Raw genomic sequence first — 72089 nt, 5'->3', positions numbered from 1 at the left:
TCTTAATGGTGAAAGACTGACAACTTTTCCTCTAAGATCAGGAACAAAACAAAAAAAAGGGTGTCCACTCTCATCACTTCTATTGAACACAGTAGTGGAAGTTCTTGCCAGAGCAATTAGGCAAGAAAAATAAATTTAAAAAGCCATTCAAATAGGGGCAGAAGAAGGAAACAAACTCTATTCAGAGATAATAATATCTTCTATGGAGAAAACTACAGATTTCACAAAAATTTTTTAAACTAATGAGTAAATTCTGCAAAGTAGCAGGATACAAGATCAACACATAAAAATCAAATGCATTTATATACACTAATAATGAACAATCTTAAATGAAAATTACAAAAATAATTTCATTAACAATACCATCAAAAAGAATAAAAAACTTAGGAATTAATGAAAGAGGTGAAAGATATGCACAATGAAAACTACAAAACATTGCTGAGATAAGTTATAGAAGACATGAATAAATGGAAACACATTCCATGTCTATAGAATAGAAGACTCAATATGATTAAGATGTCAATTGTATGCAAAGTGATGTACAACAGATTTAATGAAAATTTCTATCAAAATCTTCTTTTTTCTTTTTTGCACAGATATAGAAAATCCCATCTTAAAATTCATGTGGATTCTCAAGGGACACCAAATAACCAAAACACACTTGAAAAAGAAGAGTAAAGCTGGATGACATACTTCCTGATTTCAAAATTAACTACAGACTACTGTATTCAAAACAGTGCAATACTGGCATAAAGACAGACATACAGACAAACAGAATAGAATAGAGATCCCAGAAATAATCCCTTGCATATATGGCCAAATGACAAGAGTGCCAAGACCCTTCAATGGGGAAAGGACAGTTTTTTCAAGAAATGGTGCTGGGAAACTCCATAACCACATGCAAATGAATTAAATTGGACTCTTAGCTAACACTGTATACAAAAAGGAACTCAAAATGAATCCAAACCTAAATGTAATATCTAAAACAATAAAACTTGGGGAAGAGAACATAGCACAAGACCTTTATGACATCGGATTTAGCAATGATTTCTTTGGTATGACACCAAGACATAGCCCACATATGAAAAATAGACAATTTGAGTTCATGAAAATTTTAAAAATAATGTTGATCAAAGGATACTATCAATAGGGTAAAAAGATAACCCAGAGGATGGGAGAAAATATTTGAAAATCATATGTCTGATAATAAAACATTAATATACCTTATGAAAATGTTTTCATAACGTGTGTGATGCACACCACCAGGGGATTGGACATTTCGGAGGGAAGGAGGGGACAGGAGCAATATTTGTAACCCTAACAATATTTGTACCTCCATAATATGATGAAATAAAAGGAAAAAAAAAGCATTAATATACCTAGAATATATACAGAACTCCTAAAATTTGACAAAAAAAAAAAAATCCTGATTCAAAAATAAGCAAAGGACTTGAATGGACATTTCCCCAAAGAAGAGATACAAACAGCCAATAAGCATTTAAAAAGATGCCCTACATCACTAATCATTAGGAACATGCAAATCAAATCTACAATGAGACACCACTAAAGAAAGAGGAAATAGGTATTTGTGAGAATGAAGAAATTGGAACCCTTATGCATTGTGAGTGGGATTGTAAAATTGCATAGCTGTTGTAGAAAATAGTATGTCAGATTTGCAAAAAAATTAAAAATAGAATTACCATATGATCCAGCAATTTCACTTCTAGGGATATATCCCAAAGAATTCAAAGCTAGGTATCAGAGAGATGCAGTTATATACCTTATAAGAACATTTTGGTCAATAATGGACTGCATATATGACTTATAAAGTCTATAGTAATGCACAGTAATGTTCTACATTTTCACATTCACTCACCTCTCACTCATGGACTCACCTAAAGCAATTTCCCATCCATCAGTCTCCATTCATAGTGCATACCCTGTATAAGTGTACCATTTTTATCTTTTAAACTGGAGTTTTACCATACTTTTTCTATGTTTAAATACAGAAATACGTAGCCATTGTATTATGATTGCCTGCAAGTATTTAGTAACATGTCATACAGATGTGTAGCCTAGGAGCAATAGGAGATACAATATATAGTAGGCTATACCATCTGGGTTTGTGAAGGCATATTCTATGATATTCACACAACAACAAAATCACCTAATGATGCAATTCTCAGAATGTATCCCTGTCATTAGAGATGCACAACTATATCTGTACATTCATATTCCTGGTAGCATTATTCACTATAGCTAAAATGTGGAAGCACCCCCAGTGTCCATGGATGGATGAATGGATGAATAAAATGTGGCATGTTTTGCTACATACATGAAATATCATATCATTCAGCCTTAAAAAGAAGGAATTGTAACATATTCTACCACATGGATAAACCTTGAGGACACTATGCTAAATAATATAAGACACTCACAAAAAGACTATATAGTTCCATTTATATCAGGTAATTAGAGTAGCCAAAATCATAAAGACAGAAAGTAAAAGGGTGGCTGCAAGGAGCTGGAGGAAAAGGGAATGGGAAGTTATTGTTTCCTGAATAGAGTTTCAGTTTTATAAGATGAAAAGAGTTGTGCAGCTGGATGGTGGTGATAGTTGCCTGACTCTATGAAAGTATTAACATCACTAAAGGTACACTTTAAAATGGTTAAGGAGGTAAATTTTATGTTATGTGTAATTAGCTACAACAGAAAAATCGCAAAAAAAATGTAAGAAGTGATCACAGTGCAAGAAGGAGCACAAATCACATTGAAATAAGTGGGGGTGACTTCTTTACAGGGGACATAAAGGCCTTAGCAGTATACTTTTTTAGAAGGTAGACCAATTGTTACACTAAGTAAAGGAGTATGATCAGACCTTTTATATTTTGAGTTAATAAAAAAATAATCTGTACAGCCAGTTGGGAGAGAAAATAGATCGTAGTTCTGGATGGATGCAAAAGATGAAAAGGCTTGAACTGGTCCTAAACCAAACCTCTTAGTGTCGCTGGACCCTGGGGTGGAAATTCTGCTTGCTCACCTACATAATTGAAGTCAGATATTTGTTGAAAGCCAAAAATATGAGCTATGAGCTTTAAAATGAGAGTAAATGATTCCTCTCATGGAAAGCCAGAGCAGATTGGTCAAAGCTGTGGACCAGCAAAGAAACATGACCACAATGAATTGGATTCTTGTCAAACCATAGAGTCCAGGGAAACCATAAATACTGGGAAACGGACAGTGTTCCTGGAATTGACAACAACACCTGAGATGAAGCACACGTACTGTGTCGATTATTTTTAAATTAGGCAATTTGAAGAGGAACAATGTGAGAATAGTTGATATTATTAGCTTGAGAGGCTACACTTGTTTTCAGATGACTCTTACTTTGTTCCAAGTATTTCTAGAACTTCCCTCTGAGATGATTTTCATTACTTTTTACTTCAAATTTGTAGGACCCAGCTTGATCATTTGTCAGTTCTACAGACATGGCACCCCATGGCGATTCTTTATTTCCAAAAGTCATGTCTTCCTCGGGGAACTGAAACTATTTCTCCCAAAATACTCAAAATAATATACTGCAGTCTTTAAAGTGAATTGGCCTTCATTTTATTCTTCACACATAGAGCAATAGATGTTGAAATGCAATCTACAGTAGAAGATAAATGTTAACTTTTATTAATTAGAATGAGGTTTTTAAATCTTTGATATTTAAAAAAAACTTTTGAAAATAGGGGAGAATAACATATTTTGAATGCCCTTTCTGTGTCACTAACTCTGCTACAGCATTCACCTAGATCATCTTTTTATTTTTCTCCTATCCCTTCCTAGCACAATTATATGAAACAAGTATTATCTCAGGGCTAAATAGGCCAAATAATTTAAACAAGGTCACATAGGACTGAGGGTAATGCAAGATTAAGTCCTTATTCCATTTTACTTTAAGTCTCATTTTCTCTTCACTACATTGCATTGTTTTATAATTATCATTTACAGCAGGCAAATATTTTTTTTTGTTTTATACATACTTTTACCTTAGCACCATGCTAATAGAATGGGGCAGAGATATATGTGAAATATCCAGATTTAATCTTAGCTATACTGAGACAGCCTTTTAGACTACAGTTGTGTTAAATTTATTTCAAAAGCTACCAACAAAAAAAGATTTATAAGTCCTCAAAATGAATAAGTTACTTATTAGGTTCACATGATACTTAAAAATATGAAAAATCTAGTTTAGAAGATAAATGGCAACCTGAAATTTTTCTTCTAATTCCAAGAGTGAGTATTAAAAATGTTTCGATTAGGATTCATCCAGTACAAGCTATTTTGCGTGGATGGTTTCATGGTTTATCAGTAAGCAGGCAAATCATGTGTGAATTTCATAAGAGTCTATGAATCCCTTGACATAGATCACTATGCTTTGTGCATGTGTGTGTGCATGTGCACTCATGCACACAAACACGTGCACACATGCTTCTAAAATGAAATAAAACAAATGCTAAGGAAAGCTATTTTTCCTCTTCACAAAATTCCCAGGGGATAGGATTTTTAACTTTCTCTCCCTGTTTTCAGGCTTTACTTGAGCAGTCTGGGACATAGGGTGAAAAAGAAGATTGGTAGAATTGGGAACCGAATTTCTCTTCCCGAGTATGAAATAGAAAAAGAATGAAGAGAATACTAAGAAAATAAATGAAGGAAGGCAAAGAGGGGAGGGAGGAATTTAGAACCTGGAGGATCATGAGAGTCTGTCTTTCTGTGTTCAGCTGTTCAGCACATCCTCATATGCTGTCATTTAAGAGAATTTACCATAAAAATGGCAAAGATATAAAATGTAACCAATATAGTTATACTCTCATATTTTCCTGAAATTAAAAAAAATTGAAACTATAAAAGAAATCTACATTGATTTCCAAATGTGGTCAAATTCATATTTAATTTTTTTGTTACCTTGAGCTGCTAGAAGATTTCAGGAAAGAGTAAAAGATGCATTTTAATTCAGGATACAGTTTACCCATGGAAAAATTCTCATAAGAGCCTGTGGACCACATCATCAAACACAATTAACTTAGCCCATCCTTCATATTTATCATACAAGGATACTGAAAGCCAGTGATTTGTCTATGGGCACTTAACATTTCCATGTTCTATAACCCAGATCCATGTTTGGCACTAACTCCTGGTTCAGTTTCACTAATAACACAGTTTCTTTTTGATGCTTTATTGCAGATAATCAATATAACAGTCTTGGTTTGCCAATGACATAGATGAGATTCAGTAGAGTCATAAAAGAATAATAGAGTGTTTTAGTGGGATTGGTGATAGGGCTTTTTTTTTTCCAATGGAGCTAGTCAATTGTCACTCTTTCACTGATTAAACTAGCCCTTTATTCTAATAGTGTCCTAGATGAAACAAACTAGATTGCCCTCCATATAAATATATCAGTGTTCTGTATTAATGTATCCTTGAGATGTCAAAAAGTAAACAGGTGGATATATAAAAAGAGTACTCAAATCTGAACATCAGATTCACGAATTATAATTCAGTCTCTGTTTCTATGTTTGTTCTTATCCTTGTTCATATTCAGAGAAGGATTTCCAGAGACCAGAAAATTTCAAAGATGTAGAACAATGCTTACAGAGCATTCCATGAAACCGAGCATGACTCTCTGAAGAAAAATCTTCTAGAAAAATAGTTTTCAGAAGTGCATATTAACAAAAGGTCAAACTTATAGGAGTTACTCTCCATTCTTATTGATACTTTTAAGTTTCATTTAAAATATGTTAAATAAATTCTGGAAAATTCAAACTTGGGTAAAAAAAACACATCTTTCCCATGTATTTTGTAATAGAAAGAAAAATTGGAGCCTGACCTATTATATAAAAAATTATATCATCTTAAATAACTGCATTTGTCAACTATGCACTTTGTTTGCTATTTGCAAGGTATTATAAATACAAGGCATTGCTTGAGTTCTTAAGATCCCAGAGAGGATAAACACATTAATAAGCATTACAATGATTTTCGAAAGCTGCAAACTGCATATATCTGTCACCATAATGTCAATATATGTGTGGAGCATGCAGAGGAGATTCACTCACTTTGGGTGGTCCCTGGAGGCTTCATGAATAGACATGACATTTGAGCTGAGTCTTGAAAAACATGGGAGGTTTTTCTGTTAGATCCTTCAGGAAAGGTCTTTCTGGGAAAAGGGAACAACATTTGCAAACAGCATAATATGTTCAGGGTTATATGTTTAGAGAAATATAGTATAATATTCCTAGAGTAGGACATAAATTTAGGAGAAGGCAGCAGAGATTGAATATTTAGAAAATATAAGTAGGATGTAGTTGAGAACTTATTGCTATTTTGGGAGCTTGGTGTTGGTTATTTTGGTGATTATTTGATTATTTTGTTTATTATTCTGCTGAACAGTTTTAAGTAGAGGAGTTCAGGCTGAGAATTGTCTTGTATACATTCCTGGAAACTTCCACCATATCCCAGCTACATCTGATTTCTTCATCACAAATAAAAATGTCACTCTATTAACAAATTAATTGCTCACAAATTGTGCTATATTTGGTGTCTTAGAAGAGCATATAATATTCATGCTAGAAGCCGTGTAGCATCTTCTCACTCTGCCAACTTCAGGTCATTTGCTGTGAACAGCTCCATGACTTCAATCCACCCCCTCCCAGAAGGTGTCTCTGCTTCTACAAGGTGTTTCTCCTTCATTCTTCATTTTCCTTGAAGCCATGGAAGCCTGCTGCTGAAAGTTGTGCTCATCTAATGAAGAGAGGAGGCTAGTGATATGTACTGCATCATCCTATCCTTGGGAAGGAAAATTTCAATGTGCATTCTATATATCTACTTTAGAGAGGCCATGGTGGGATTGATTGGGTTCCAAAAGTCTACTCAGTAGCCAGTCCAATAACTCATCCTTTGTTACCTTTCCTTCAGTCCCTGTACCACTATCCCATCTCCCTAACCGGGCATTGTAAGATTTTCTCTAAATAAGCTGTCTACATCCCAAGTCTGTGTCTCAGGCTCTGCTATCAGGGAAAGCCAAACTAAAAATCTATCTATCTATCTATCTATCTATCTATCTATCTATCTATCTATCTATCTATCTATCTATCTATCTACACACCAGCCCTTTAAGGATAGAAATAATATTGCTTCCAAGTATGCTGAGTAATAGCTTTGTAATGTAAAATAGTAGGAATTACATGCATGTTTGCTTATTAAGTAGACACTGATGATAGGCTACAGGATCAGAATTAGAGATAAGTCATATTTGTTTACAAATAAAAACGAAAATATTTTCACATCCCCAAAGGAATTTGAGCATAAATGTGCTTAAGGTTGCTATGAGAATATAGTTTGTATTTCTACTCTTAATTCAGCATGCTGGGCAAGGGTAATTATTGAATATCTATGGAATGTTCAAATACAACTAGTTCTGTGGGTAAAATGTTTTAAAGTGTTCTTTGAAGGTACTAATGATGAGGCCTCTATTAATTATGAAATTGCCCTATTTTAGTTGGCTACATGAATAGGTACTCCCTACACTTGATTGGTATGATGATTTTTTCAGTAATTGCTTAGCATATAATTAAGTGGCCAAGACTATGGTAGCCTGGTATACATTGTGAATGATGTATTAGAGGAAAAGATATGTTATAATAGTATCAAAACCTAATGCAATCTTTACATACATTTAAAATTGATTGAAAAAGATGATGGCAGTATTAACATTGGAAACACTGTTTCCCTGACTAGAGATCTTTCAACTCTAGTCATCTTTAATTAAAACCAACATAATCATAGCTACAAAGAAGAAAAAATAAATTTTTCTATTTCCTTTTAATGATGCAGTAATATCCATGGGATTTGCATTAACAAATAAAAAGTAAAGCACCATCATTTCCTTTCATCTAATTACAAGAATATAGCATTTTCCTTACTTTATTCTGTCATCTCCAAATGGGTTATTCCCTTTTACATAATGAGAAAGAAGATGATACTAAAAAAGAAGGACTTCTTAAAATCAAAGTATGTATTAGTTGGGTACTAACTAATACCCAACTTGGGTATTAGTTGGATAAAGAAGGCTGTACAGATATTTCAGCACATGATAGGAATTATTTTCTCAAAGTAAAACATACAGGTAAAGGATGGCTGAAACCTCTAAGTCCTGAGAAGTTAAGATTTCTAATAGAAAGGCCTATAATTAAACTGTGTTGTCATAGCAACCCAGTGTGTAGCTATAGGTAGTGAAAATAAATGTAGCATCTGCATGTGTTCCCAATGGCATGTGATAATTCTAAATATCCATATTATCTATCTATTTAGCTACATATGTATTTGTATATATCCATGCACATGGATTTATTTGAATACTAAATACATCTTTGTGTGTATAATTATAATGTTTGTTTTTTCTGAAACTTTTTATAACCTCTAGATAGAACTAATCAGGATTGCTTTGGTATTCCCAGTAATCCTTTTTTTTTTATTTCTTTTTAAATTTAATTAAATTTAATTTTTTTTAGCAGTTGAACACCATGTATCATGCTCTATTGAGGTAGGTTGTTTACATATTGATGTTTCATCTCAATATTGTGAGCTCTTTAAGAACAGATACCATGCCTTCATATTTTGGTGAAGTGGCAGCAGACCTCTAGAACTTAATCATCTTGCATAACTGAAACTTTATACACATTGAACAGCAACTTCTCATTATATTCTCATAAGCAAAATGAGGTGCTCTTACTATGAGAAAGACATGGGGATTAGATCTGACTGTGGAAACTGTGATTGAAATATCCTGTCTCTTTATTCCAGGGCCCAAGTGCTCTAAGAACAAACAATAAGCTATATTAGCCAGGCGCGGTGGCTCACGCCTGTAATCCTAGCTCTTGGGAGGCCGAGGCGGGCGGATTGCTCAAGGTCAGGAGTTCAAAACCAGCCTGAGCAAGAGCGAGACCCCGTCTCTACTATAAATAGAAAGAAATTAATTGGCCAACTGATATATACATAAAAAAAAAAATTAGCCGGGCATGGTGGCTCATGCCTGTAGTCCCAGCTACTCGGGAGGCTGAGGCAGAAGGATCGCTCGAGCCCAGGAGTTTGAGGTTGCTGTGAGCTAGGCTGACGCCACGGCACTCACTCTAGCCTGGACAACAAAGCGAGACTCTGTCTCAAAAAAAAAAAAAAAAAAATAAGCTGTATTATTTTATTACCTTTATTTCTTTTGTCTTTAGTTTTGGGAGAATCTAATGGCCTTTAAACACATATACTTCATTTATGTTTAGTAACTATGTAAATAGGAAACTATCATATTATCAATAACAGAAATAATAAATGCCATCAATGTAACGTGTGAAGCATGGTTACTTACTGATTTTTTTTCTGATGTAGGATATCTGATTTCAAGTTTTATGATAACTGCTTCATTGCTAAAGAGCCAGAATGATGTCAACAATTTGTGTTCTTAATTCTAAGGAAAAATTATAGGGTTTTATTTCATTCATTCATTTAAACATTTATTGAGGAACTTATGAGTCCCAGTCACCATTCTAGGAGCAAAACAATGAATAAAATAGGGCAGATTCCAAGATTTGGAAACTATAGTCTGGTGTGAGAGAATGGCAATCATAGATGTATGATTATATACTGAGATAAATGTAATGAAGGAAAAAGAAATGGTACTATATTACTTTATTTTTATAAATTTCAGCCGTCACGAGCAGTTCCCAGGGGGGGTGAACAGGTAATTTAAAAGAAAAGGGGCAGGAAAATGTTCAGAAAGGCAATGAGGAAAGCAGAATGATAAACAGTCATTGAACTATAGCCTCAGTGTCAGGAAAACAATGGTGCAGCTTTGACAAATGGAATGTGGAAGTTGTTACTCAGCTAAGGTCAATTTTTGCCTTAACAGAACACCAACCATGTGCTACTAGATCTCATGGTTTTTCCAAAAGAAATGTGAAAGGGTGAGATTTTCTGCCTTGTAATGATTGGAAGCTCATCGTTATTTTACGTCACAGTATGAGGCAACATTTTGTGACTCTATGAAAACAACTCTTCACACTATGAAGAGTTGAACTATGAACTATGAACATAGTAACACTATGAACCATGTCTGTTCCACAGGTCTTTCAGGCTGTGGCCTCAACAATGGATCCAAGGAAAGATTAAAGTGGAGCAGAGAGGAAGGGTGGAGGCTGCATTCTTTAGGCATCAAAGAGATGAGCTCTCTGAGAATGAGGTTTTGCATCTCCACAGTTATGGGACTTTCGGATGGGTGTGGAAGAGCATTGGTGATGCATAAATACCTGCAAAAATTGACACTGAGCACATTGACTAAACTTCAGAGTGCTGTGGTCCTTCTGGCCAGCCTGGCTCAGAGAGAATACAGTCAGCAGAAAGGGTACACATATTGCAGCAGAGTACTTGGGAGAGAGTCAAGAGCGATGACTGACTCAGTTTCCATATACAACATAAGAAAAGTAGAAAAAGCCACAAAGTGACTGTTAGTAAGTTTCTTGCCAATTTTGGCAAATGGACACTTACAATGAAACTTAAATTTATCAAAGGAATAAGAAGATGTTGTATCAAAGGTCCTGGAACAATTCTTTCCAATTATACATATTTTAGATCATCGATACTTAGAACAAATATGGGTACTATATGGTCCCAATTTTAAAGATATGAAAAGTCAGTTTAGAAGTTTACTACTCAGTGTCACAAGGTCAGTTGGACTTGAATTTGAGTCCCAGATCTGATATTAATCAAGGTAGCTTTGTACCTTTGGTCTGAAATCTGTGTGTTAGACTGTATAGATAGTGGAACCACATTTCACTGTTAACAGAAAGTCTTGTGATGAGACCCCAACCCACCATTTATTAGCTTCTTCATACTTAGTTAATTCAAGTTATAGTCTCTAGATATCAATATTTTCAAGTCTAAAATTGATATAATATCAAAGTTTTTGAAAAGCATTTGAAAACATTTTAAACTGCAAGCATTAGGGAAATATTAGATACTCTTTATCATTAGTGATGCTAGCAAAAATTGCAGAATATAAAGGTTTTAAATAAAAGCAGTAAATTAACCAGTAGTAAATAAAGGATCAGAAAGCTATTTATATTGCAGATACATTTCAATGGCCCTGGTTTGGCTATCTGTGTGCACTCACAACAGTTCAGGAAGCTAACTAGCATTGGTATTAACATTGCATGTATGAAGAAAAAATAGCCTCAGATATTTTAGTTTCCTACGCTAACTCCACAATGATTTACATCTGGCGAGAGTTTGACTTACAATTTAAATAGGAGTTCAACTAATTCCAAAGCATACACTTTCCTCCTAAGCTAAGTTGCCCCTTATCCTTAACTTATGCCATGATGGTCACTCTAAATGTATCCTTACACCCCTCAGCTCAGATGCAATGTTTTTCTAGGCTGGGCGAAGGCAATAGATATGTTAACTAAATACTGCTAAGTTTCTTTTACACTAACTTCACTCTATACTTCAAGGTGCTAGTTCTACTGCATTTAAAACTGTAATATATTAAACCTCATATACATAAAAAACGGCAGTGTAACCTAAATATTAATGAAATTCAATAGCTTGGAAATGGGGACACATCTCCTCTGTTAATTTCCATCCTATGTAGTGCAATGTCAGTGTGATTTAACAGAACTGTTCTAAGAATCAGCATTTTTATTACAGAGTTAGTATTTGAGACAATGACATTATGTTATTTCAATATCTTTACAACGGAGTAATGATTTATCTGATACCTTAGTTTTAAGGTATTATTTAAATTTTTCTGTATATTTTGGAAACAACAGGTACTTTGATAAAGAGGAAACAATTTTGATCTGTATCACAAATGGCATGGGGGGGTCATACATTAAATATCTCATAACATTGAATATAAAGTAGACATTAATACATAGAGTTAGTCACACCTACACGAAAACTGGGGTGTTTTTGTTTGTTTTTGGTAAATTTGTCATCTCACTGCAGAGCCTAGGAGTCCATTCCTCGATTTGCACTTGTATGATCAAGATTACATTCAGCAGATGGTTTTGCTAATACTAAAAGAAAACATAAAGTCACCTCTTTTCTTTGCTGCCAATTTCTTTTACATTTGACTGGAATAAATAAAAATATGATAGAATTTTACACTGTGGCAAACAGGTTCATCTTGAGGTGAATCTTTGCTGTGACAATTAGTACTGCCTTTCAATTTGATCCCATTCACAACTCTCTTTTAGCCTTTTTTTTAATCTGATTTACCAAGCTGATGTTATTTAGCTATTCACTGTTGCTGAGAACTGCAACTCTTTACTAGAAAATCAAGTCACCTAAGCACTGGTTGATCATGTCAGTATAGGTTGGTAACTTAACTCTCTCATCTACATAATACAAATGAAACTGGAAAGAAATATGAAAAGCATAAAGGTCATCTCAAAAACTACTCTCAGATATATTGTGATATAATATTTCCTATTAAGGAAACTTCAAAAATATATTTTCCACATGTATTCATTCATTTGTTCCCTAAATGTTACTGAGTGCTTCCTATTTAATATTCTTATACGTTTTACCAAAAATTGTGTGGTCTCAGTTTAGTAGCTGTACAATAGGGATTAGAAGGAACCTTGGAACCTCTACATGGGCACATGCATTGGGAAGAGAACAGAATGCCATATCCACTATTGAGTGAACTAAACATGAAAATCACATATTTCATTTCAACCACCCAGTTAAGTACACTAAAAATACATACTATACTTAATTCTAGCAACAAAATATGAAGTAAAAGACATGTTTTATTTATATAATGTGACCTTCTGCAAGTGGCTGTTTCTAAAAATTCACACATTTTCAAGACTTCCTGTGGCAGATAAGTTTTCAAGCTAGAAGTCTTATTTTTCTATCTCATACCTAAAAGTTACAGCACTATAAGTAACTTGGAAGACTTCCGAATATTAAAATTAATAGCACAATAAATGCTAACACAAAATGGTTACAATTCTGAAAGCATAAAGAAGAAAATGTCATCAAGAATTATTTTTTCCTACATCTGATAGAGTAGAAAGAGCCCAAAATTTAGGGCCAGAAAGAACCTAAAAGGGACGTTGTCCTTGTCACTGCTACTTAGGAGTAGTGTGGTCATACAAATGTAAATCAAGGAATGTAGGCCTGTGTTTTCTTCCTTAACTAAATGACAATTTATATATAATAAAAAACTGCATCCATTTATAGTGCATTCATTTGATGTGATTCAATAGTTCCATATGCCTGTAAGACCACCACTAAAATCAAGATATAGAGCAAGTAACAAAGGTTACTTGTGTCCCTTGGCAATCCATCCTTTCTTTTCCCTCTCCCAAAGGAACCATTCATCTATATTTTGCCTTCATACTTTGGTTAGCATTTCATAAAATGAGGTCTTTCATGTCTGGCTACCTTCACTCAGCATAAAGATTTTAAAACATATATTGTGTGTGTGCCTATACTTCTGATTTTTTTCCATTTTATTGTTGAGTAATATTCTACTATATGGATATACTTCATTTTGTTTATACATTTTCCTGTTGATGGATATGTTTATTCTCCCTACTCATGCCAGATTCTAGCTATTATGAATGAAGTTGCTATAGAAATTTATGTGCAAGTCTTTGTGCATAATTCTTCCTACACACCCCAGGTTCTAGTTATTATGAATGAAGTTGTTATAGAAATTTATATATAAGTCTTTGTGTAAGTACGTTTTTATTTTGCTTTGGTGAATAACCAGGATTGGAGTATTTGATGTTCTATATTAATATCTTAAAATATCTTTCAGAGTTTTAAGTATTACTAAAACTAATAGACACTGGTCAAGTCAGAGGTGGAATTTTAGCATAATTGCTTGTAAAAAAGTGTATAAAATTTTCGGACCAAATGTGGTATCACAGATCAAATCACGGTACTGACTGGCATACAATGAGGAATCAGCTTTTTCCTTATAAAACTTGGTGATGTCAGTGACATAGGCTTCTAAGTTTGCATCTTGTAAGTTTCCTAGATAAAGGTTTTATTTAAATTATGGTTCAAAGAACTTTCTAGTGAATAATCGTGTTCTGCTTCTCCTGTAATATTCTGCCCTTCCCACTATGAGTTAAAATGACTCACAGGCTGGGGCAGCTGTGACCAGTTCTGAATTCTCTATGCTGAACTCAAGTGAGCTGCTCTTCAAAAGCAAGAATTCAGGCTAGTAAAATATAGCGTTATTCACATCTATGTGAAAAGGTATTTTATTAGGTAAAGGTGCTGCCTTTCCACCACAGGCAGTGATGCCAACCTCTAATTTTCTTCTGTAAGATGATCAGGATAAAATTCATCAGATGATTTTGTTCAAGTCAAAAGAGAAAAAAAAAATCATTTACATTTCTCTGTTATCTTAGTTCATTTTATTTGAAGAGAACAAAAATGGTAATCAGGGAGAATTGTCTATCAAGGGAATTGTGTGTGACACCTCTCAGATAAATTTTTAGGTTGACACTTGACGCCAACTTTTAATTTTTGTGAGGCAAATAAATGCATAGAAATTCTTTATTTCAGCCATTCATGACCACTTTTAGCTCATAATTAGTCGCAGTATCTCTAATTTGTATCCCTCTATCAACCCTAGGCTTTAGGAATCTGAGATATGGCAAAATGGGAGATGGGGCATTTGTGGAGGTGAAGATGGAATTATTACTACAGAGTACCTATAAAAAATATTCAGTCTGATCACTTGGCACACAGATTCTAGCAGACAAAAATGGCTAGGTTCATACCAGGAACCTTCTCCACCCCACAGTGTTCACATGGCTAAGACTCTCTTACATTCTGATATCTTTTCAAAAGTCACCACATCCTCACTCAACTCTACCTTGTCCATTCTAAATTAGTCTTATCACCAGTTTTTCTCACAATTTTATTTCCTTTAGAACTTTATAACCTTCTAACATTATTTGTTCATTCATTTACTGTCTCTATCTTCTAAGAGAACACAGACCTTGTTTAGAGCTGTTGTTTTAAAATGTATCAGAGATTGTGTTTGTTCTTATTTGGGTAAGCTAAGGCCAACAGGTCAGGTGAGGCCAGCCATCGAAAAGACAGTCTGTTACTCAGAGTTTCCAGAAGGCCACATGGCAAGCCTTTGGTGACTATATCAGGAATGTTTAGAGTTGGGCCAGGAGACAGAAGGAGCAACAGGAAAGTGTAGGGAAAAGCCTTTATTATGGTTTCCTGGGAAGGAAGGAGCCAAGTTGGGTAAGCAGATTTAGGGTTGGATAGTTTGAATAATTTAGGGAGTCTCTGGCATGCTCTCTAACTATGTAGTGTCTGGTCCTGGGGTAATTTAGGGCAGAAGGATAGTGTCCCAGTGTACAGCAGCCTAATAAAAGGAGGCAGGAGGGAGTACGGACTCTGGATTTGTTAGTTTGCATATGTTAGCCAAGCTTATAGGCAAGTTGTTTGCTATCTCTAAGAATTAGCTAACCCTGGATGGGCAGTCCATTTTTTGTTTCACAATGTTCCCATGTGTCAAAGGATTATAATTTAGAAAATAAAAATCATAGTTAATAGAGCTATATCCCCATTGCTTAGCATAGCACCTGGAAAATACTAATAAATATTTGTTGAATGAATTAATTCACAACAATGATCAATGCATTGAATATAATCATTTATATTATTCTAGCAATTTATTTTAAATTTCACTGAAAGGGCATTATACTTGTCCATTTATGACAGACTCTTACCAAAGGAAAAATTACGATTAATGCCTTTTATAGCCATTTGAGTCTTGTCCAATACCATTATTTTAAGAAAGAACCCTTTCCATACATTGCTTTAGAATAATAAATAAAATATAATTCTCTCCATATATGGATTCTGATCAAATGGAATAAATTGAAACTGTATTTCCATTCCAGATAATTGAAAAAGGAGATTATGTAGGAGATTACTTCCCACTTCCTTAGATCTTTCCCAGCCATCTACAATGTCCCTCTTTGACAGAAACATATCAGGATTCCCCTTGGGCAATAGTAGACTACTTTTCTTCAGACCAATGCTTCCACTATGAAGATCTAGACAAAAATTTTAAAAAATTAACCTGAAATATGAGACAAATACCGAGGCAATGAGAATTTGGAGGGCCAAATCCCAGAAAGAGAGGGGAACAAAAAAGAAAGATAAAACTGATACCTGTGTGTGTGTGTGTGTGTGTGTGTGTGTGTGTGTGTGTCACTATTTTTCCTCTCCAGGTAATTGCTAAATCCAAATGTGGAAAGTAAGAAACTTTCAGGTATGCAAAACTTTTTACCAAATGCACACAACTAGAGAAACCACAATTAGAGATCAGGTACCAAAAATGAGGAAAGCTCTATATATAACACTTTTTGTTGTCAATGCAAGTTTTACATATGAAGAGTGTGAAATATAGGCCAGCTATCATAGAGGCTAAACGCCTGATTGTAATCAATAAAATGATGATTTAATTAAGATTCTAGGATGACTTATGCACTGAAGCCTAGATGTCTGCCAGAAGCAAAAGTAAAGTGGGAAAAGAAGCTAAGATAAAATTAAAAATAATTTTTAAGACTAAACATAGAAGCTATAGGAGGTAAAGGATGGAGATAAGGGTGTAAGAAAAAGACGACAATAAGAAAAAAAAAAGAAACAACAGCTCATATTTCTCCGTGTGTGTGTGTGTGTGTGTGTGTGTGTGTGTGTGTGTGTGTGTGTGTGTATGTGTGTGTATTTAATGGAGAGGGTTATGCATTTAATCTTTTGGTCAAAAAGAGCCTTCACTGGGCTCTCAATTTGAAGACACATGAAGATGCATTTATTTATAGAAGTGTTCTGAAGGTGGCAAGTGGAGTTCTCCCACCACAATCTCCCAGGGAGCTCATACAAGCTGAACTCAACACAGAAACAAAGGACAGGATTAAAGCTCTGAAAACACTTTTGTTTGAGATACCTTTCAACTACAATCCTTCTAAAATAGTTGACTCATCTCACATATCCATAAGCTAAGTGCCTTGAATAAAGCAAAAAAGGAGTTGTGCTGTTTCTGGCATTGTGCACTGAGTTAATGCCAATGTTGGAATTTGTTTAAAGTTATTAATACATATTTTAAAAATAGATATTGAAGAAACAACTAGCACTTGTAGTTTTAAAATATCACCAGCTAAAATATATATAAATTAAAGGACTTATTCATAAAATATTAATGGTATGGGGTTTACATACAGTCAGAATTCTTTTTAATGTCTTAAATGCTTGATACCTACTCTAGAAATTTCATCAGTGTTCCTCCTAGCTGCACTCAGATCTCTTTACAGGTTTTGTGATCCCCTCCTGTACCTTATAGGTACTTTTGATCCTGATGGCTGGCCCCATGCCTATTCAGAGGGTTGCCCTGGAACTACTAGAACCAATTTGTCCTCCTCATCCACAGAAGCATAACTGTATGGAAATTTACGTATCACATAGCATCCCAGTGAGAAGTTGCTCTCAGCCAATGACTGGTGCAGATGTACTGATGTCTGGCTCCCTTTCTTCTTGTTGGGATAACTTTGAGGTGCAATTTACCCTTCATAGATCTCCTGAAGGATCAGGTCGAGGCTGAGGCTTTGCCTGTATTGCATTCCTTCTTGGTTTCATTCCCTTCCCTGTTCTGCTTTTCCCATTTCCTTACTTGTTTTTCTAGGGAGCATTTTCTTAAAAAATCTCTTGTATACTAATTCTTATCTTCTTCTGGGGAACCCTACCTAAGCCCCACCAAAAGGATATACAATAAAAAGAATAACTCAATTATTTTCAAGTGGTAATTTTGGTGTAATAATGTATTTTATTCATCACTTTTCTTTCACTATTTCCATTTTTCAATATTAGAATTTGGAATATTTCTTCCAAATTATTCAGAGAGATGGTAATGCTAATTTATTGTGGCAGATATCCATTCCAAAAAAAGAAAAAGAAGAAGAAGAAGAAGAGGAGGAGGAGGAGGAGGAGGAGACTAAACCATGTAAATCTATATAATTAAAAACTGAATATCAATATTATATTATTGTTATATAAAAAATAATTTTAAATGAAATAAAGGTATCTATAGATGCCCATTGACCTTGACTCTGAAAGTATATAACAAAACTAAAGCTAACTAGAGCACAGGTCTTCTGTATGATAAAGACAAATAAGTTACATCTCTAAACCTCAGAAACCTATCAGTATGTATCTCCTTTTTAGCCCTCTATCAAAGAAGATTCTTGATTTCAATTGATGAAAACTTAATTCAAACCAGCTCAAACAAAAATGAACTTGATTGATACACATAAACAATTTTGAATATAATTAGATTCAGCATCTTAGCTTCCAAAATTCAGCTTGTCTTTCTATATTTTTCCTTTCTGAGTTGGATCCTGACATGAAATTACATTATTCTTGCCAGTTCATTACCCCTTTCCTCTTAGTCTGGAAAGGACATCCTTTGTTTTCAGGAAATTACCACTTCCTTAGTCCTTATTTCTGTGGTTTGAGTGAGGTTGGACTCAAACTCCAGAATCAAGAGTGGGCACATAATCTAAATATGGCCGATATGTGTGTTATTCCAACCCAATAGCCACAGTGGTGGGTTCTGGAATAGAAATGTTTTCCAAGTCAGGGCTGTGGGATGCAATTTTGAGACCCAAGTTGAAACTATTAGGATACATGGTCTTTTGTAGGGATGCTGAGAAAATAGGATCAAAAATGTGAAACTGATGACAGTTATTTTGCCACCAAGGAGGAAGAGAGAGTTGCTTGACATATAGATCCAACACAAAGAAAAGCACAGGTAAGAGATGAACAGTGCAAAATTGTGTTCCTATATCATGTTCTGATCCACTTGCAAGCATGATATCTATATGTTTGAAATAGTATCAGTTCTATCACTTGCAACTGATATAAATTCATTCTGCAGTTATAGTGTTCCACTGGCAGCTTTTGCCTTATCTAGTTCTTAGAGCTTGCAATTTGAAATAAGGACCTCTTTTGCAGCATCCCTGTAATAAATGTGATGGGACATTGTGAGTGGTCCAATTAGAATCATGTGCCTGTCTCTGACACAATCATTGTTGTCAGGGGATGAAATATTGTAATTGGTCAATAAGTTAATGACCTCAGTGGGAGTAAGGTGGGACAAAAATTAGGACAAGATAAGGTAAGAAGGACCATTTGGAGGGAGATAATATAGGAAAGAAAGGAGAGCCATAGGGAATCAAGTAGAGGCGATTTCCCAAAGTAAAGCTGAAGATTTTCTTACCAGCCCAAATAGGTAGTGATGTTTGTTAGAAATAATGATATATGTGTCCTATTGTTCTAAAACTCAGAGTCTATCTAAAATATTGATAATTGTGCTTACTATGCCTATCCCCTGTAGTATTTTGGGAGTAAAATGAAAGCAAAACTTAGTAAACAATTGCTGTTGGCAGAAATTGTTGATGAGAATATCAATTGAGAAATAGGTTTTAGGTTAATTTTGTTTATTTATTTCAATAGTCATGGCAGATATTTTGTATAAACCTTTCCCTTATTTAGTAAACAGCTCATCAAGTCATAATAGAAAACATCTCTTCTGGGATATTAGCAAAAAAATGCATCTTTTATTTAGATACCCCTGTATAAGTAAATTTGTGTCATTATTTTCTCTAGGAAATAATTGCTCATAAAGTTTTAAGGCTGGTCTTTTATCTGAAACATTACCATTTTTTTGGCCTATATTTGAAGGTTATTTAGTAACATAGACAATTTTAGGGTATTAATTACACAGAGATCCCTTTAAAGCATCAAGCTTTGTTTCCCTGGCTCTTAGCACACTCTAGGCATTCAATAAATATTTGTGGGATGTCAAATGAATGAAGTCTAGAATTACTATGACTGTGGCTTTCAGTAAAAGATACGGTCAATTTGCATAGGCCATTTTCTCCAGAAAGTTAGGTGATGATCTCAACTGCACTAGTTATTTCTAAGTGCAAAATATCTCTAAAAGAGATTCAGTACTCATTTAGAAATGCATAACCACCTCCTTTGAACTCTGTCACTTGAAATTGCTTCACTCCTCTCAACACTTACAGTCCTTCTCCAATCTCATTTTAAATTCAGTGGCAGAGAAATAAAATAGGGTTTAACATTCTTGCAGAGCTAAGCTTTTGTGCCCACTGTAAGGCTCAGGTTTCTTTTCTTCCTTTCTTCCTTTCCTATTTTATTTTTATTTGGTTGATTCGTTTTTGTTTTCGGCAACATCAGGCTTTTATCCACCGCATGCATGCACAAGCTTTTGCTGCCTTTCAATCAAGCATATAAATTAGCCACGAGCCTTTGGATGAAGATACAAAGAAATAATGGCAGTGCAGTATAATCTCAGCACAAAAGATGCAGAGGCTGATTGTGCTCTCATGTGTCTAATCCTCATCTTCCCCACAAGTGCTTAAGTGGTATTAAGGAAAGAACTGTGACTTCCATTTTCTGGACTCTCAATGTGCCCTATTCATTCCTCTGTCATGGCATTTACTGTGTTTAATATGATTGACATAGTTGCACGTCTGTTTCTCTACTATCCTATGAGGTCCTCCAGAAATCTTAGTCACCACACTATTCAGCAAACAATAGGTACTCCATAAATTGTGCCTCAAGATAAAGGACCACAAGACATTATCAGTAATAAAAGTCTTAAATGAAGCATTTGTATGCAGCATAAAACTGCTGGTGGAAAGGTTTAATTTGAAATAGGCCCCAAGACTTGCCTCCAATGAAGAATGGGATCCATCTCTAAGGATTATTTTCACCTTCAGAATCTCTGATTTTTAAGAGCCAGTGGAGGAAAAGAATGCAAATCAGTTCTTGGTGTAGGGCAGGCTATTTATTTTTTGTCAACAGAATGTTTTAATAAGTAAACTACTTTGTTAACTTTTTTCCAATGTAATAAGAGTGGTAGTAACAGTGGTAGTTTAGATAATGGCCAAGCTTCATAAGCCAACATAAATTCTCTGTAGAAAATAATTCCTTCTCTCCTCCTCCTCCTCCCCCTCCTCCTCCTCCTCCTCCTCCTCCTTCTTCTCCCTCTTCTCCTCTTCCTCGTCTTCCTCCCCCTCCTTCTTTCTTAATTGACTGTTCTGGTTTTTGGTATTTGGTAAATATTAGCTATTTGGCTTTATAATTGACAATGTATCCTGGTAAAAAGAACCTGAACACATTAGTTCATGAGAATTCTTGTGGAATTATCAATATTTTAAGAGAAGTTAACCAGGATGAGAGAGAGAGATTGCTTAAATTTAAATTCTAAAATTCTGAGTCAATAACTGGAAGTATATTGGAAAATACCAAGGTAAATTAAGAAGCTCTATGGAGGGAGGTTTCTTCATGGAGTCTGTTATACTGAGGTGTTACATGACTCCCCATTTCTCATAGGAATAACTTTTGTTTTTTTCTACACCACCTTTTACATACCTCCATTATAGCATACCTCAACTCTATGCCACGTTTATGTGACCAAGGGGTCATACATGTAACTTTAATGACTGCACCTCTACCTATAAATGGTGGAGTTTTATAATTTAAAAAAGTAAATAAAAATAAAACTTTTATTTGGAGCTTAAAGAGGGCAGTAGGCATTACAAAATAATGATTGCTATTTATTTAATTTAAAACTAAGGAGTTTTCTTATAAATGCATTACATAATTTATACATGTTTACTATATGAAACCCTGGGAAAAAATAAAGAAAAAAGCCATCAACAAGGGAAACACTATCAACACGTTGACATAAATATTTCCATGTTTTTCTTCCTGTATTAAGACATCAATAGAAAATACTCTTCATTACCCAATGGATGGGGTAAATATAGAAATTCAAAGGTTATAATTTTATGTTTGGGAGGATGTAGACTAGGAAATAAGAATATGTGAGAGCCAGGTTTGGGAATATTGTTTAGGAAAAAAAATAATATGTGCACATCTGTGCAATAGCTGGCCTGTAGCAGCTATTGAACACATTTCATCTACAAAAGTGTCTTTTCAAAATGAAACGATTAACATTATAAAGCAAGAGGATTATTGGTAAGGGTCAGGAACTAGTAGGATTGTTACATACAGATGTGTAGATCATTTATTATCCAAGGGCCCTAAGCAATGAGACAAAAAGGGGTTAGAGTAGGGATGTGTTCACCTGAAGAAAAGGATACCTGCTATTTAATTTGTTCTAAGCTTGGAATTCTTGTGCTGTTTACAGGTGGGGTAAGGAAAGGCAACTTTTGCTAAGTCTGGTTGGTGAGCCAGTAGTGGTTCTGGGCACTGAAAAATGTACATCAGGTGTCAAAATCAAGAGACTAAATACAGATGAGGGCAAACAAAATGGTGGACATTGACAATGGGAGGGCTGGAAAGCTAAGAATGTAAACAGAGAAAGAGTGGTTTGGATAAGAGTCAGTATTATTTGCTATCTTCCTCATAAGAAAACTATAGTCTGTCATACCAGTCAAAGTGTAGGCCAAAAACAAGGTTCAGGGCTAGTTAACTATACCCACCTTCACTTGGTCTTTTCCTTGGTTCACATGTTTATTCCAAGGGCAATCAATATTGTGAAAATGTATGCCATATTTTTTAAAGTACGCAATAATTATTTTTTTCAATTCAGTTATCCAAATTCAATTGAATTTGGATATCTTTCTGCCAGTTTATATTTGATATAATGATTATTTTCTGGAATAACAACAATTAAGGTGATGTCACCTAAATATCGCATTTTGTGACCATTGAGAAGATTAGACTATTGCCTTCTTAAACAACTTTTTTTTCTACCATAGACTTAATTAATGAAATGCTGATGTGAATTGGACTTTCAGGGAATGAAAAGCCCAGATGATAAAGTATTTATACCACCATTTCCTACTTGCATTTTGAAAGCCTGTCAAGGTAAAAATGGGTAGCAACACATTATCTTCTTCTTTTTTTTTTTTTTAATAGTTACTTTGCTCTTTGGTTTCCCCCTTGAACAATGTAATAAATCCCGATTTCAAAGTTGGATCTTCAAGTGACCAGCTATGAGGAATTTATCATTGGTTCCCAAATCATTTGGTTCCCAAACTAGTGACTTTGACCAGTTTAGAAATCATTCACAGGCCTTCTTGAAACTAGATCTAAGTTATTTATTTTACTTAGCTTATACTTTTCCTACAATCTCATGACTTTTAATAATTGCAGAAAGTAACCCATAGAAAACATCATGAAATTCAAGTGCAAATGAAACTCTCAGTCCATGTCTGGGCAACATGACTTTGATCACTTGTCATTTATGGGAAGGAGTGAGAGAAATGTTTGCATTGATCATAACATCTTCAAACTGAACCCCATTTGTTCAGAAGGGATTTCATAGAAGTTTACTATGTTCAGGCAGACATAGTAGACAGAAAGATGAATATTCCACTGGCAGCAACTCAAGAAAAGAGATAATTTTTCTAGTAGAAGAATAAAAATTTCAATAAAGTTCAAGTACCCAACTTCATATTCTGCCTAAAATTATAGTTCAGAACCATGAAAGAAGTATTAATAATGTATTTTTGGAGAAAAATATCATTACAACAAAAAGATCTTCATAGGGCATTTTACCTGGGTCTCAAAATACGTATAGAATTCTGACAAAACAAAACAGGGATGGATATCAGGTGTGAAAATAACACGAACAAAGACATGAAGATGGAAGTACATAGATGCAGACAAAATCAAATTGTAGAAGACTGTGTAGTTAAGTATCCATTATTTAAAGTCTTTTTTTCTTACCTAATCAAGTGTGAGAACAAAAATTAAATTGTTCTTATATAGAATTCTGATCAATTTGTAATTACAGAAGAGATTCACAGACAATTAGTGCTGTCTCTTTTCTGGGAGTTGGCTGAAAACAATGCTTATTTTTATTGTTTCAATAACTTGAGAATCGATATGCAACTCCCTTTTGGTGGGAGTGGTTGAAGTATTAATAGAAAGTGTAGAAAGTTCAGACTCCCACTACAAACACAGTGGTGGGCATCCTGGTTAACTCCTTGGAATTGCTTTTACCACTCTCCCAATTTATAGCAAGGAGCCAGTTTTAATGACTCAACCTCAAAAAGGATGAAACTAAGGGTACAATCTTTCCGCTTCGCAATGATATGGTAAGGGAAGTGATGTGAAGAAATCATTGCAGATGAGATGGGAGGTCAGTGTGCTGAAGTATTTTTGAAGAGTTCTTGCTCACTGCTGAGAGAAAGTCCCAAGAAGTGACATTTTCTCACCTGTCAGACCTTCACAAGAAATGTTACAGGCTCAGCTGCTACCAATACCATGCTTTACTCAGGACAGAACCAGCGACACTTAAGACATCATCTGTCTATATCTATATCTATATATAATTTTAGACTTCAATGAAGAGAAAATAAAATATGGCCTTGGACACAAAAGTGAGCTGTGAAATAAACCTACTTACACTTGCCATACTTTAGGACTTCAAGCCATAAGAGCAAATTCTTTGGGGGAAGATCCTATTATTGATAGAGCCAACTACATTTCTGCTTTCCTGTTTCTTGCAGTTGAGATCATTCTTACTGAAGAGGCATAAGAATAGCAATGCTGATATCACTTAAAATTTAAAACAAGGATACAACAAACACTGAGCATTAAAAAAAAAAATAGAAAGGATACACAAATGTCAAGGTACTGATTAACTCCAGGGAGGTTGAGATAAAAATGCAGTTTCCACCAAAAGCAAGTGGTTGAGGGATTCATCTTTATCTGTATTGTGTTAACATCTTGCCACATCTTTCTCCATATATTTTTCTTTGAAGAAGAAAAAGCTTTAAATCTGGGTGATAGGTAGAAGGAGACTATGACTTTTTTAAAAAATTATTCTGTGCTACATTACTGTAGTCATGAGCCACATGTGGATATTAAGTACTTTAAATGTGACTAAGGTGAGATGAGCTATATGTACATCAGATTTCAAAGAATTAGTACAAAAAAATGTAAAATATCTCATTAGCTTATATTGGGGACATGTCAAAATAATATTGTCAATATATTAGATTTAATAAAATATTTTATTCAAAGTAATTTTACTGGCTTCTTTTAATTATTTGAAATGTGACTACTAGAAAATTTGAAATTATATATGTGAGCTTCCTTCTTTAATATTTCTATAGACCCATCATTGTTAAGGATTTTTTTTTTATTATTTGAAATACTTCAGAATTAAAACCCATAAAATAAAATTAAAATTTTGTTTTATACTTAGAATTCTCTTCCATATGAAAAATATTTTATTGGAAATATTAATGAAGTAATTTGCACAAAATTATTGAATTTTATCCATTTCCACTTACACATGGCATAGAGTAGCTATAGTCTAGATATTTGGGGTGATAAGTAACAAAGTTTCCAATTTTTTTCTCCTGCTTCAAAGCAAATGATTCATAAATAGTGGCTATAAGACTTCATTTTTTTTCCATGTTCTTGTAATAGAAAGCTGCTCATTAACTGAGTTTTTAATTACTTTCATTAAAAGATCTTCTTGACTTCCTCTGACCTTTCTGATACTCATTACTAACTTTTTTGAAGCCTGAAGCCTAAGAGCTTTAACTTTGGGGCCAAATCATCCATGAGATAGTTAATAACTCAAGGAAATTACAACGGTTATGATAACATGGATAAAGATGACTTTCTATGATAATTCTTAAGAATCGTGTTTATATTCATTTTTATGATTATCAGAATCATACAAATTAGTTTTCCTCATTGTGCCCTGAAGCTCAAAAATCCAAATTGAAAATCTTTAATTTAATTGACATTTAATTAATAAAATATATTTGTTATTCATAAATGGAATATTTACAAAACAATTCTACACTGAAGATATAAAGTATAATACAAATTTAAAAATACTAATAAGCCCATCATACCATGACATAATAATGTTTTGGAATATGTTCAATCAAAGTGTATATATATATATATATATATATATATATATATATACACTTTTTGAATGCAATATTAAGCTTATGGATTTTTATACTATTAACATGAGTATCAAATGTGCTTAATATAATATGTGGGTAGACTATAATTTACTTAAACACTCTTTTATTTAAAGTCTCTCATTTTGAGAGATGGGAAATGAGATAGAAAAATTTAAATGATTTAAACATAGTCACATAAATGTGTGCCCCAAACTAAGGTTTTCTTATTTTGACATAGTCACTTAACAACGGGGATACTGTTGTGAGAAATGCAGTGTTAGGTGATTTCAACATTGTGCATACGTCATACAGTGTGCTTGTACCAACCTAGATGGTATAGCCTACTACACACCTAGGCTATACGGTATAGTTTATTTCTCCTAGGATATAACCTGCACAGCATGTTACTGAATAATGTAGGCAACTGTAATGCAATGATAAGTATTTGTGTATATAAACATACCTACGCATAGAAAAGAATCAGTAAATTACAGTATAAAAGATAAAAAATGATACTCCTGTATAGGAGACTTACCATGAATGGAACTTAAAGGACTGAAAATTGCTCTGGGTGAGTCAGTAAGTGGTGAGTAAATGTGAAGGCCTAGGACATTATTGTACACTCCTGTAACTTTATAAACACTGTATACTTAGGCTACATGAAATTTATATGCCAATAGTTTTCTTTCTTCAATAATAAATTCTTCTTAGCTTAGTGTGATGTTTTTTACTTTATTAATTAATTATTTTTTTAACTTTTTGATTCTTTTGTAATGCCATAACTTAAAACACAAACACATTGGACAACTGTACAAAAATATTTTCTTTCTTTATATCCTTATTCTGTAAGATTTTTCTATTTTCACAATTTTTGATTTTTTCTCTTTTACTTTTTAAATTTTTTTGTTAAAAGCTAAGACACAAACGTGCACATTAGCTTAAGCCTACCTAGGGTCAGGATCATCAATATCATTTTCTTCCACCTCCATACCTTGTTTCATTGGAAAGTCTTCAGGGACAACAACACACATGGAGTTATCATCTCCTATGATAACAATGCCTTCTTCTGGAATTGCCTGAAGGACCTTGCTGAGGCTGTTTTACAGTTAATTTCTTTTTTAATAAGTAGAAAGAGTATACTCTAAATACATGAACCAGTAACATAGTCATTTATTACCAAGTATCATGTACTACACATAATTGTATGTGCTATACTTGTATATGACTGGCAGCTCAGTAGATTTGTTTACACCAGCATCACCACAAACATGTGAGTAATGCATTGCCATCGGACAGTACGATGGCTATGACTTCACTAAGTGATATGGAGTTTTCAACCCTTTTATAATCTTATGCAGCCACCACACATGTAGTCCATCATTGACCAAAATGTCCTTGTGTAGCACATGACTATAATTTTGAAAGAAGCCCAACTTTCCTTTCTATCTACCATGAGAGGGTGTAATTAAATTTTACCCTAGTTTTGCCAAGCAAGTAGAAATTTAGGCCTACTTAGTTCAGAAAATGTACAAAAATATGATAAACAACTACATATATCTACATTAATGAGCCTCTGCAGTAACATCAACAAAATTATTGAATACCTATCTTCTGACATTAAAAACACCCAATAGCTCGTCACAATTTACCTATAATTTACTTAATTGAATTGTAGAAAAATAAAATATCAATACAGTATATGATGAATAAATTGTTAGCTTTTCCAGCTGTTCATTGGTTGTTTTGAAGGGGTGTTTATTGTATTGTCTCTGAATATTTTACCACTCAAAATCTTGTTTATTGTGTGTGTGTATGTGTGGGGGGGTATGTGTATGAGAGAGAGAAAGAGAGAGAGAGAGAGATCTTGTAATGTGGTCAAAGAGAATACATTGTGGAACAGTGGGGGAAAATGTTTTTTAAGTCCGTACCAGGTTCTATCACATGACTTTTGGACTTAATCAAACTTAGTCTCAGATTCACAATTGGGAAAAAGGGTACAATTGAAAATTGCCAAAGGTTTGTGAAACGTAGATTTAAAAAAATCTAAGGTGTCTACATAGTCAGTTACAGATGATCAGACTAGACTTGTTATTGAAGCACTATTATTGAACCGTTATGGAAAACATTCCCCCCCTCCAATGAGATTGCAATATTATCCTTGTCTCATAGCCCATAGATTGAGCAAAACATTTCTTGACATATTTCTTCATGTTTCATTTCAATTTATAAACTTTGGAAGGACACCAGATGTACTTTTGATTTTATTTTCTTCCCCTCCTACTGCCAGTTTCCCTCCCTTTAGGATCCTAGGTACTTAAAAAAAAAAAAGGTTATTGTTTTAAATCAATTATGAGAAAGAAACATTTGTACTTTTATCCTAGAGAGATAGAAGACCCTTACTGTCTTCAGAGTCAAGTGCTAAAGACTGCTTCTAGTATATTAGACATCCTGCTTCACTCTAGTTTTGATAATGTTGTCAAAATTTCTAAAAAAAAGGAAGAAAATAATTTTCAAAGATTTACTTATGTTTATGAAAATGTACAAATATAATTTATGAGAATATTCAAAAACCAAAAACTATGAAAAAATGGTTAGCATTTATTTTATAATAATCTAATCTGAATTTGATGCAATATTTATTTTATTTAATTTGCTAAATACCATTCAAATGTACAGACAAGTTACTGTTTATCCAAATACATTCTTTGCACAGGCTTGAGAGATATAACTAATATCCTTTTATCTCTAAACTTAATAATTACCTTTTTATACAACAAATATAGCTGGCTTCTTTAAGGGCCACTCAAAATCTTGTTTATTGTGTGTGTATATGTGTGTGTGGAGGGGTATGTGTATGAGAGAGAGATCTTGTAATGTGGTCAATCAAAGAGAATGCTTTGTGGAACAGTGGGGAAAACATGTTTTTAAAGGCCATATCCAGGTTCTACCACATGATTTTTGGACTTAATCAAACTAAGTCTTTTAAAGGGTCAACTGTATGTTAACTGCTATGACATATGTTTTGGACAGATTTGTTTGATGACATTTCCTACCACATGGCATTCATAGTCTTCATGAGGAGAAAGAAAAAAATAGGTAATCACCATACAGAGAAATAAACGCTATTAATAAGAGTCAATGGAAAGCATGTAGGAACCTACAGAAAAGAATACATAACCTAGCCTTAAAAAATAAACGAAATACTCAATTAAAATCCATCCAAGCCAAAAGTTGAATGAGAGAGCTTAAAATACAAGTGAGGGGAAACAAAGAATAAGGCATTCACAGTAAAACAAATAACAGTCTAAGGGCCTAGAGGAAAGAAAGTATGGTGCTTTGGGAAAACTAGAAGATGTTGATAGTATGGGATCATAGAATTTTAGAGAAAAATGTTGAAACACAGGCAGAGAAGAAGAAACAGATCAAAGAAAGTACTGTAGACATTATAAGTCACATTGAGAGACATTCCTTGAGCCAGTGCTATGCAATGTCAAAGATTCAGAAAGGAGTGTGGTATGAAAAACATCCTCTATACCAAATTTAACACCCTGCAGATTACATGAAAAGTGCTGTGAAAAGAGATGATCAGAAACACTATTCAAGAGATTAGCTGCAATACCAGTAAAATTCCAGTGAAAAGTCCAATGAATTAAGCTACTAACAGGGGAATATCAAGAAAGCGGAGAATTTTAAAAAATAACAAAGGCAATAGAGTTGCCCAGAATTCTTGTCTAATTAAAGGTTTCTCTAAGGCAAATTTGACACTAGAATTTTTGAGTTAAAAAGTTTGACCAAATAACTAGGTGGATAGTGGTGCTACCACTGTAATAGCAGCCAACCTAAAGGTAGAGACGAGGATGGAGGTATTGAGTCCAAAAAGCCTGCTTAGTGGCAGACATAAGATTGTGTTTTTATCAACTAATCACTGAAGGGAATGCAGAAGTACATAAGCAAGGCCCTTCCAAGGAAACCTCAGGAATCATGTACAATGTTGCAAAATGTATGTCACAGCTACAAATGAATGGAGATTGTTAGAAAGTGCATAATGCATTTGAGTTAGGAATAATTTGGCTTTATCACCTTGAATGATCTATTTTTACAACTACTGAAGCATTATATCAGATGCCACCAAAGCACAGTATATAATGATTACACAGAAAATCAGAAACACATACACACACACAAACACACACATACACACACACACACATGCACACACAAACACAAACAGTGGAATTTGGATTTGATGCTTGCTTTGTACTACTGGATAGCAGGTGTTCAATCAAAATTGTTAATGTACTTTCAGTGGGTCTCATACCCTTTAAAAGCAGGTAATTAGAATTATACACAGATACTTTGAAACCATGAATAATTCATTCCCTTCACATCAATAAAATAATTATTGAATATTTTTGTTCTTCACTTTCTATTTCAATAAAATTGCTCATGTTGTGGCATAGTCAGAGAACTGAACCTTCTAAATATTTTAAATTAAAATGATCTGTAGAGGATGGTAAAAAGTCCAGTGGAGGCCGGGCGCTGTGGCTCACGCCTGTAATCCTAGCTCTTGGGAGGCCGAGGCGGGCGGATTGCTCAAGGTCAGGAGTTCAAAACCAGCCTGAGCAAGAGCGAGACCCCGTCTCTACTATAAATAGAAAGAAATTAATTGGCCAACTGATATATATATAAAAAATTAGCCGGGCATGGTGGCGCATGCCTGTAGTCCCAGCTACTCGGGAGGCTGAGGCAGAAGGATCACTCGAGCCCAGGAGTTTGAGGTTGCTGTGAGCCAGGCTGACGCCACGGCACTCACTCTAGCCTGGGCAACAAAGTGAGACTCTGTCTCAAAAAAAAAAAAAAAAAAAAAAAAAAAAAAGTCCAGTGGACTAAGAAACTTCTAGAAGCTCCATTTGTTTTTTAAATAAAAGAATTTAGTCTTTTTTTCATAAAAGAATTTCAGTTAAAATTTAGCATAAATGTTAAATGTTTTAAAAATATCATATACCATATACCATATGTAATGCATTGTCAATCTTAACTAGATATTTTCAGCCCTAACTAGATTTTCTTATACAAACCATTCTAAAAGGTGGTATACACATATAAGCATACATATGTATGCTTGAAGATACGTACATGAAGTATTTAAAACATAAGAATGTTAAAGAAGATGACCACTTAGCTATATTTGAGAAAATAAAAATTTGAGATTAGATATTGTCATTTTAATAGATTAAAAGCAATCAATCTATCAAAGATTGCAAAATACAGATTTTATAGACTAAAAATGTTACATGAGAATTTTATTTCATTGGATCATGAAAGTGTTTTGGTACTACAAAACAAAACATACTGGATGGTTACTCTTGGAATTTTAAGAATAAAATGTTTTTTTGTTAAATAATCCAAGAGACTATACCAATAATGAATCTCAAAGCAATTACAGAAAATTTAATCTATAAATTTTCATAATACTACAACCAAAATTTGTCATTTCTAATATATCAATAGTAATGTTATGCCAATATCCTATTTATAAAGAGTATGCTATATTTTATTAAAGGTGAATCTTTAGCTGCACATGGGCAATAAGGAACACATATTCCAGAAATAAAAATCTTAAATGATTTTTGGCAATAATGATACTTATATTGTGAAAGATTTCTATGAATTAAAAACATTACAAAACAAAACAAAATTTCGACAAAATTACTCTACTTTTCTACCAGGTGCACACTTTCTCTCTCACGCTCTCTCACAAAGACACACAGATACACACACATGCAAATAATTGTGTGCACTATATTTCTTTGTGTCTATACACACACACAAAAAGAGTGTACATATTAAGACACACACATATAGTCTCTCACACACATATTTGTGTTTGTTACAGGCTATAACAATTTTGGGAAACATGGTTTTCAAATCCTGAAATATATAAAAATACAATTTAAAATTTTGACAATCTCTGTGAAAAAATGAGAGCACTGTTAGAAAACTGCAGAATAAATATATCTAGTGACAGGTATAGTAAAGTGATCCTGGGCAAGGAAGGTAAGTCTAAACTAAGAAGAAAGCTCTTTTATGTGCAAACAGAGCATCACAGCTCATTTCAGATTCATGTATGTGTCCTAATTCAAGATGTGTGCACATTCAGCATTTAGAAATTCTTGAAAATTCTCAAAAGTAAAATTGACTTTAATAGGAACATTAACAATCTCGAACATCACTGCTGAAGTATATGGATCCTCATGTGTTTTCAGTTTCAGTAGGAGGCAAAGAAACTGGGATTTGTGAGGTGAGAGCAATATTCATACAGCTAAATATTTTCAGCTTACAAAGTGCGACATTTCTCCTATGATTTATATAAGCAGTTTACTATTAATTCTATAACCATATAAAATAAGTCCTGTTTGGGTTATTTTTGTAAGATATTTGGGGGAAACTAATATTTGCATTCTGACTTCTTACTGGCATTAATTCACTAGCTTGGATTATCTGTCTTCACAGTTTCACTCCAATTTTATTCTACACAGCCATTAATATTGCAGAGTTAAGATTTGCTTCCTCTTGCCAACGAGTTAATTTTCTCACAGTAGGATTCCCTGGGTGAAGGTCAGCTAAATTCCCTTCATCATCCTCCAATACTGCATGCCTCTCCTGTCTCTCTGGGCTGTCAGAAACTTTGTTTTTCCATTTGTTAGTGGTTTTTTTTTTATTAAAAACTACTTGAAAAAGTCTATTTCTTTATTTCTCTTTGATTATATTTTAAACGTATTGGTAATGCCTGTTTTCTTTAATTGTAATGATGTTTTTTTTTGATAAGAAACTCCCTGTGGTTTCAGTGCAATGGGGCAATAGACAGGAAAAGTGATTGAAGACTTGGAAGAGCCACAATTAGAAAAGTGTAGGAGTGGATTAAACAAAATGAAATATACCCAGTGACTGGTTGTTTAATGAAAGTTAAGCATTTGGAGACATGTTGGCCAATAGCTACCATAAACTCAGAATGGTAGCACCTAGTGAACAACTGGTACTAGTAAGTGATCTAAGAGGGAGTGGGAGATTTTATTTTCCAAAAATGGCTGCAAAACTATTTTTAATCCCACATACTTCTCTAAAACCTTTCTATGTCCATTAAGAGGTGAAATCTATGTCCTCTTCTCTAGAACCTGGGTATACTTTTGTTACTTCTTCAACTAATCAGGTAACATAGAAATAAATTATGTGAAAGCTTTGACTAGGTTATGAAAGGGAATATCTCTTCCACCTCTTTCTCTCTCTCTCTCTGATAAACTCATTTTTGTAATAGTATCACATTATGAAGAATCCCAGGCTACATGGGAAGGCTATATGTAGTTGATCTGAATGACAAGTTCAGCAAAATTCCCAGCTAACACCCAGTATGAATTGCTAGACATGAAAGTCAGCGAGGTTGCAGGTAATTCCAGCCTGCATACACGGAGATACCCTACCATGCCTTTGAATCTTCCAGCTGAGGCTGCCAATATAGGGCAACAGAAGCACGTAATCTCTGCTGTTCCCTACTAGAATTCCAGATCTGCAGAATATGAATTCAGGAATGTGATAAATGCCTGATTCATGCAACTATGTTTTGGTACAATTTGTTGTGTAGCAATGGAAAATCAGAGAAAAGGGAAAGAGGAGGATGAAAACTTTCTCAGTCTAATATGAAGGGGAAGAATTATAAATATTTTATGAAATCAGGCCAGTATGTCTTGATATGTTTCAATGTGCTATGGAGTGAAGTCATCTTGAGTAGTTTAGGTGCTATGATACTGAGTACCAGGGAAGTATTAGGAATGTTAGTACAAAGTACACAGAAAAATGCCCCAGTTCTTTTGAGGTCTGTGAGTTAGTAAAAAAATATCTAGAGTTTTCCATAGAGAAATTAAATAAATATCCATGTGTTCACAGTAGTATAAAAATGATTGAATAAATAAATATTTGGGGAAGAAGAGACATATCTTCCATGAAGAAGAACTTCAGGTAATTTAGATAGATAATTGGCCCTCAAATAGGTGAAGTTTAATTCTCCACAGCTTGTGTGAGTGGTGGATGGTGACCTTCTTCTCAAAAAAAGCATGGGAATTGGGGAAAAGCATAACTCTATAGTTGAAAAACAGCCAGATGATCAGCGCCATATCAACAGCACTTGCCCTGTACCCTGTTGTAACATGATAAGAATGCACTTTGCCTCTGTGGTCTTCCTCCCAAGAACCCATAATTTCAGTCTAATTATGAGAAAGCCATCAGGCCAGCCTAAATTGGAGGACATTCTCCAAAATACTTAACAAGTACTCCTCAAAATTCCTTGATAACCATAAAGATCATCAAAAACAAAAACTGAGAAACTGTCACAAACCAGTGGTGCCTTAGGAGATGTGAAAACTAAATGCAATGTGGCATCATGGATGGGGTCTTGGGAAGAAAAAAAAAGGGAATTAGCTAAAATGAAGAAAATATTAACAAAGCATGGACTTTAAAAAATAGCTTGTCAATTATAGATAGGCTCATTAGCTGTGACAAATATACCATACGAATGTAAGGTATTAACAATAAGGGGAACTGGGTGTAGGGTATATGGGAACTTTATATAATCATTGTAACTTTTCTATACATCTAAAATTACTTGAAAACAAAGTTTATTTTAAAAAATTAACCAAGTATTTTCATAGTGAAAGCAATCAAGCTTTTTTTTTTTTTTTTTTTTTTTTAATCTCTGGAGTCATTCTGTGACCTGGAAGCAGGAATTAACTCTTGGTTCTGTACAACCCACACACCCTCAGCCAGGGAGGACTGGCAAGAGCCAGATAGTACTTTATGCTTTCAAGTGACAGTGGAGTTTTGAACGAGAGACTAGATCTAGAGGAGGATGAGGTGCTGGAAGCATGAAATAAACACAGACCCTACTCTCATAATTTCACATCATTATTTGCTAGAGACAGACTTTAATAAAATAAGTGCTGAAATAAAAGTGATTTTGTAACATTCTAGAGGGATATATTGTTCTGATAATATGTTATAGAAGAAATTTATGGAGTTAAAAAAAGATGCCCCTTAAAAGCAAAAGCAAGGAGTGTAATCTGAAGGAAGACTAAGGGTTAGCTTGGTGAAGTGGAGTAAGGTTTGGGATGGGAGTTATTCCAGGTGGAGGACAGAACTTGTGCAAAGGCACTGTGGCAAGAAGTAGCATAAAAGTGTGTGTAAGTTATTGCAGCATAAAAACAAAAAATGAAGGTGGGATCTAGATTAGAGCAAGATGCATCTAAGTGGTGTAACAGTCAGACTGGGCAGGACCAGTAAGACTTGAAGAACCTTTAGCTTGGGAAGTCAACAATTTCCCAAACACCCAGCTGCCAAGTGGCCGATCCAGGATTTAAAGCCATATTTGTTGCCAAAGTCTGAGCTTTTTCTAACATAATGTCTTGACTTTCTATTAAAGTCATCATCCGAATAAGGTTGCCATTGTTCAATTTATAAACATGCGAGAGCATCTAAGTGCAAATGTTAAACTGAAAAATAAACTAACAAAAAGTTTTTGGGGTAAGAGTAAATTACCAAAATTGTCTTTTACTGAAACATAAAAAATCAGGGTCACTTTTCTCACTATTTGCCTGTGGCCCATCTGTTGAATGAAAGAAGCCCTCTCTGGGTTTCACAGGCTCAGAAACCACATTTGCATGAATTCAAACTTTTCCAGGCAGAGCCTGGCAGATGCAAACCGGGTTTGTGTGATTGCTGGGTAGCTCTGTGAGGAAGGGCGCTGATGGCAATGAGCTGCCCAGAATAATCAGAGCAGAAGGAGGGTTAGCAAAGGGTTGAACAAGCTCTGCAAAGCTCAAGTCATTGCCTCAGAGAGTTGAAATCTCTACAGAAGGGAGTTTCGCATATTGATTTCCTCATTCCTCTGCCTAGTGGCCTGGATCACTAATTATCACTTGGTGTCCTAGTCTCAGGCCAGACAGGAGAGACATATGCTGAAGATTCGAGTAGCAAATTTCTCCTCACACCGTTCACCATACACACACACACACACACACACACACGCGCGCGCGCGCGCGCGCGTGCGCGCGTGTGCCCGTGGTATTCAGATCTTAAAATATATTTTACTTTTTTAATTAAAAATCATTAAGGAGGTATACGTGTTTTTGTTATGTGAGTGAATTGTATAATGCTTAAGTTAGGGACCTTAGTGTGTATGTCGTGTATGTCAATAGAATCTTGTTCATGGTACCTGATAGGTAAGTTTTTAGCCCTCACCCCTCGTCCTCTCCCCTTTTTCGTTTCTAATGTCCTTAACATCTCTATGTGCCTGTGTACACCTATTGTTTAGCTCCCACTTATTAATGAGAACATGTAGTATGTCTTTGTCCATCCCTGAGATACTTCACCTAGAATGCTGGTCTCCAGTTCCAACCAAGATGATGCAAATGACATTATTTCATTTCTTTTTATGGCTGAGTAGTACTCTATGGTTGTGATTTCCACCACCACCCCCTCCAAGGCCATGGATCTGAACTGGTCTGTGACCTGTTAGGGACCCCCCCCCCCATCCATGGAAAAACTGTCTTCCAGGAAACTTAGGGACAGGGGTAGGTGGGGGCACACAACAGAAGGTGAGCAACTGGAGAGAAAGCCAAGCTTTATCTGTATTCACAGCCACTCCCCATTGCTTGCGTCACTGAGCTCCACCTCCCTCATTCCTCCCCGACCTGGAAAAACTGTCTTCCAGGAAACTGGTCCCTGATGCCAAAAAGGTTGGGGACTGCTGCTGAGACTTGAACAGTATTCTATCATCAGTTCCACTCACGTGGGTTCCCTTGCTTTCCTAGTCCAGCTCGCAAACCTTCCCTTTGTGTCCCCCAGAAACCCACTCAAGTCCTGTGGGCATGGGATCCAGCCTGCATGTCTGACCCACTGGTATGTGCCTCGGAGAACAATAGCGGAGGGCAGGGAGCTCCCTCATTTGGGCACCCTGGATCCACCGCAGATCCTCACATGGAAAGGCGTGGGCCCCATTATCTGTGGAAACCTCAGACCGGAGTATGCGCCAGCTGGGGAGCGCAGGCCTCTTACCAAATTCTCAGCTCAAACTGCTCTCGGGTTTCCGCGGGTTGAGGAGAGGCAGGGAACGATACACTTTTCAGTGGAAGAAAGCCCACTCTCCAGCTTCTTGGGTCACTCTCCTTGGAGGGGAATCCCGCAGGAAATAGTCAAGCTCTGGGATCACACAAGCTCTCCCCACAGTTCCATGTTTGCGGCAGTGTTTGGGCTTATGGGAGTGGCAAAGCACCCATGTGACTTGGTAGCTTGCTGATCACAGCAGGAGTGTGGGATGGAAAAAGGGATTCCCCATATAACTTCGCTGGGCTCCAAGCCTCTCTGGGTTTGATCCTAACTTGATCCTCTCCCTTCTCTGCTTTGCAATTTTTCTCCATGAGGTCCCCAGCAGGCTCTGGCAATTCTCTCTGTGACCTACATCTGAGCTGCGTCCCCTCTTCCCTCTCCTTTATCTGAAACCTTTCCTTCCTTCCGGTGCAGTCCAGCAATGTCTCCAGTCAGCCATCTTGCCCCTCCCTCTGGATCTTTAGTTTTATTTTTTAATCATAAAAAATATTAGCCTATTTAGCACTGCTCAGCTTTTTTCTATTTTCTCTCACTTCCTTATGGGTTTCCCTTTATTTTTACTCAAGTGCATCTTTTAATATTTCTCTTATTGAGGATTTCTGATTGGATCTCTTTTACTTAGCTATGAAAAATGCATTTAACTGCCAAGATGAAAGTCAAAATAAACTAGCCAATCTGTCTCTTATTTTTCCTTAACCTTCTCACAGATATTACTGTATTGTCTTCTGGTATCTAGTATAGTTGATGAGAAGTCTACTGTCAGTCTGCTTACTTTACTGTGTAGATAATCTGTTCTTCATTTAGAGCAGAGTTAAGTTTTCTCTAATCTGTAGTGTCCCTAGGACGTATCTAGGCTAGGGCTTCTTTGTATTTATCCTGCATGGGATTCAGTGAAACTCTGTGCTAGAAACCAACACCTTCCCTCAACTGAGGAAACACAAACTTAATTATCTTTTAAATGTTGCTTCTATTCCCTTCCTTCAATTTTCTTTCTGTGAAACACCTGCTAGATAGATTTGAAATTTCCAATCTGTTCTCCATTGCTCCAAATCTCTCATTTAAAAAACATTTTATATATATATATGTATATATATATATATATTTTTTCCTCTTTTGGTTGAGTTTTGGATACATTTTTCACTATTCTCTTTAAAGTCACCAATTTTCTCATTATGTATTCCATTCACAATTACTCATCATACACACACATGCAATTATATGTATAATTATATATACTATATACAGTACATATATAACAATTTCTAATCAATCACTGTCCTCCCTCTGGTTTCATTTCTGCCTCTGATTTTATTTACAACATCTAATTCTTTCTTGGTGGGGTCTCTCCACTCATCTATTTGACCAAATTTTATTCATCTTCCTTTTCTGAATCTCTAACAGAGTACTAAGGCTGTGATATTGTTCCCTACATTTTTAATAATTGTCTTTACTCACACTATTTCTAATGGAGTCTAATGGAGGGTCTTTCATTAACAGATTCATTTATTTAATAAAGTATACTTATTTCCATCTGCTTATATTTATAAACATTCATACCTGTTAGATAGAGGGTCTATCCACAGTTAAGATATAGGTGCTAAGACTGTATCTTTAATCTACTTATCTTTTCCATTTAACTCCTCTACTTCACAGCTATTTAACTGTGAGTAATCTATGGAATGTCTCTCAGCCTGAGTTTACTTATTAATATAATGGAAATAGAGGCACCTTTCTTACCAAATTCTTATGAGAACAAAAGATGATTATTAAAATATGCCAGACATAAGGCAAATACACATAATGCTGGCTCCTTTACGTTCACATTCTTATCATCCTCATTATACTTGGGAACTATACTGAGGACACAGAGAAAAATAAATAAAAGTCAGATCAATGACCTAAATCATCAACATTTTAACATATTAAACTGAATACTTGAGATTGCTGCCAAAATCTATTATTTTTATGATTCTCAAATTATCATCCAAGAAGCCTGGAGACAGAACCTTTGTATGTAAGCACCTGTGTAGGAGGGAAGATAAGAAAAGGGGAAAGATGTGGTAAGGCTTTCGATGAAACCATTTCTGAAAGCAACACTTAGTGAATGGAAAAAACTCCAATTTTGTTATACTGTTTAAATATCCTGCTGACATTTGCAAACCTGTGACATAAGGCCTGACAGTCATTTAATAATTTATTTTGCAAATATTTCTTGAGCACCTTTTATGTGCCAGCCATTCCTCTCAATGCTGGAAATACAGAAGTAAACAAAACCATTTGTTATCATAAATATAAAAGATGCTTTTTCACCTCCTAATTGTCATCAAGTATGCTCCTACAGAAGGAAATCCCTAGGGCTTTTGGTGAAACAAGCACTACATGTGCAATGTTAAATAGTACTTTGTTCTTGCTAAATCAGATAATACACCATGTTTAGACAACATCAGTAAGAGCATATGGTCTGTCTAAAAGCAAACTTTATTCCTTGCAATCTTTCCTGGCCATATCACATGCAAAATAGTAAGTTATATTTTTGGCACTATATTTAGTCACATTTTAAAACAAACTAGGGCATTCTTAGGATAGTAAGTGTTCTGATAGCCATGGGATGTAAGAATATTTCATGGTACAAGCTAAATTTATTTCTGGATGAAAGTGGACTTAGCTGTTATATGAAAGCAGGTTTTAAAATCTTCAAGATGTGGTAAAAGACAGATTAGACATAATCTCTATGCTTCTGGAAAGCATGATTAAAATTAACATCTGCTAGTATCATTGCCTTCAAAATAAAATACAAAATATTGCCTTAGTGTAGTGGTTCTCAAAGTGTTGTCCCTGGGCTGGAAGCTATAGCATCACTGGGGATATGTTAAAATGTAAATTTTTAATTTACTGAATTGTAATCTCTAGGGGCAGGGTCCAGTAATCTATGTTCTAACAACCCCCTTCCCAGGTGTGTCTTATGTGTGTTAACCTTTGAGATTCACTGACTTATTGTATAAGATCTTCTCTACCTCTCCGGGATGATCTCCTTCAGCATGTGTGATTGTGATTTAGCCTCACTGAACTTCCCCACAAATTTTCAAAATCCCAGACCTTTATATATGCTGTTAACTCTATTTTGAATCTTAATTCTTATTCTTTCCTCCCCGGCAAACTCGTACTCAATCATTAACATTCGTCTTCTTTGTTCCTTCAGTTCCTTTCAGCCAGAGTTAGTTATCCTTTCTGAACTCCCACTATGTTTTTACTTATCAACATTAGATAATTCACCTATTTGCCTGGTTAGACAAACAGACGTGTAACTGAGAGCAACTGGATTCCTTGTCATTGAACATTCCTGATTCTATGTGCTTTAATTATACTTCTAGAGACACCCATTAAATTAATGTTTCAATGTGAATAGATGTGGGAAATGTTCATGCTCACCAAATATGGTAGAAGTTCATGAAGGCAGGCAAAGTACAGTATGTATGGCTAAATGGCCAGCAATCTTTCTGAAGAGTCCAGAGCCTTCTTTCATGGGATCTCGGGCAAGGACCAAAGGAAAATCTTGAGATAATATGAAGCCAACAGACCTGCCTGATTTGCACCCGATCCATATCACAATGTCCGTAAGGAATGAAGACAATAATCCAGAATATTAAGAAAAAGTTGGAAATCCATAAGATGTTATCTCTCCTTGAGTTCCAAAGGAGGAAGGAAAAATATCAACACCTTCTCTGAGCCATAAATTTTCCCAGTGACTTAAACAATATAATTCAGCAGGAATCAAATATAGTTCAATAGGAAATGATGATAGTTAACATTTGTGTCTTCATTTGAGTACTCTCATAACTGGATCCTGAGACAAGTAGTCAAAATCAAGTGGTTTATTTGGGAAATGATCTCCAGAGACACTAGTGAGGGGGTGTAAGAGTGAGATGGGGAAGGGTAAAAAACTAATATAGAATCTACAAATGGGACAGTGACTGCTGTCACAACTGAGGTTTAGGCCCATTGGAGACCTCTGAGGGACCTAATAGCAGCTGACTTGAAGGGAAAAAGGAAATGGGGTATTTAACCACTAATTCCCATCAAGTCATTAGTTGAGGATTTTTCTTCAGAGCCAGTCATTCCCTGGGGACAGGGAAAGACCTTAGCAAAGAGAGTCCTGCATGTTTATGAATGAAACTTAGCATTTGCTATAGACATGAACTGTCATAAGCATGTGCACATATTTTATAAACATTATCTCATGTTTTCTTGTCTATAGCCCTATGAGTTAAGCACTATTTTAGTACTATTATTATTTCTATTTAACAGATGAAGAAATTGAAGCAAAGATAGGTTTAATAGATTGTCCAAGTCAACCATGCATAGGAAAGAGAAGAACTGACTTGGTATTCTGACCTCAGAGCTCACGTTTTCAAAAACACACCCAGAAATTGCTATCTGGCTATAATGTAAGATCAATTAAGTTTCTCAAATCTTGAGTCTTTTCATCTCTGTGTAAATATATGTATTTCCAATAACTTTCCATTTTTCTCCCATAATCTATGCCTAATTACAATTGTCAACCTTTCATGTTCACCAAATACTCCTTGGGAGTTAGCCTTGGTGCCTTCAAATATTCAAATTTGGGAATCTTTTTCTATGTCCTAGTATTTTTATAATAATTACATTTTGTAAATTGGTTTACATGTATCAAACATTCAATTATTATTTTATACCTCATCTGCTCTCTCCCAGGCACTACTCATGGTGAACTCATTTTCTCTTATGTGAAACCAACAGTCATTCTCTTTGTTATTTCTCAACTAACTTAGATTTTGGGGGGAAAGTACCAAAGTGGATCTAAGACCACAAGGGAAAAGATGAAGGGAAAAACTAAGCATGAAAGACCTGTAAAACAAACAAACAAACAAACAAACAAAAACATACTTCTTCCTGAATTTTGCTATCCTTTAAAGCCAAAGATGAATATTTTTCAAAATGTTTTCTATTCCCATTTTTTTAATCCTCTCCTTGACCATGAAATATTCTAGTAGAGAAATACATGCTATAAATGGCTCAATAGTTTACTGAACTAACACGTCAATATCAATCAATGGGTTGATTCATTTGGTGACCAATCAAATCAACAGAACGATTAGAGGGGTTTGTAAACACAGCCACAAATGGTGCACTGATCAATCTCGTTCTCCTGAAAGGCTTCACCAATATTCTGAGGGTCCGAGCCAGTGGTATTGTTGTGTCCTGTATATGACCTTGTTTTTCAATTTCTCTGGTATAGACTCCGCAGCACTCTTGTTCCAAATTACCCACTGGGATAATGTCTCATATTTACAATCCAGAGAGAATGATAAATTCTTGAATCTAAAATAGTGTACTTCTCAAAGAAACCTGCTGTCAATACACTTGCTTCAAATTTTTATTCCAAATCCTCCTTTGTTTTATATGTCATTACATAAAGAAATATAAGCTGTGGTTAGCCTGAACTTTTTTAAGAATCCATAAAAGATGTATTGACCATTCCTTTTTTGCTTTGATCTGTGTTTACTGAACAGATTTTTACCATGACCTTGAACAATTTCCTCAATAAATATTTTTATTTAAAATCTCCATTACAAAAATTTTAGCACCAATATCTTCTAGAGATGTATCTTTCAAATAGATGGCATTTACATTCTACTTTGTTAAAAGACATGGGTAAGAATATTTATAATACTGAAAATATACTAATAGTAAGCCATAAAATGCCTTCATTACTTAATTCATTTTAAAATTTATTTATACATTTATTGATTCTCTATAACCTTCCAAATATTTTGCTTGACCCCAGCGTTAATCATGAGCAATAAGAAACATTGTCCTGACCTCATGGGACTTATAGTCAATGCAGTAATCACACATTAATTAAGTAATTAGAGCAAATAATTTAAAGTTTCCAAAACTATCAGAATTAAATATTGAGGTACAGTAAATCACTTAATGTAATTCATCATGTCAACAGACCAAATAAGAAAAATTTCATGTTCATATCCACAGATGCAAAAAAGATATTTGATAAAACTCAACACCTGTTTAATACAAAAACTCACTAAACTACAGATACTTTTTTTTTTTTTTTTTTTTTTGAGACAGAGTCTCGCTTTGTTGCCCAGGCTAGAGTGAGTGCCATGGCGTCAGCCTCGCTCACAGCAACCTCAAACTCCTGGCTCAAGCAATCCTCCTGCCTCAGCCTCCCAAGTAGCTGGGACTACAGGCATTCACCACCATGCCCGGCTAATTTTTTATATATATATTAGTTGGCCAATTAGTTTCTTTCTATTTATAGTAGAGACGGGGTCTCGCTCTTGCTCAGGCTGGTTTCGAACTCCTGACCTCGAGCAATCCACCCGCCTCGGCCTCCCAGAGAGCTAGGATTACAGGCGTGAGCCACCGCGCCCGGCCCAGATACTTTTTGAACTTGAGAAAAATTATCTACAAAAAGTCTACATGGGAGGCAAGATGGCAGATGAGAAATACTTCCAGTCAGAGTATCTCTGTAAGAAGCAAAGATTTTAGATGAAAGTGAAAAAAATAAACAGGCAGACAAACATAGATTGGATGAGAGTCAGAAGAAGGAAGGGTGCCTGAACCCACAGAAGACTCCACAGGAAGAGATTGTGGAACAGAACTGGAAGAAGAAAGGCATCAGCAGGGTCTAAACCCTGAGAGGCTTGAAAGAAATGAAAATTGAACTAAATAAATGAAGAGAGATATTCCATGTTTTTGAATAGGAAGACTCAATATTGTCAAGATATCAATTCTTTTCAGTATTGATATATACCTTCAATACATTCTAAATAGAAAATTTCAATAGGAAAGAATAGAGAGCACAGAAATAGATCACACACATACAGTCAACTAATCTTAGACAAATAAGTAAAGGCCATACCATGGAGCAATGACAATCATTTCTGTCAACAAATGGTGCTGGAATTACTGGTCATCCACATGCATAAAAATGAATTTAGGTACAGACTTTACACCATTTAGAAAAGTTAACTCAAAATAAATCATGAATAAATGCAAAGTACAAAACTGTAAAACTCCCAGAAGATAACAGAGGGAAATTTAGATGACCATGGGTTTGGTGATAACTTTTTTAGGTATAACATCAAGTGCATGATCCATGAAAGAAAGAATTGATAAACTGGACTTTATTAACATTAAAAATTCCTCCTTTTCAAAGGCACTAACCAGAGAATAAAAAGACAGGCCACAGACAGGTTGAAAATATTTCAAAAGGTAAAGGATACCTATTCAAAATATTCAAAAGAATTCTTAAAACTCAATAATAAGAAAAAAAACAATTTAAAAAAGGGGCAAAAACCTTAGAGAACACCCCATCAAAGAAGATATACAGATGCAAATAACTATATGAAAAGATGTTCCACATCATATATCATCAAGGAAATGCAAATTAAGACAACACTGAGATACCTCTACATACTACTAGAATGGCCGAAATCCAGAATACTGACAAAAACATATGTTGGTAAGGATATGGAGCAACAGAGCTTTCATTCATTCCTGGTAGGAGTGAAAAGGAAGATAGTTTGGTGATTTCTTACTAAATTAAACGTTTTCTTACCCTATGACCCAGTCATTTCAGTCTTTGATATTTCCCCAAAGAAGTTGAAAATGGATGTCCAACCAAAAACTTGTGTGTAGATGTTTATAGCAGCATTATTCATAATTATCAAAACTTGGAAGCAACCAACTTGTCCTTCAGTAGGTGAATGGATAAATAAACTGCAGCATAACCAGACAATGGGATAGTATACAGCACTAAAAAGAAATGAGCTATCAAACCATGAAAAGACATAGAGGAAATGTCAACATTTATAGCTAAGTAAAAGAAGCCAGTCTGAAAAGTCTACATACTGTATGCTTCCAACCATATCACATTTTGAAAAAGCAAAAACTATGGACACCATAAAAAATCAGGGTTTTTCGGCAGTTAGGGGGAAGAAGGAGTAAATAAGTGGGGCACAGAAGATGTTTATAGAAGTGAAATTACTCTGTATAATACTATAATGGTGGATATATGGCATTATATCTGTTCAAGTCCATAGTCTCAACAACACTAAGAGTGAACCCTAGTGCAAATCATGGGCTTTGAGTGATAATGATGTATCAGTATAGGTTCATCAAGTCTAACACATGCACCTTCTGGTGGGGGATGTTGGTACTGGTGGAAGCTGTGCATGTGTGTAAGAAGGGGGTAGATGGAACACCTCTGCATCTTCCTCTCAGTTTCGCTGTGAATCTAAAACTACATTAAATATAAAGCCTATTAAAATTAAATAAGGGCCATGAGAATTTATGTCACAGAAATTTTAGACTGTCAGGAAAATACATAGTGGTTAATTTGGGAAAATAATAGTTTAGTTGCTATCTGAAGTATGAGTAGGCATTCATTAGACAAGATAGAGAAGAAAAATTCCTGGTGGAGGGAAATGGGTAGAAGCATGTCCTGGAGCACTAGGATGTCTGGTAAGTCTGAGGAGTAGAAAAAAAACAGGATGGTTGGAAAACAGAACACAAGAAGGAATAAGGCTGAGGAGCTAGGTAAAAGCCAGACCAAATATAACTCTGAATTATATTTTAGGGGTTTGCCTTGAATCTTAGCATAATGAGAAGTTGACTCAAGCATTTTAAGCAATGACATGAACTTTGGTTTAGAAAAATCATTTAAGCATGAAAATGACTGGAGAAGTCAAGGATAGAGCTAGGTGAACTGGTTAGGAGGTCACTGAAATATTTCACCAAACTGATAGCATTCAGATAACCCTGTGAGATAGTGAAGATTTTAGCAAAATCCCAGGTGCATTGCAAATGATCAATGTTATAGGTTTCTATGGCTACTATTAATAAAAAAGCAATGCATATTTTTGTGCAAATCCTTTTTAAAGCCTGATTTGCATTTTTTTCAACTTGTGAACTAATAATTTTTTTTTTTTTAACTTAAAATACCTACAGGCTGAGCATCCCTAATCTGAAAATCCAAAATCCAAAAGGGTCCAAAATCCAATGCTCAAGGAAACATGATGCTTAAGGGAAATGCTCATTAGACTATTTCAGGTTCCAGATTTTCTGATTTGGGGTACTCTACCAGTATGTGTAATGTAAATATTCTGAAATTCAAAATAATTCAAAATTTGAAACATGTCTAGTCCTGAGCATTTTGGATAAGGTATATTCAATCTATATTTATGTTTAAAATTTGAAAATATAAAAAAAGGAGAGTTTTTTTAAAGAAATGAATTGCTATGTTTGAGATATTATTTTAACATATTATCTTCCTGTCTTTTTGCTGAAATTTTTCCTTGGTCTTTTTTCAGCATTAGGGTCATAGGGTCATACTGTTCACACAGTGTGGTAAACATTTCTTAATTTAAAAAATGTTAGGAACATTCATTTTCTATCACATCAAATGTTCTTTTATTTTTATTTTCTTATCTTATCATTGTTATTTTAACTAAAATGTGTGGTGGCTTTTTGATTTTATTCTTGAACTTATTTTAGTGAAGTATAGACATGATATAATACCCTAAAGTTCTTTCAAAGGGAGAGCAACTACACCTGGGGGAAAAAAAGGTGAATTAGACACCTGGAGATGTTCCAAATGTGCATTTTCTTAATAATTAGCACATCATACATCTAGTTAGCATCTCATAAATAATCATAGAGTGTGTATTTAATGAATCATTTTGCTTTGCACTGTCAGAGGTTAACAGGAAAGCAAAATGGTTTGCTTATTTTAAAATGAGATGCAGTTGTTCTTCTAGCATACTATGACTAAAAAATAATGAAATGCAGCAAATAAGCATCTATCATACTAGTTTTAAAAACAGATAGCAATAGATATGTACATATCCATATCTGTCACATCTGTCAAAACACCCTATATTTATAATATATATGTTAGAAAATAGCTATCTATATACATTTATGTTATGGCAAGTATATGAATATGCATGTTTAGTGTAATTGTACATTTCTTTTTTAATCCAAGCCTTTCTGTCAAAATCTTGTCCCAAGTTGTACTTTGATGATGTGCACGCTTTCCTTTTTTCTAGCCTATAAGAAAAGAGGCTTGTGAAAACAGAAATCATCAGTATTTTTCTCTTCTAAATGTCTTTTTAAATTCCCTATCAAATCCATGTTTTAAATTATTTCTTTTGTTAATGAGGTTAATTTTGAAAATAATTTTCAGTTCTCTATTGCTGTGTTAAATCCATCTCAAAACTAAATGGGTTAAAACAGCAACAACTTATATTTCATCATTCTGGAAGTCATTGGGCAATACTTTTGCTGGTCTCACCTGGGCTCATTCAAGTGTATTCAGCCAGCTGGTGGCTTGGCTGGAGTAGGAGGGTCTGAGCTGGCCTCTTTCATATGTCTGGGATCTCAGCTGGGACAGACAGAATGGCTGGGGTTACTGGGTCTCCCTCTCTACATGGTCTTTCATCTCAGTCTTATTCACAGTGGGGAGGTCACAGTTTGAAGAGAAAAAAAAGCTACAGCTGCAAGGATCTTAAGGTCTAGCTTTGAAAGTTGAACAATATCACTTCTACCACATTCTACTGGTGAAAACAAGTCCTAAGTCCAGCTCATGATCAAGGCATAAGGCTATAGATTCCACCTCTTGATAGATGAGCTACAAAATATCATGAGTTTATTATTCTACCTACCATAATATATGTTAGAATAATAAATCAATAATCAAAGTTATCTTTTTGCTAAAGCCAGTTTCTAATTGTTAGCCCATCCCCTTGTTGTGGCTCTGAGATCTATAGTCACAGATATGCTTCAGTAGATGAAAAGAAACAGAATATTCAACTGCAGCAAAGATACAAGAATCTCAATTTTCCTCTCAGATTCATTCATTCATTCATTCATTCATTCATTCAAGTTTTAGCTCTCCCTAGAATAACCTCACCCTTGTGCTAAAATAGGAAATCTGGCACTTCTCCCTAAAACTCTTTCATCCATATCACAATCCCCTCCTTCCTAAAACATCCTGGAAGATAGTCCCAACGATGAGGACTTCCTTTCCTTAAGTTGGTTTGTTATGTTCTCTCACAAGATAGCATTGCAGTAACATTTCAAGTGTGTCATCTTTCCACTTAACTTTCTTATCAATTTCCAAGGTCAAGTTTCTGCTTTTTAAGAAGTATTGTGTTCTGATCAGCGCACGATAATCAGTTTCTTTACTGTCCTGCTATATTCCTCTGACACACACTTATTTTTAAAAAAATATTTTAAAAATATTTTATTAATTGTGATAATTGCATGTTTCAATCAGGTTTGTGCAATATAGCAAATAGTTTGTTGACTTCTCAATTACATTGTTAATTAATATCCATGGCCTCTCTGATTCCAGAGATTCCAGTTTGGGAGACATTGTCTGTGGCATTTGAATTTCTGGATAAATGGAACAGAGTATTCTTTGCAAAACTGTGGCATATGGCTATAAAGAAGAAAAGGGAACAGATTTCAGTAAATATTTAAGAAGGAAAAGGACTAGGAACAGAGAGCTATACAAATGACAGTGCTAAGATATCAAAGGTAGGATTGGCAACAAGTGTCAGGACTGATCACTCTAAGTGCTGAAGGAAATATTTTGTTCCAGATTTTTTAACACTGAGGGAAACCGTTTCCATAGGAGGGCACTTGCAATAATTCATGTGAGAAAAATATGTTTTAAATATGCTAACCATGTTTAAATAGTCTCTTTAGGTTATAGGACCTCTCAGAGGCTGAAATAATACTGAATATGCATTTACAAAAGATGAGTTTTCTCTGATGTTCAGTGCCACCCACACAGAACAATGGGCTTAACTTTGGTTCAGCCAGTGCCATGTGGATGTCTTGACTATGACCTGTTTTGGAGGAGAAAGTATTTTATAATACTTTCTCTAGGACATGAACAGGTGTGTATTCACGTGGGGCATTTGGTATTTGTGGCTTGTTTCAATTTACCCTCATCAAGTCTTTGCTGAGGACTGATTTTTTAATGTAATAAATTCTATATCCATAATGACACTTAGGGTATTCCATTTTGTTTATCAAAAGCCCAATATGGAAGTCAAGAAAATTTAATATTGTATAATTTTTTTCTCTTTTATCAGGGCTCCTAACCAGGAAAAAGTGCTGCCCATTATAAAGCAGAGAAAATAAAGAGAAATTAATTTACCAAGATGTTTTCTTCCTGTGTAGCACTAAGAGTGCATTATCATTATGCAAAAAGAGGATTTTTTTACCCTAAATATGTAGGACTATCTTGTTTTTTAATTAGTGAATTTCATGTAATAGTGTTCCGTGAAAGAGATTTGAGAAAATTGCCAGTATTTCTAAGTAAAATACTGTAAAATATTAGATGGAGAGAGTCTAAAGATGTCCCAGCCCATTTCTCTGAGCTTTAGGACTCTCATCTGTAATTTGAGGAGTTTGCAGTGTCTTGCTAGACAGTAGAATAGCCAATATTTCTATGCATTTGACAGTTAACAAAAAATATATTTACATTCAATTTATTGTTTGATTCTCAAAAACCAGGGCTTAATCTGCAAACTCTCAAATGTAAAAACTGAGTTTCAGGTGCTATGAAATTTGCCCTCAGTTGTGAAATTATTACAGGTCTAAACTGGAACTAGAATTCAAGTTGCCAAGATGCTCTGGCCAAGGTCATTTTCACACTACCTAAATGTTTAAAATATAGTTACTGTTGATTGATTAATCTTTCTGTGGTCTTTATTCCTCATCTTCTTTAACTTTCAAATTATTTCTTCATTTCTTTTATTCTATGGTTCCGATAACTTACTGTGTTGAATTACCAACACTCTAATTGAGCAAATATTTAATAGGTACCTGTTATCATATAGGAACTGTGCTAGATACATGAGACAAAATAGTGAGCAAAAACAGCTATGACCCCTATCCTGTTGGAGCTTATAGTTTAATGGAAGAGATAATAAAATCGAATACTGAATCACACACGTACAGCTATGATAGATTGCTATAAGTACAAGGTGCATTGTACCCCATGTTCTGAAGGAAAATGAAGACTGTCTTAATAATTGAAATGAAATATGGAGGCAAAATACTTAAAGCATGTTCCAAGTATTCTTTTAAATGTTTTTCTTTTAATTTCAAAATAGTAAGGAGGTGTAAATGTTTTTGTTTCATGGTTTGAGTCAGGGTATAAATGTGTCCATCACCTGAATAGTGTTCATTGTACCTGGTAGGTGGATTTTTGCCATCCCCTCCTCCCTACTCCCCCTTACTTGATTTCCAATGACTTTTACATCCCCCTGTGCATTTGTGAGCCCATTGGTTAGTTCCAGTTTATTAGAGAGTACACGTGGTATTCGTTTTTCCATTCTTGAGATACTTTGCTTAGAATATTTTTCTCTAGCTCCTTCCAAATTGCTGCAAAAGACATTAATTCATCCTTTTTTATGGCTGGGTAGTACTCCATGGTGCATATATACATCTTGTTATTTTAATCCACTCATGAATTGATGGGCATTTGGGTAGATTCCAGATCTTCACAATGGTGAATTGTGCTGTAATAAACATTTAAGTGCAGGTGTCTTTTTGATAAAATGACTTATTTTCCTTTCGGTAGATACCCAGTAGTTTGATTGCTGGATCGAATGGTATGTCTACTTTTAGTTTTTTGAGAAAACCCCATACTGTTTTCCACAGGGATTGTACTAATTTGCAGTCCCATCAACACTGTATAAGTGTTCCTTTCTCTATACATTTGTGCCAGCATCTATTGCTTTTGCACTTTTTAATAAAAGCCATTCTAACAGGGGTAAGGTAATATTTCATTGTGGTTTTAATTTGCATTCCTCTGATTATTAGTGATGTTGAGCATTTTTTCATGTGTTTGTTGACCATTTGTCTATCTTCTTTTGAAAAACTTCTGTTCATGTGTTTTGCCCACTTTTTAATGGGGTTGTTTGTTTTCTTGTACTGATTTGTTTGAGTTCTTTGTAGATTCTGGAAATTAGCCATTTATCAGATGCGTAGCTTACAAATATTTTCTCCCATTTTGTAGGTTGTCTATTTGCTCTGTTGATTATTTCTTTAGCTGTGCAGAAGCTTTTTAACTTAATAAAGTCCCATTTGTTTATTTTTGCTGTTGCTGTAATTGTCATTGGCATCTTAATCATAAATTATTTGCCTAGACCAATATCTAGAAGAGTTTTTCCTTCATTTTCTTCTAGAATTCTTATGGGTTCATGCTTTACATTTAAGTCATTTACCCATCTTCAATTAATTTTTGTGAGTGGTGAGAGATACGGTTCCTCTTTCCCTCTTCTGCATGTGGCTCTCCAATTATGCCAGCACCTTTTATTCAATAGGCCTTCGTTTCCCCAGTGTATGTTGTTGTCTGCTTTGTCAAAGATTAGTTGGCTATACGTCAATGGTGTTATGTCTAGGTTCTCTATTCTGTTCCATTGATCTATGCCTCTGTTTTTGTACCAATAACATGCTTTTTTGGTTATGATAGCCTTGTACTATACTTTGAAGTCTGGTAATGTGATACCTCCAGTTTTCTTGTTTTTGCCTGGGATTTCTTTGGCTATTTGGGCTCTTTTCTCATTCCAAATGAAACATAAACTATTTTTGTAAGATCTATGAAATACGCCACCTGTATTTTGTTGGGGGTTGCACTGAATTTGTAAATCATTTTGGGTAGTTATAGACATTTTAACAATGGTGATTCTACCAATCCATGAGCATGATGTGTTTTTTCCATTTGTTATGCCATATGTAATTTCTTTCTTCAGAGTTTTGTAGTTCTCCTTATATATTTTTCACCTCCTTGTTTAAGTACATTCCTAGCTAATTTATTTTCTCTGTAGCTATTGTGAATGGTATTGAGTCTTTTATTTTGAATAATTTTATCATTTAAACTTCACAAAAGCTACTTAGCACTAGAGTATATATTCACACACATGGGTGCACATACACACACATACACACAAGATCAAGGCAACAGATAACTTAAAATAAAACTTGCCAAATATGATATAGCTATTAACTATGCCTTACTTGAGAAATCATATTTTCCATTGACACCACAACACCTTCTTTGAGAGTGGAATGTTGAAGCTGATAGAACCAGATTTCTCAGGCTTGGCTCTAGTGACATATGTAGCTGGATAATTATGTGTTATGGAAGGCTGTCCTATGCATTGTAGGATGTTTGGTAGCACCCTTGGCTTTTACCTAGTAGGTGCCAGTAGCACATCCTTGTCCAGTTGTCATGATCAAGACCGTCTCTAAACATTGTGAAGTGACTTGTGGGGCTGAGGAATTAGAGGGTATAAAATCCTCTCCAGTTGAAGATCACTGATATGGAAGGGCATGAAGTATTTTGGTTTTGCTTTTGTTGTGCTAAAATATGGCTAAATATACAGATGGATTAATAATTATGTCAATGTATATGCTATTGCTCCTTATGAAAAGATATAACACAGCCACTTGCTCTTGTTTCTTTAATTTCTCTTATCCAAAGCCTCATGTGAGTGGAGAATACAAAAAGCATAGGTCAGGTTTTATGTTGGGTGTTGTGTGAACAGCCATGTCATTATTTCCATAATTAACGACTTTATATCATTTTAGCTCAAACTTAACATCAGAAACCTGGGCATTTAGCTTCAGTAATGTCTTGTTAATCCTTTTTTTTTCTTTTTGCCACAAAGCAGAATACAATCTGCCATGGCTGTAAAAGCTGACAAACAGAGAAAGGCAAAAACATAGAAATCCAACAAGTTTTCTGAGACAAAAAAATAAGAATAATAATAAGATGAATTAAATTAAATTTTCTTAATTGTAGAGAGTATGAAAGGCTATTTATATTAATATTTTGAATAAATAATTCTATTTCACCTAAGTAATACTAGCACTGACAGTGAAGAACAATTTATAATCACATTGCAAGTTTATTACAAAGGTGTTTATATTTTTATTGTATGTTTTGAAGTGCTGGAAAATATGGTACATTGCTCTAAACCCTATATCTCACTTATCAAAAGATAATCAGAAAGCTAGTAAATAGCAGACATACAAGGTTGTCATCTAGTGGTGTCAAGCAAGCTGAAGGTTTATGATCCTAAAACAATGCCTACAGTGTGACTTTCTCACTCTCTTCTTTCTCCTCTTCATGAATTTGAAACATCTCTTATATAATGACTTAATACTTCTTTTGATGAAAAAAATGATGTCTTGTTTGTCTCAGTATATTTCCTCCTACAAAATAATACTGACTTTTCAGTTTTTTTTTAACAAAAAGTAGTTTAATAATATTAATTTCAAGATCGTTTATATGTAATGAAAATTTTGAACATTTATCATTCTTATTTAGATAATGGGAAGTAATAACATGCCTTCTTGAAAACAGAGGATTCAACATAATCACATTACATTAGTTAGAGATCATAGAAGATAAATCTCAGCATTTGTCAGTGTTGTATACCACCCAGGCATATTTCATTAGATGTTGTCAAAGGCACAGAATGCTGCCAATCATATTAACAACTAACTTCTTTTAAAAGGCATTCAACCAAGTTTAATTATGACTAAATATATTTGAACTGAAGGAGCATTAAATACACAAATGCCTCTTGGCAGCCTTTTCAGAGTCTGTGGTGAGCAACAGTGCCTGCTCAATAGAAATAAACTGTTTAATGTATCCCCCAAAAAAGTAAAATAAATCAATATGCAAATTTGAATGCATTCAACAAAGAGAATTTTTAATTTTCTTAGCAGAAAAATAACAAAAGGAAATACCCATCTCTTATTGGCTGAGGCAGTAGGTTAATAACACTATCATTTGCCTCAAGACAGAAACTTCAAAAAGATAGCTTAGATTATTCTATTTAGTCCATGTTCACCACTGCAAAAAGTTAAACTAAACTAAAAATCACAAATCCCACATGTTGCCTACTTTCTACCTCTTCCTACTCCTGACAGTAGGGGTTTTATGGTTAAAATTATTGATAATTACCCCCTCCCAGGGGAGTTCTCTCATAAAATAACAGGATTTACATTCCTCCAAGTTCTCTCTTTTCCTTACTCAATTTATTTCCCCAATGTAAAAAGTAAATCTGAGCATGGTTTTGCTCTGTAGAATGTGTCTGCAAGCGTGCCCAGCAGAAACCTGAAATTGGAGGAGATGCTTCTGGAATAGCCAGAGGGAGATTTGTGTAGTGGAAATGCTGGGGTGGGAAAGAGATGATAGAGTTTCAGAGGAGAACTATAATAGTCCCCATACAACATCACAAACACTCCCACTATTTCATTTCTCCATGAAGAATTCTTTTATGCAAATGGTTCAATAGCAAATAATGTTAATCATGAATAATCTAAAGAACAAAGTCCAAAGTTTATACTGTCTGATTTCCAACTTCTCTCTCTCTCTCTCTTTTTGGAGGCTTCATAGTCCTTTCTTAAACACACACTCTCCAAGGTTCTAGTGGTCCCCAACCTTTTTGGCAGCAGGGACAGGTTTTATGGAAGACAGTTTTTCCACAGGGGCGGGAGCAGGGCGGGGCAGGGTGAGGGTGGGGGATGGTAGGGGGAAGGCATAGTAGCTCAAGGAGTGATGCCAGGGATGGGAAGGGGCTGTAAATACAGATGAAGCTTCCCTGCTGCCCTCAGCTCACCTTCTCCTGTGCACCTCCTGTCCTGTATCAGCTTCTAAGATTTGTCGAAGACAATTTTTTCGTGCTTAGCCTGGGGATTGTGGGGAGTGTGGGGGGAGCAGCGAGCTGGCCTGGTCCCTGGTATTTCATTTTTGTTTTAATTTCACAGTATTACAGGGGTGCAAGCGCTTTGGTTACATAAATTTCCTTTGCACCCCAAGAGAAGTGTGGCCATGCCCCAAACAGCGTGCAGCACATCCATTAGGTGTGGATTTACACATTCCTTCCTCCCTCCTCCCACCTGCTGGACAACCAATGAATGTTACTTCCATACATGCACGTGAGTGTTGAACAATTAGCCTGGTATTTCATTTTTAAACAACTTAGAATTCCTAGAACACAAACTGATGGTTCTGACATCTGTCCCTTGGAAACTAGTATTCCTATTACCTATACATAGTAAATATCCTCATCTTCTATTGCTATGTATACTCAGATGACTTTTATGTATACTTTAGAGGCTAGCTAAGAAAGAATTTGTCACTTTGTTTTCAGGTGGACTTCCCCTCTCCATGTAGACAAGGTAAATCACTCTTTCCTATTTCCTCGTTTTAAAAAAGTGCTGATGTGCTTGGCACATGGCTTAGAATTGATTTTTTTTATGTTTTTCTTTATGACAAGCCTCCTTTAGAGATATTATGTTAAGCCTTTACTCACTTCAGTGCTTAGCTAGTTTAGCTCAACTTATCAATTGAAGAATAAATGTTTCTTACATTCTGGAATAATTACTGCTTCAAACCCTCCTGACTAAGCTTCCAAATATTCGTCTTCTTTATACTTGACCACTGGACAACTCTCAAGGACAGGGAGAATGAAAAGTCCAATAGTGGTTCAATCAATTTCCTCCTCTCTGCTCCCAAGTGATGTGACAGCATTCCATCAGAGCATTACTTCTATGCCAGCAAGCTTGGGAGATGCCTATTGGACACCAACTGCTTAAAAACTGGCAGGTTTATCAAAGAATTTACCTTGATTACTGCTTAACATCACCATATTCTCATGTAGTTGAAATGATATATTGTAATATAATTATAAAATATAGATAAATATATTATAACTGATGTTAGGGGAAACAACCATTTTCTAACCTATCAATCATAGTATATGATTTGTGCCATAACCGGTGTTATTATTAACCTCATGGTGTAGAGGGCAGAGTTTTTCCCAGTGTTCTGGGGTATTTATCTCCCTCTTCCCTTTCTCCTCACCCTCATTTTGGGATCATACACACCTTGGACTATGGAAATGCTTGTACTAGATTTATGCCATAAGAGGGGTCATCACTAGCAAAATAAATTTTCCTTATGAAGAAATAATGTTGGAGGAAACTGAGGAAACTGGAGAGATTAGAGACCCTTTTTTGCAACTTCGTCAAAGAGAAAAGCTGATGGAATCAACTGACTGAAAATAAGAATGCATGGCAGAGGGTACAAGGTGAGGAAAACCGGGAGGCATGTGGTAGGTGGAATAGGAGATGATTGGGAAGAATGAAGAGAGGGAGCACTGGAATAAGGGAGTCGATAATGCACACAGGAGTTACTGTCTAGATGGACCCATTATGGATCCAGTGAGAAAAGAAAGAACCTACCTACATTACATTTTGAATTGTGTGTCTTTGTATTATTGTCCAATAATTACATTTTTCTCCAGGCAACAGGATTTACCTTCTGACTATTACTTAACTAAGCAGTTTTAGAGAACACATCATTAGAAAAGATTATCATAATAGGCCAAAATTAAACCTATGAATGCTACTTTTCAAAGAACATACTCAGACTTCTTCCTAAGTATTTATGTAATTCAATACACAGTTCAAAGCTTCATAAATGTATATCCTATGTCTCTATATTATATATTTTTACTTGTAAAAATAATTGTACAAATTTTTAGTTAAAAATACAAACTAGTCAGAATAACAGGTTGGATAATTATCCAATGATTTTACTCAGCAGAGATAGCCAATCTTATTAACTCAGATTTTTTTTTAATTATCTTTCTTTTTAAGAAAAAGAATATAATTCTCTACTTTCTGTATGGGGTAGCCTCTAGGAGAGTTTATACCTCATCTGTAGTGAATGTAATCTTTTTTCCTTGTCTTTAAAACACAAGAGGGAATTCCAGGAATCATTGGTTCACTGATTAGTACAAGCAATAGACCTACATTATATCCCAAATCAGTTCTCTGAAGGGCTTTTATTGGTGGTCATTATTTGAGCACAAATGAATTTCTTAGCTATTTGGTGGTTGTTAGACACCATAACCTATAACAGACATGCATTCATGGACAAATCCACCCCCAGAGTGGAAATTTAAAAAGTTACGTGGTCTGGGGACAATGCATTCCAATCCCTCATTAAGACTGTTCATAAACAGAGGAACCCTTCTTACAGGCCACATGCACAGATCTCATCCACATGCTCTAAAATGCACAACTCAGACATGTCATCTTAAGGCTGGCTAGGTAGAATATTTATTTAAATAGAAGTGATACCTTGACAAGAGTTTTCATCACCCTTTAGAAACATATTAATACTAAACTTTTAAATGGCATGAACCTAGTCCCTATGTGAAGGAGGCAGCCAGTCGAACACATCCTCATTGTCTTAGAAGGTCCTTTACCACTGCAATGTTCGGGACATTTTATAGTCTTCCCATTGGTTTTTGGGAGAAAGATTGTATATAGCCAGTAAGTCAATTGATATGAAAAATGTCTAATGCCCACAAAAATTAGCAACTTTCCATTTTGCAGGTGATGGAGAGTGCCTTTAAGACACTACTCTTTAAGAATCGATATGTTTGGGTGGGACAGGCAGGAAGAAGAGACGTTAAAAAGAACTTAGGGAAAGATGAGTTGATTAAATATTGATTAAACAATACTTTAATCAACCACACATTTTAATCAAACACACAATGGTGTTTAGCATTTTCCTAGGCTAGCTATACCAAATAAACTTTAAATATAATAACATAAAGTACATACTAAGTATTCAATATATGTTCATCATTTTTTAAAATTGTAGTAGTTTTAGCCTTAATGGTAGGCTATATGTGATGGATTGATAGCCCTGTCTTGAGTGCTGAATTGTGAAGGAATCGTGTGTCCTGACTCAGTAGAAATCTGTTGGATAGGTTAGTGACGTCTGTCACAGGAAAAGAAAAGAGAATGGTGAAACACGGTATTGGCTGACACTAAACTATGATCTGATGAGTACACAAACAGGCAATTTATTTATAGAGTATGCAATACTTTCTATGGTGAAAATGTGATGGATGTAGACCAAACACAGTCCTATCATACTCAGACACAGCGTAATGCCATCTCTGCTGTATGGGAAGTTAATACAAGTTGTCCTGGGGGCATGGAATAGATGTCTGCATATCTGTTTGGAGGAGTGTAAGAAAGGCTTCAAAGCAGAGGGAATTATTCTGGGAGGCAGAGACAGAGTACGTAGAGGTCATAAATTGGAGACAGAGAGTAGAATATGGAAAATCACAAAAATAAGGAAAATAACATGTATTTGTGAAACTTTACGCAGACCAATTTTGGTGCAGCATACAATGTAGAGAAGGTTATGTTAGAATGAGTCTGGACAGATAGACAATGGCTGGATCATAAAATAGACTGTCAACAATGTTGAAGGAGTGTGATTGCATTCTGTTGGTGGTATTCTACCAAATAAACATAAACTTGAAAGAGCATAACACTTGACATTTGCACAGAATTTGTCAGACTAGCCTTGTTGGTCCCTCCCTCATTCCAGGCTCACATTTTTCACTAGTATTCAGTTCCTATTTCCCAGGGTCTCTGTGATTATGGCTTCTCATGCCTGTACAGGACTTGGATACTCACACACAACACAATGTTTAAAATCACAGAAAATAATCTACCTCTTCCCCTCAGTCCACTGTTCTGACACTGAATGCACTTACCCACCCAATTTTCTTATCAGGCTGGGAGTACCATCATTTGATACATTCATCCCTCCACAGTTTTCTTCCTCTAGGTTTGATCTTGAGCCACATTATTATGAATTGAATAGATCTCTACTAAAAGTACCATCTTTGTCATGGCACATTTTGCAAAGCTTTCTATGCAGGGCATACCATGCAAAACAAGAGTAGACAGAACAATTAACGAAGGGAACCCAAAGTCTGAACTGCACAAATCAATTTTGTGCTTCCATTTCTTTTCCGATGTGTCTTCATTTATATTTCAATACCCTGCCTCTGCTTAATTTTAGAAAATGTATTTTCATGTCAAAATCCTTTGAGATGGACCTAAATAAAAGTAAATTAAAATGAAGATCGCTGTTGCCATGCAGCTTTACATATAGATTTTAAACTTGATGGGGATTTAAAGGCATTTCTTCTTCATCATTTTTAATGAAACCCAGAACTATCAGCCAGCAAAGCTTCAGTTTGTTCTATACTGCAGTTTTATACTCAGCTCTCTTTCTTCTCGAACTCAGAGTGGCATAAAGACTAGGGACATTGGCCAGGCATACCTTGTTTTGTCAACTCTATGAATTTGGGTAGGTTACCTGACTTCCCTAAGCCTAATTCTCCCTGCTCTGCAACTCTAAAATGTCATATGTTAATGCCAATGTTAATGTCAATGTTAATGCCATGTTAATCATAGCTACCTTTTGGTTATTGTGTGGTTTCCATAAGAATATATGCAATAAAACGAATATAGTGAAAGTTAGCATGTATATATTCAATCGCTACATTTTACACATTCTAAAGACAAAAGTGGCAATTTAGTGATCCAAGAATATTTCCAAGATCTAGAAGAAATTGTTAAACTATTATTTGAGGCAAGCATAAGGCAAAACTGTACTGAAAAGGGAACATGTTGTGGCATAAGCATAGAGGTATCTGTGTATGATAAGAGTCAGAGAAGAGATCATGATGGATAAGTGCAAAAAAGACACTTTTAGTTCATTTTTATAGAAATATTTGCTCAAATATTCAGGTGCTCAATTAAGGTGTTAAAACCTGGATGAAAAAAAATGAGATAAATAGAAATCCAAAAGAACAGTGAGGCAAATTTGACTAGAATTAAAATTGGTTTGTTTCCATTGTCTTCTGTGACTTACTTTATGAAATGGAATTCAAAGTTCCCTACATGCTGAGTAGTAAGTCTGCATGTCTATGAATTTGGCCTTATCACGATGTGGTGTATATCCTGAAAGCACCAAAGGACTAGATTCTATTTCTTTCAGTGAGGCATTTTAGAAATGTTTTCTCTGATACCTTCAGGAGGAAATTCACATATTTTATTTCATTTTAGCAACATATAGAACCTTTCCAGGTCAGGTGAATCCCCTGGGGAAATGCAGTGGTAATGGAAATGCTCTTGTGCATCTGTCTTTGTAAATATTTGTTTTTGTGGTTTATGATGTGTTTAGTGTTCCCAGGCTATATGAAGTCATATTATAATTTGAAATGTATTTCCACAAAAAAATTGTCCCTAAGTTATAACAAATTATCAGAAACTTGCTTATATGAAAATCCAATTTTCTCTATTCCTACATATCATTAGACACTGATTTATATTTCCTTGTTCAAGGAGGATAAAGAAGACAGAGAGAAACATGTATCATGTGACTACTATGGAATTGATGTTTCACTAGATGTTCTTCACACATTAATTACTTCATTTAATCCTCACAAAGAAGCTTTAAGATCAAATGTTATCATTATTTTATAAAAAACAAAGAATCAAGAAAGTTAAGTAATATAAGTTCTTCAATAGCTGTGGTTGACATTCAAAATTAGGCATGTCTAAATTGAAGAATTCTTATATAGGTCTTATATTGACTCAACCAACATCAAGAAACCTTTGAAAAGCACAGAGGTTCTGGGGGCTAGCACCTCTTGTATTATCCTTAATAGAGCTGGAGCCCATTCTATCAATTGTAGTATCACAAAAATGGAAAAACAAGCACCACACAGGTACTCACCATCAAATTGGTATTAATTGATCAACACTTATGTATACATACAGTAGTAACATTCACTGGGTGTTGGGCAGATGGCGGGGGGAGGAGCAATGGGTATATTCACACCCAATGCGTATGGTGCGCACCATGAGGGGGGAAGGACATGCTTGTAGCTCTGACTCAGGTGGGCCAAAGGCAATATATGCAACCTAAACATTTGTGCCCCCCGTAATAATCTGTAACAAAAAAATATGACCTATAAAGAAGATTTGATTTCAAGAGGATTTCAGTCTAATGGAGAAAATAACTCAAGGGGGAACTCTCTTTGCCCGTGAGTTTTGAGAAATCAAATTGAAACTTGATTTTTAATTCATAAAAGTATGTTTTCTTTGTAACAATTAGTCAAGTTATTAATGTGCATATATAATATAAAGTTTCCCTTCAAAATATATTCTAGATATTGATTTACATATTTTCATTTCATTATGTTTGATGAAGTATAATAATATAATATGTATATATGTATTTATATATATAAACACATATATATGCATGTGCATGTCCATGAAGATATAAAACTTCAGGCTTATATGAAATTAGCTACTTAAACAAATCTTTCTCATATAAATGTTCTTCTATGCAATTCTACTAGCAGTCAACAAAGACACAATGGATGAGAAATAGCATCACATTCCCACTGCAGTTTCAATACTACATTCTTTCTGTTTCCCTAAGAGTGGGGTAAGGAACTAGGATCCACAGTGCTTGATCTTCTGTGCGCAGCATAGCTCACCAACTCAACCTGTCTGATACCAAGCTCATCATTGTCTTCTTATGGCCAGCTCCTTCTCCTGCTTACTTAATATCATTATTTATGCCTCTATTTTCAAAGTCACTCAGGCTTAGAGAAACATTTTATGCATTAGGAAGAACAGAAAAATCCCCATTAAGTAGGCCTTTGTCACGGTTGTTCTCTGCCTGCCTATCCACACTTTCACTGACACAGGTTTTTACTGTATTCCAGGTGATGTGCAATTATTGTACCTCCTGAGTCCTATGGCTACTGATGGCAGAAAATGGTCTAAAAAAAATCAGAAGCAAGGGGAATTTAAAAAAATAAACAATTTAAATGAGCCTATTGAGTATAAGACTTATTTTGATTAAGAATTCTTTTTTGGAGCCCAGTATCCTAAGTGAAGTAATCCAGGAACAAAAATTCAAATATCACATGTGGTCACTTAGAAGTAGGAGCTAAGCAATGAGTATGCATAGTCGTATGGAGTGACATAATGGACACTGGAGACTCAGAAGGACAAGGGTTGAGGTGGTTACAGGATGAGAAATTACCTATTGGGTACAATGTGCATTATTCAGGTGACAGATACACTAAAAACCTAGACTTCCCCTCTATATTATCTATCCATGTAACAAAAAAACAATTTGTACCCCCTAAATCTTTTTAAATAAAATAAAAATGTAAAAAAGAATTAATTTCTGAATTTAAAAAAATATTAGAATCAAGAAAATACTGTTCACTTCTCAAATAATCTTCTGTGCCTTTTTACCTTGTCTTTATTTTCTCCCTCCTTCAGTTGCCTGCTTCCTCACCTGTATCTACTTTTCTAGTTGTACCCATCATTATAGCCAAATTCTCCTTATTATTAATATTTTGTCTTTAGCCAGAATAAAATAAAATCATAATATTAATATAATAGTCAATTTTGTTATAGACCTGTTATGTGTTAGACTCTATGCTAAGTGCAATATATTCTATCTATCTTAATTTATTTTAGATGGCAGTTTACTATGAAGTATGTATGATGTTCCACCATGTTATAGATAAGGAAATGGAGGCCTAGATGTGATGTTATGCGTTGAATTCTGTCTGCTCAAAATTCATATATTAAAGTTATAACTCCTATTATAATATATCAGAATGTGACTGTGTTTGGAGATACAGTCTTTAATGAGGTAATTAAGTTAAGATGAGGTAACTAGGGTCAGCTATAATCCAATACGACTGTTGTCCTTATAAGAATAGGATATTTAGACACAGAGAACGAATGGAAATTCGAGGACAAAGTGGGTATCTACAAGCCAAGGAGAGAGGACGAACCCTGTTGACACCTTGATCTTGGAATCCCAGCCTCCAAAATGGTGGAAAAAATAAATTTCTGTTGCTTAATCCATCCAGACTATGGTATTTTGTTATGGCAGCCCTACAAAATTAATAGAGGTGGCATAAATTCTCCAATATCACATACTGGTACAATGATAATAGTCAGGAGGAATAAAAACTAAATAATTCATTTCCTGATTCCATTTGCCATACCATTGTAAGGCCCTGACTACATAATACCTTTGAAACCTATTACCTACTTTTTCTTTACCATTTTATTGATGGTTGTGTACTGTAAAATGAGATAAAATTATACTTGATGATTATGTTCTTAGGGGGGAGAAAATGAAAAGGATTTTGGACTTCCTCATTTTCTCTAGCCCTGTGCCTCATACATAGAGGCAGATAAAAGAATGATTGCATAAATAATAAAGGTGTACTACTACAGAAAATGAAGTTGGACTCCATGCCTTTTATTACCCTATTATATTAGATTATATTGAATATGAACATATTTCCTTTCCCCTTCTGATATTCTGATACTTGGATACCAACAATTCTTAACCAAAGGCAACTAGTGGACTTTTTCCTGTGTCTAGAGTCATGTTTAATTGTCACAGTTGGTACAATGGGTATTATTGGCACCTAGTGGAGAGAGACCAGGCATGTTGCAAACATGCTATAATGTATAGGGCAGTCCTTCACAGCAAGTAATTATCCAGTCCCAAACATCAATAATGCCAAGAATAAAAAAAGAAAAAAAAAACTAGTTTGTATGGTATGTGTGTATGATACATACTATTTTTCCATAGACTACTGCTTGAGAACAAAGTATATTAAGTCACTCTGTATACCACAGCACTCTTATAGGCACATATCCGTGTTGACTGGCTTGGATGAATATATTGATTCTTGTTTCTTTGTGAGTCCTTTCTGGTGATGGAGTACATTTTCTATATGCATCATGAGAGAGGTGCAGTACAGATTCTAGTGGAAAGGGACTCAAACATGCTTCTCTGAACAATTAGGCCTACTTCTTTAATGGTGTCCAAATTCTGTGGGAGGTGAAAATTCCCTCTTCTGGGGAAGCCATCTGTTTCCCCCTATGAAATGACTAATGATCTGAAGTTCTTGGATGTTCTGATCATATTCTCAGTTCAACTAAGCAATCTGTAAAATTCACATGGGGATTGGCTCAGTAACAGTCTTCATAGCATCATCTATACCTCCAGAAAATAGGGTCAATGTCATATGTATATAGGCACCTTGAACACAAATATGCCAAGAACAACTTAACAAAGTTTCCATGCTTTTGATTCAGTTTCTTAGAACATTAATTAGCAGTAGTAGTGATTGCAGAGATTTTAAAGTCAATATGTAACCTTAAGACAAATAAATTGATTTGTCTTATACTGACCTATACTGGTAAAAATGTTTCAGAAGTATTAGCTCTGTTTGATTGAATAGGAAACTGAAATTAGAGAGGTTAAGTAATAGATATTAATAATAATGATAGAATCAAGATCTCAATCCCAGTTAGTGACTCCATACTTTTTAGATAAATAGCAGAGCTTGTTCTACAGCTGTATCAGAGATCACTTCTTAGGGAATGTGTTCTTTCCTCTTGAAAGTGACTGGAAGGTGGTTGGGTTTGTATAACTCATGTGCTTGCATGCTATATATTCATCAGTTAACTTACTCCTCATAGCAATTTTAAGAGATGGGCATTATTATCCTTCTAGAGTGTAAAGGCCATAAATGACAGTCTTTTTCCTTGGTCACCACTCTATTCAAAGTGCCTTGCACAGTGACCTGCATATAGTAGAAACTTGATTGGATATCTGTTGGATGAATGAATGAGCTGAGGCACACAGGAGTTAAAGAAACTTGTCAAAAGTAATCAGACAGTAAAGGTCTGCAAGATTTCAGACCCGTGTTTGTTGAAATCTTAAGCCATGTGGGGAAAAACTGTTCAGTGGAAAATAAAATAGAGTTTGTACCAGTTAACTATTCTTAGACATCCAGTAATACTAAATAAAGCTTTGTGACTTGAAATAACAATTTATTTAGCTTTCATTTTTGTAAATTGGCAATTTAGACTGTGCTCAGCTGTGGTGTTCTTTTCACGTAAAGCTCCTATAGGTGTTTATGGTCAACTGTAGGTCAAGTGGGTAGCTCTTCTGATCTTGGGATAACTCACAGATATAAGTTTTGGGCAGGAGACAGAGTGGAAGTATGCAGACTTATTAGGCTCAATGCTGTGAAGATATATTTAATCCTATATTCCATTGGTCAAAACAAGTCACGAGATCAGAACAAATTTAAGGAGTAAAGAAATACATTCCATTTCTTAATGAAGGGTGCTAAAAGTTACATAGAAAAAAGGAGAAAATACAGGGATCAGGCTGATTGGGCCGTTTTTGCAAATAACCTACCATAGGAGGAAACAAGAAAACCAATTAATCCATCTTCCCTTTGTGGTTAATGGCTTACTAAATCAAGCACAGTGTTATCTATTTAATTATTTGAAACAGAGTACTGAACACTCTGAAAGAGTATAAGGACTTCTTATAAAAATTTTCATTCTTGGATTAAGTATAGTCAAAAAGTTGGTGTAAAGAGTCCTTGGTCAAAAGCCAAAAATGGTAGTCACAATTGGAAAAGCTGCAAGAAGCAGGTCAGATTTCAGAAGCACTGACTGCAAAAGCTCAATTATTTAAATCAAAAACCCAGTGCAGATGATCAAATAAGTAGTTGACAGTATTTGATCTGGAGCACAGAGAACCATCTGCTCTTCTATAAGCTAAAGCTTAGTAATAAATGCAGGGAACCATGTGCAGATTTAAAATTTAAATGCAGACCACATTATTTGGTCTTAATTCTAATGCAATTCAGAGTCTAAATTTCTATAGAACACTGTGGATTATATATAAGAACAAAAACCTCATAAAGAGGGTTTTCATTGATTTTTTTCCCCCCTGAGATCTAAGTCTTGCCTTTCGTTATGAAAAAACAGGATGCCCAATATCTGAGTGAAAGGGGTAACAAACCTTAGTGCTTTCTTAATTGTTACCTTTCCTAAAGAGATGAGGAGTATCTCCATTCACTGGAAGATGAAATAAAGAAATGTATTTCTCGCTCTCCTTCCTATTTACCTTCTATGTCTCCCCTTTCCCTAACATCTTCCCCTACTCCCAAATAAATTAAGAAAATTATTTTGTTATGGCATCTAATTCTTTAGAAAAGTAACAGTAATTTCCTCCTTTCCCTGAAATATTAAGAAATATACTATTAATATTATCCATTTAGAGAAGAAGAAAGAAACAGAATTTGTCCCCTTTGCACCAATCTCCTCAAATATATAAATATACTGAATTAGGGTTTCAGTGGATCAGTAAGCCTTGAAAAATTAGTTCTTTTGGTTCTAGGCATTTGAAAGAAAAAATCCAAATAAATATATATCTAATTAAAAAAAAAAGTTAAGTGAAGTATCTGCTTTCTGACAATTACTTTCAGTAGTATAATTTTAATTTTTGGAAATTTGGGGAGAAAAAAATTGAAATGAAATATAGAAGAAAATATACCAATATAGAATGACTTTAAAATTAAAGATATGAGAATTATATAAATATTTTAAAATAATAAAAAGTATCCTATTTTTTAAACACTCAGAATATATATTTTCTATTTTTTATATTCTGAGTTAAATGAGGTATAAAATTGTTACAGGAAGATTGTTTCTAAAAATCAAGGCTAGTGCTTTTTGTCAAAAACACCTCTTTTTCCACATTTTAGTAGGAGGTTAACAGTAAGATTATATAGGAATAAACCATATAGATATTTGAGATTTTCAAAACTACAGCAAGTCAGGCTTATATGTTTCATGAATGTAAGACTTTTCTCCATAAGACACAAGTTAAGATCTCCGGGCTAGCCTCTGGGGTTCAATAGTAACATTGATAAGTCATTCGAAAACTTCTTGTTTCAGAATTACTATGACCTGCAGGGATGATATTAATGTTCATTCATGGTGACCACACTGTTACAGCCTACTGTAACAGAGAAGAGCCAATACACTGAGGCAATCGGAGTTGCAGCAGAGAAGTTTAATATCACAGAGCACCAGAGTGGGGGGATTTCTCAAATCAGTCTTCCCAAGAATTTGGGAGAAGGGATTTTTTAAAGATAGTTTGTTGGGCAAAGAGTTAAGCAATTGTGTTTGCTAATTGGCTCGGTTCAGGGTGAAATCATAGGGATATAGAAATCCTGTTTTCATGTTGGAGGGGGGGGCGGGTGTCCCAATACCGGTTTAGTCGGTTCCTTGGAATAAGCCACTAGTCTGGGTGGGTCAGCCAATCTACTGGGATACAGAGTCTGGAAGATATCTCAAAAACTAGCCTTAGGTTTGACAAGAATGTAGAAAGTATGTAGAAAGTTAAGAATCTTTATGACCATCAGCTATGTGACTCCTGAGTAGAAATTATAGGAAAGCAAAGTAGGGAGCAATGACTGGTTATTATTATTATTATACTTAATTATACCTGTGCCTTTCCAGAGTTTAGGCCCTTGCCACAGTTCTCTCCTTGCACCCCTTTATTAATTTATAAAGGGATACATTTCAATACCAATGACGTCTGATCATAAAGATCTTGTTACACAGTCATTGCTTTCACATGCACAAAAAAGTTTTATTGGTGCCTTCCATTCATATATTTTTAAACAACGTAAAAATAATCAGTATGGGTAAAAAACCAAATACATAGGACAGTCCATGTGTCTTTTGAAGTAATTTAAGGAAAACTTAGAGCTCGATTTCCTTAAAAATTTACTTTAATAACATTTTTTCAAAAGAGTAGGGTTTGAGATTGTTAGAAATAAATACTTTTATAAAAAAGATTACATATTTTTCAGATAATGTAGGAATCATACGGAAGTTATGCACATGTGCAAGAGGGCCTCTTTGCCTGGGTTTTTCAGTCCTGATGCAAATCCTCCCTAAGACTCTAGGAGCAACTGCAAATTTTGGTGTTCTTTTGATTGCTATTCCAGATAAGAGGTTTCCGCTCTATTTTCCTATATCTTTCCCATCACATTTTACTATAAAGAAAATACTAGTGACAATGGTGATGATGAGAATCGTTAACATCAATGAACAATGTACCTGTCCCAGGCTGGTAAAAAGATTTCCCCCTGGGAAATCAGACTACACTACTGAAATTCTTACGATGACTGACTTCTTTAGAAGAATTCATTCAAGTAAATTTAAGTAAACATTGTTTTTGGTCTTAGCTTAGATTATATCTCCAACACTCTGATAGCTTGATGCTGTCAGGACTTTAATTAAATTGTAAATTGAAAATTTCATGAATCAGAGTTATTCCTGTGACAGTTTTATATCATAAATTCAGGGCTAACAGAATAAATGCCTGCCTTGGGATTGTTCCAAGTTTTGTTTTTAGGGCCACAAGTTATTTAATGGCATATTTACTAATGAAACTTTTAATATTTATATCCAAAGTACTTAAAAGAATTAATAAATAACAAAATAATAAATATAGGGAGATATAACTCACCATTAGCTAAGGAGAAACAGAAGATGAAAAGGAGAATGAGAAAAAAAGAGAAGGAAGAAAAGGAGGAGGAAAAAATAAAAAGGACAGCATATATTCTACATGCCAATTTTCTTTTGGCTTTTTACTTTTCAACTTCAATTTCCTTCCTTCCAATTCCTTAGTTTTTCTTTTCATGTTCTTTTAATTTTGGATCATCCATAAATTTACATGTCACCTTAAATAGAGGTTATAAGTTAAATAAATTAATCAGATATTTGGTATATCTCAAATTGGAAGTAATATCGTACAATTGTTGAGTGGGATGTATATTCAGTTGTAATATTTACAAACTCAAAAATTATATGACATTAGCATATATACACGATATCATGGAATTAATTACAAGTAAGAATTATTTCACATGGAGCAGTAAAACAAAGATGAAGGATGGATATGACAGACCCAAACTTCCATGAACTCGTGTGTGGTTTTAGTGGGGGATATGGTCATAGCATCCTGAACATATAAACTTTGATGTGCAATTGCATGTATATACCTGATCCAGGATTCCTATTATTGCATTTGTGTAAATCTAGTTGGAGCCCACAGTTTGTGCATCTGAACAATAAATGCACAGCAGAGAAAGAATTACTATATTTGAACAGTTTTAAAGAAAAAAAAAACCTAGAAATAAAGTCCACATCATACACTTTTCTTCTTATACAGGGGTTAAAATGCCACAGTTCACTCACTGTGTGTACTTGAATAATCGATTCATTCAATCTGTTTCTTGTTCTAGCTACTGCTTTTGAAGCCAGTTTTATGTGGGCTTCAACTAGATTTATGCAAATGCTATGTGCACACTGGTCCCATGTACCTATCACCACCTATCCTGAGGTTTCTTTGTTAGTGCTGGTATGTGGAGCACAGGGGAGTTCCATTTTGCTCCCACATTAAAAAAAAAAAAAAAAAAAAAAAAAACAGAAGCAAAGGTGGTAGTTAATGCCCTGTGGTTGTATTACTGACAGATGGGATATGCAGCAGTCCACAGCCTTTTTGGGACTAGGGACTGGTTTCATGGAAGACAATTTTTTCCACGGACTGGGCGGTGGCAGGGAGGCACAGCTCAGGCTGTGATGCGAGCCACGGGGAGTGGCTATAGATGAAGCTTCTCACCAGCCGCTCATCTCCTGCTGTGCAGCCCCAGTTTCTAAGTTTCATGGATGACACTTTCTCCACGGATGGGGTTAGAGGTGAGGGTTAGGGTGGTGGAGCTCTGGCACCCAGTCCCTAACTGGCCACTAACTGATACAGGAACGAGGCGGGGGAAGAATCTTTCTTCCCATTCCTCTCCCTGCCCCAGTAAATTAATCCATGAGATCCAGTAATCAGTGGTACTTAGTGGAGCAGCTTTGTTGGACAAACTCCTGTTGGCTTTTCTTCTTTCTGTTAGTAGCCTTGTCCTGGTTTCCTACTATGCAATTGTATTTATTTTAAACGTATGACTTACAACTTAGCATTGGTTCTCAAGAAATCAGAATCTGAGGCAGAAATATTTCCCTCTCTAAAGTAAGCAGGTGCCTATAATCAAATACTACACATATTTGATCAGATTGTGACTAATATGACATGCTGGTTCTTTAAGGAGTTTATAAATGGGGTTGCTGAAAAATAAATGGCCCCTTGTTAAATAAAAGTATGAAAGTGTATGTGAAAAACAATTAGTGTCAGAATTTGAAAGTTGTAGGTCATTTGATCTGGTTTAAGATTCTAGTTAATATGTTATATTTTGTATTCAGCTTTTTGTGGTCTGTTTATTCTTCGGATATCCAAGAATTCTGTATGCAATTAAAAACAAAACACCTATACAATTTAATAAAATACTTGTAAAACAATGGACTTCATGATTAGAAATGACTTTTTATCAAGGATAATTGAAGTGATGAAGGTCAAAAAAGGGAAATATTAAGCCTATATGCTATGAAATTACTCAATAATAGCACCTTATATACCAGAAATAATCCAGACTAGATATTCTGTCTTAAAGATGAATAATTCTTAACCATTTTCCCTTATTTCCTCCAAAAGCATCATATACATTTCATTCTAGGGATGGAACAAACATTTTATTTCTCATGTTTGGCAATACTATAAATATTCATAACCACACATCTGTCAAAAAAATACCACAGAAAGTGTTTAAAGCACAAAGGAGGAAAAATTCCTTGAGTGGTCCTTGAAGAAATCACACTATATGCTCCATCCAAGTGTTTTAGCACTTAAGCTAAAATTCCTGACCTTCAATAAATAAATAACTGCTACCTAATGAAGAATATTCAGAAAAGAACAAAAATATTCATCTCTCTTAGGAACTGTTTCTGATTGTAGAGTCGTTTTGATCTGGCTTCAATATAATTCAGATTTTTGCTTTGTTTTCAAATCACTTTTAAATGTCAAGTTTTTTGTTATTGGGTTGCTTTCTTGTCTTTGTTTCCCCTTTTTTTTTTTTCCTACATTTAACAAAAATGTTTAGTTGTAAAAGCTTTCCCACCTAGTCAAAGGATCCTGAAGATTTAAAAAGAGTTGTCACAGAACTAATAAGGGTCCTGTTTTTAATCTACCCTCATCATAAAGAAGCATGACCTACATTTTGAAGTTTCAATGCTGTGGGCACATCAGCATGTAGGCAGCAGGCATCTTAAAAGTAAAATGAAAAGAAATAGCCCTCCAAAAAATTGTGTAACCTGCACCTTCTTTAAAAAAAAAAAAAAATTTAAAATAATACTTCAAGGTCTATCACCTGACCTTATTCTGAGACCTTTTCTTTTATGACTTATTTTTTCTAGATTTATCATCCATGGACAATTTTCATATTGTGTCAAAGCTGATTGAATTCTGGAAATTAACCAATCTAAATAAAGCATCTAAGGCCTCTAGAGGTAAAGCAAATTGTCCACGATCACACAGCTAGTTAGACAAGATTGTCTTTTGTGGCTCCATTCTTAAATATAAGAAATGTTTCCCCTGAAACATCTGGAGCTTCCTTTAATGGTATTTAAATTATATGTCTGCAACCAGGAGTCTCGAATCACAATCTTGAAACCAAACATGATTTGTAAAGAGCTCATGATTACAAGATCAAAAAGACTACATTAATATGACATCAGCTCATTAATTTGTACCTTCATTCCTGCCCTCCTGCAATTTAAAAATAGCTTCACTGATTATGGCAAGGTTTTCTTCCTTTTGGAAAAAAAAAAAAAAGTAGCATAATTGAATTTTTCAATGTTATCTTTGATGAACATTTAGAAGCTTAAAGCCAAATCTTATCTGGGAAAATTCTAAATTCATCTGTATAAAACTGGAGAAGAACACAGATCTGAGAAGGCATGTGGATTGAATGAGCTGTTGTACATTTCAAAAGTTACTGTCTAGGAGTTATTTCAGGGCAAGCATGAGCAGATAACTTGACGTTTTACTTT

This window comes from Microcebus murinus, chromosome 20, assembly GCF_040939455.1.
Source record: "Microcebus murinus isolate Inina chromosome 20, M.murinus_Inina_mat1.0, whole genome shotgun sequence".
Classification (NCBI taxonomy): domain Eukaryota; kingdom Metazoa; phylum Chordata; class Mammalia; order Primates; family Cheirogaleidae; genus Microcebus; species Microcebus murinus.
This window is presented reverse-complemented; position numbering follows the sequence as displayed.